This window comes from Hetaerina americana, unplaced genomic scaffold (genome assembly GCF_022747635.1).
Source record: "Hetaerina americana unplaced genomic scaffold, ioHetAmer1.1.p SCAF_10, whole genome shotgun sequence".
Classification (NCBI taxonomy): Eukaryota; Metazoa; Arthropoda; class Insecta; order Odonata; family Calopterygidae; genus Hetaerina; species Hetaerina americana.
Genome location: NW_027286070.1, coordinates 27,613,833 through 27,685,921, shown reverse-complemented (window position 1 = coordinate 27,685,921; position 72,089 = coordinate 27,613,833). Strand labels below are relative to the sequence as shown.

The 72,089-nt window shown below is 38.2% G+C and overlaps 1 protein-coding gene across 1 annotated transcript; it reads right to left on the bottom strand.

Annotated features, from left to right (window-relative positions):
• Positions 1 to 14,755: 14,755 nt before the first annotated feature.
• On the bottom strand, positions 14,756 to 44,939 carry Acsf2 (Acyl-CoA synthetase family member 2). Its single transcript, XM_071597325.1, has 13 exons — positions 44,745 to 44,939; positions 39,931 to 40,159; positions 36,138 to 36,269; positions 30,764 to 30,984; positions 28,622 to 28,739; positions 28,344 to 28,439; positions 25,498 to 25,646; positions 24,712 to 24,901; positions 23,467 to 23,574; positions 20,649 to 20,797; positions 17,190 to 17,331; positions 15,743 to 15,853; positions 14,756 to 15,622 (listed from the first exon to the last, which is right to left on the bottom strand). The coding sequence occupies exons 1-13, from the start codon at positions 44,786 to 44,788 to the stop codon at positions 15,494 to 15,496; spliced, it is 1,818 nt and encodes a 605-aa protein (XP_071453426.1). The 5' UTR covers positions 44,789 to 44,939; the 3' UTR covers positions 14,756 to 15,493.
• Between the last annotated feature and the right edge of the window lie 27,150 nt (positions 44,940 to 72,089).

Here is a 72,089-nt window from a genome sequence, read left to right as displayed (position 1 = left end):
ACTGTCCCTCCGGACTTTCCATTCCCCACTCGTACCTGAGCAGTCTGAAAAATGTACTGTTTGCCGATTGCCCTCCTTTCCCTCCAATCTATTCCTATTTTCTGCAGTATACTCATTAGTTTTTCTCAATTCACTCTATCATATGCCTTTTTGAAATCTACAAAACAGGCAAATGCATCCTGATTGTGTTCTATATTCCCCTGAATTGGTGATCTCGTACAGCAATGGCATCAATTGTACCTCTCCCCTTCCTGAACCCAAACTGATCATCCCCTAAGTAATCATTTGCCCTACTCTCTATCCTTCTGTTGATGATCCTGAGAACAACTTAAGCTGCATGGGATATCAAATGTATTTTTCTGCAGTCCTCACATGATGTAGCCCATATCTTTTTCAGAGTAAGAGCTAACACTGATCTCACTGTCTTCCAGCCAGATTCCTTCCTCATAGATACTACCAAGCAGTCCATATAGTCTTCCTCCCTCATTTTCCTAAATATTTCAGAAGTTCCTCAGGAATATTGTCTACACCCATGGCCTTATTTGGTTTCATCTTCTTTAATTTTTTGTTTATTGCCTTATTTGTTCATGGCCTTATTTGGTTTCATCTTTCTATCTCATTGTCAAGTATATCTGGACATAAGCTATCTTCATCTATGTTATTTTCCTTTTCTATGTCTAACTTTGTGGGTCTAAGTTCCTTACTATACAGTGCTTCTATATATTCCTTCCATCTCTCTAGGATCTTTTCTGTGTCAACTATTATCTTACCCGACTTATCTCTAACTGTTAGCTCAGATCTTCCCTTCTTATTCCTGATAGTTATTTAACTTTGCTGTATAGCGCACCAATTTCACCCTTCCTCTGCAAACTATAACTATACTTGCTCTGCATTTTCCACCAAGCTTCCTTTGCTTTTATTTGTTGCCCATCTCAATTTATTATTTAACTCTTTGTACTTCATTTTGCCTAACTCTGTGATTACATTCTTCCATTTTCTTCTCTTATCCATCTTTTTAATCATCTCATCCGTGATCCATGGTTTCCTTGTTCTTTTCCCGCCAATGGTTCCTGCAGTGTCTTATGCAGCTTTTGATATTCCTTTCTTGATGCATTCTCATATTTCTGAATAGTACTCAGCTCTTTATCAACATCCATGATTTTTTCTACATCCTGCTGATACTCTTTCCTTGTCAATCCATGTAATGATTCTACATTCTATTTCCTAACCCGCTGCCCCTGCCTCATCTTTTTGAAACGGAGGCTACATTTCATAACAACTATAGTGTGGTTAGAGTCCGTATCCACTCGCGGAAAGCTATGCGAATTGATCACAGTGTTCCTAAACTTTTGCCTAACCAAAATATAATATAATTGATACCTGTCTGAGTCACCTGGCATTTTCCATGTATACCTATGCCTTTTCTGGTGTTTAAAGTGTTGGTGTTGACTAAACCCTGTCTCCTGCAGACCTTGATTGCTTTCTCTCCCCAGTCATTCCTTGTGCCTATACTGTAGTCCCCCACCTCATCACCATCTCTTCATTCACCTGCCGTGAAATTCCAATCCTCCATCACTATCAAATGTTTCCGTGCAAGAACACATGCAATTATGTCCTCTAACTGATCGTATAACATGTACTATATGCTTTATCATTTGCTCATTTGATTTATTTTGTTTTTGTGTATGATCTTTTAGAGTACGTATGAATAATGCAGTTGAGGATGTATGCAACACAATTTTGGAAATAAGTGATGATGTTATCTTGAAGGCTGAAGCACAACTTTGCTTAATTGAAATGTCATTCACCAATGGATCAAGTGATGTAATATTTGGGGAGACACCTATGGACTCTGGAGAGGGAGCCATGAAACAAGATGATATGTTGGACACTTTGAAAACTGCTTTTAACTCGTGCCGTAAGCTTGCTGCTGACTTCCAAAAGGAGATCAGGAATGCACCAGTATCAAACAATGTACCTGCAATGCTCTGTGTCTTAGGACACGCATATTACTTGATGTACTTGTGCAAGTGTTGTTTGAATCGAAAAAAAGCAAAGGTGTGTATTTTGAATATTTTCAAATAATCTTCTTGCTTCAGATAAAAAATAAATAGATGTTTGAAGATCCTTAGGGAGTGAAGTGCTATTTTTGGCACAAAATCTTACCTTCATTGAATCGAAAGTTAAAATAAATTACTTTGTGGTATTTTTTTATCAGTTTCTTAAGGCAAGGCATGTCCAAACAGCTCATATCACTGCTTCCTTGAAGCTACGACATAATCCCTATGAATGTCCATTTCTTACTCCATGCTCTTGATGAATTCAGCTTTAGGAAATCCTTTATGTTTCTTCCTTACCAGTTTTCCTTATAATATGTTCATGAAGAAGTGATTATGCTTGCTTGCGATAACCACTTTGTTTTGCTATTCTTCGCGCAATTATGTTTCAAAGCATGCTATTTTCCTTTATCTGGTGATCCATGTCTCATCTATATGTGTCAACAAAATTGAACAAAAATTTTTTAAACAATTTTGACCACCATGTCAATATATTATTCGTTAATACATTCTCTCAGTTTTTGAATTCTTCTTCTACTTGGGACTATCTTAATTTATCCCTGTCAAACATGTTTTTGTTAATAATGATGCTCCCTAGGTAGCAGAAACTTTTCAGCCTGGCAAGAGATGGTATGGCCAATTTTTTTGATAGTTTTGCATTTTCTTTTCTCTTCGCTGATGTCATTGTCCTTCTTCTTGTTTTTCTTGAGTTAAAAATTTCCCTTAGGGTTTAACGGTTTTAGGGTTGAATTTTTCATTTTAGTCTAATTTTCAAGATTAGTAAAATTTACAACCTATAACATTGTATGTATGAGTTAAATTTGGATTTTGTATGGTACTTTAAAATTGGCTTGTGTGTCGGCAATAACCTTGTTCAACGTGAGTTGTTTTCTGCTAAGTCATTTTTATCAAGTTTGGAAGTAGAAAGAAGTCACTGTAGGCAAATCTGATGACTATGGTGGATGTTGTAATAATTTGAACTTATATTACATAATTATCACCATCAAAATTGTGCAGATTCACCCCGTGGATTGTCTTGATGGAAGAGAATATTTTCTTTAACAAATGATGATTTTTTTATATCTTTGTTCAACCGCTGAAATAATGACACACAATAATCTCTCTTTATTGTTTCTCCTTTTTGTAAGTGATCAATGGAGATAATTCCATGTGCATTATAAAAAACCGTGGCCTTCACTTTGTTTGCCAATCTCACAGTCTTTGTCTTCTTTGAAGCTGGGTTGCCTTTAGAAAACCACTGTTTCGACTGTATCTTTTGTGTCTAGAGCTTGGTTATATATCCATGTTTTGTTATGTGTCAACGCAAACTCGTCAGAATTGCGATATAAAACCACCAAAACAGCCTTCAAATCGACCACACAATTGCTTTTATTCTTCAGTCGGAGCAAATGCAGCTGTAATCTTGCCGAGATTTTTTTATCCAATTTTTAGTGATAAATTGGAAACTCTACCGTGTGATGAATTTTGATTTGTTGATCACTGAAAACCAAATGAATTTTGTCAATCATTTTGGAGGTAGTCACTTCTACAAGAAGTCCAAAATGATGTTCACCATTTTGGATGTACAGCCGTGTTTAAATTTACTTTACCTAATTAATAAATTAAATTTACTAAGCAATCACAAACACAGGAGCAGATGTGCCGTGAACTTCATCCAACATGGCTTTGACCCCTTCAATGTCTGTCACAATATTTCTTAATGTTTGTATTTAAGATGTCTTTCTGAGAGTGAATGGCAGTTGCACAATGGCATTCCCTATAGCAAGAAAGGAGTCCTAAGTCTTTTTCAAGTTGTAAATGGATAATTTTATATTTTATTTAGTACACAATAGTTTGATATAATAAACTACATTTTCTCCATACTTGTTATGGACTTGTATTGCTTGAAGAGTAACCGTCTTCATATCGCATTATCAATAGCCAAGGGAATTGATATGGATTGATTTTGCTTTCCATATATTTAAAATCCATAATTTCTTGATATTTTTATAAATTTAGCTGCAAGCAAATTTAGCAAAAATCAGCAACTTCAACTTTCTTGAACCTGGAAAACCTAATTATCTGATATAAAACTTCAGCAGTATTTTATGAATTGCTGGCGACTTTTAGAATGTTACATTGGTATAAATATAGAATTTGGATAATTTTAGAACCCTGATATGCACACATCAGGGTTCTATAATTTATGTGTATGCACCTAGAAAAATGGGAGGTGAAATTTGGTACCCCTTGTTACCTATCATTAAGATTAGGCTAATGCTGCCACCTGGTTTCAGTCTACCCTTCCTCCATTCCCCAAACATCCATCATCTACAGGTTACCCTCCTATCTCTAATGGTGCCAATGACTTCATTCTGTAATTATCTCCCATAATAACTTCCAATTGCCTGATCCAGGCCAGCCAAATGTAATGCAATCCTCATCAATATATTGGTGTACACTTAAATTCTCTGCTGAAAGCATTTTGGAGATACGATTTTAAATGTAGCATGTTATATTATTCTAGAATGAAATAAATGGTGATGGGTCCATTCCTCTACAAGTTCCAAGGAAAATAGATGTAAATGGCCAGGAAGAGACTGTGGAAGATGGTGCTTCCTCATGTGATATTGTGCCCTCTCAATTGAGTTTGAAGTCAAGCAAACAAAAGCAACTTCTTAATGCAACACTGGATGTTGCAGTTGCTCTATGGGAACATGCTGTTGAGAAGGTAAAACCAAGTCAATCTGTTTTAATTTTTGTATTTATTTTTATCTATTTTGAATAAATTTATTACATGTTGGTGAATAGTAATATAAATGATAATAATAATTCTCTCATTCAGTTTAATTGGTTCTGGAAAGTGTTTTGTGTAAAAAAGTGCAATTTTTATCATTAATCTTTCCAAGTCTGCATCTTTCTGATTCTCAAACCTCCCAAGGGGCTATTCTGGCCAAAGCCTACCTCCCAGATCTTGTGGTTTCACGAGGGGGTCAGAAAACAAGTCACTGTTTCAATCTTGCTTGCCTAATGCTGGTACATTGTTTTTCAAGCAGAAATAAAGTAGCCGGAGGGGAACACCAAATCAATAGCCACTTATACGTTTCCCTACTCCCTGTATATGTTCACCAAGTAACCTAGAAGTTTGACATGCATATGCAAACCTTCCCTTAAGATGAGCACCGTCTCTTCCTTGATCATGACTGTCAAGCCAACATTTTGTATCAGCAAAGAATAAAGCTAATCTTTGACTCACCCATATTATTCCCTTACTGATGTAATCAGTCCTACTGACCCAAATATTTTCCTGCATATTATTCCACTGATTACTATGTTGGCATTATGAAATTTCTTGTTTTCTGCCACGTACAAATTCCTCATCAACCTAACTGCATGATCACCTGTTTAGGCCACTCGGATATTGTTTGCTCTGATGTGCAAAATCAAAATTTGCTACTCCCGTTTACCTTCCATTGTCTCAATTTTGTGCTGCAATTTGTCAGTCCTCATATCTGGGAAGCAGTTTACAGTGCTCCACTATCCTCGCAAATTTTCCCACTGAATCTTATCATAGAGTCCCCCATGAGCCATGGTTCTGTTTTAGTGGTCTTTCATTTACTCATTTCTTTTTATATCTATCCAGTCATTGGTTTGGGGAATCCCCAGGGAACTCTTTAAGTGAACTAATAATACTTTTAGTTATTGTCGATGAGGGCTCAGTTACTAGTGAGAACTCCCAGTGGGGAAGGAACTGCTTGAGGCAGCTTGAAGGAGCAAGCTCTAGCAGGTGAGAAATATCTCACCTAATTTGTAGAGTAGCCCTCATTTCAGAATCTTTGAAACAAAATTTTCAATTTCACATCTCAAAGTCCTTCTTCATTTAATTCTAGGGTATGAAAAATGCTGACCAGGAAAAGTTCAACATTTCTGTGATCCTTAAAAGCCTTGAGACTTCAGCTAATATTTATGAATTATATGATGACTTGTGGCATAATATAAAGGCCTGGTGCTTATTGTGCAAGTATGCTGATATCTTCACGAAGGATGAGTCTTATGTGCTTGGTAAGGTTAATAATTGAATGCAATGATTTAGACTTGATTATGCTTGTTTCTATCTTAAATGACAGTCTGCATTTTAAAAGAGCCTAACTTGGGTTGGTTTTTATTCCATTTTCTTCAATGCTAGCACCATTATTCAAGCCTAGGATTACCCTTTATCTCTTGGGTCTAGGTACCAAGAAAAAAATCGAAAGAGGAGAAGAGTCTAGCATTGTGAACACTTAAGATTTGTTCCTGAAGGAATTGAACTTTCATATTAATTTCCATGTGAATTAGTGATAATTCAAAATCGCTCCAAATTCAATGATTAGGGACCAGGATTGTTGGTGATTTCTAATTATAGGTCATCATACTTGTAAGGGCAGTGCCAGTTTATAATTCCAGCATAGTGTTATACATTATCAAAGCTGTGGTTTTTCAGTTGCTATTAGGAGGAACGTATTCATTTGCATGACTGTAAAATTGAAGATTGTATAATGAAGTTTTACTGAATTCATCCCACAATGTATATCAGTAACATTTAATTGATGGCATGTTTAAATGAATTCCATAGTATTTTGCTGTGTATGTTATCAATGCTTTTTACTTTATTTAAAAACATACGGAGGACTTCAATTTATCTCGCAGTCCCTTATTTTCTATGACTCTCCTTTGTCGATATTGCTTCTCTGGCAATGGTAAATATTCTTGGTTATAGTCAAAATTAGTGTTCTTGGAAAATTATTTTTCTCCAAATGATATGTGAATATTTTAATCTCCATTTTTGGTGTAGGGAAAGGTATTGAGCTTATGAAAAACTTCTGGATTTAATCATAAATTAATATTTTACAGGTCCCATGGACATATTTTACATTTGCACAACACCTTAAAAGCAGGGGCGTATTTGTTTCAGCCATTTTTGTATAAATGACTAAATGGTGCTTAGATATTGGAATAATTAAGTTTAGCTGAACTCCAACAAATTCAGAGTGTAAAAATCATTTGTGTTGACCGGGATTCGAACCCGAATCCCTCAATGTCCGGTCAAGTGCTTCAGCCAGTTAAGCTAAAGCTCGGTCAAGGGGAATGATTTTTACTCTCTGAAATTGTTGCATTGAAATGCAAATGCGGATGACTCTGTTAAAAGTTACAGTTGTGGCATCTCCCGCAGTTTATTTGGAATTTAGTTGAATCACTCTAACATTACATTTTTTGAATAGCACACTCCAATACTGATTTAGGAACTCAACAAACTAAACAATACTCTTGGAGAAGTTGGTTTGTTTGATTAAATTTGCCACCTTTCTATATCATACAAACTCATTTCAAATGACAAGCAATCGTACTACAGTCTACCCCCTCACTGTTTATGGCCAATTTTAATAAAAATATTTGAATTACTAATTTCAAAAGTGGCATCATTTAGAGTCTGTTTAAAAATATGAAATTTTAGTAATGAATCAATTGTAATTAATAGTATCGTTAATTTCATCAAGTTTTTAATTTAAAAATAAATTCAATGCATCCCAGAGATCACAGAAAGGAAGGCTAGCAGGAGCTCTTCCTTTCTTCTTCTGCATCCCATGCTATTCTTCCTCTCAGCAGTAACCACATCAATAATTATCAGATTGGTTTGATTATTTGTATTCCTCCTCATCTAAAATTTGAGTATTCTACCAAAGTATTTAATAGATTTAATACCTAAGTGCAGATATTATTTAATTCTGATGATTTTGAGTTGATCTCTGAATTCATCATGAAAAGTGTTTTATTATTTAAGTACTGGTTAATCTTGAGACAGTAATATTCTTTCCATCAAATTTGATTCCATATTTTTCTGTCAATTTTAAGCATGATATAAATGCGTACACCGTTTGAGTTTTCTTCTCGTTAATTTCATTAAAAAATTGATTAGTTTTGTTAAGTAGTGTGTCTTCAAGACTTGAAAGTGTGGCTTAAATGTTCTTCAGGAACGAGAAGTACTGAATATTTATTAATGTTGCTCTATTTCCATAGGAATCTCAAATCTAATGAGGAAAGGTGGAGTTCCAGTGAGTAGTAAATGCTTGCTTCGAGTGGACGAAATTGCAGCCAAGCTGGATAAAAATTCTCCCCTAATGTTTACATATCTGCTTGGAAAATGCTGGCAATTACTTTATGCAAGTGAGGTGAGTGGTAATATTATTTTCTAATGGACTTGGGGCTAGGGTTGAAATATGTTTCAGTAGGTTGTGTTGTTGAGAAGTTTAAAAACAGAGGTACTTAAAATATGGTATAGAATGTGATAAAACATATTGAAAGATACAGAACAATAATTTTGTGCCGAATGGTGTGTTAGAAAAAAATTTGGTAATCCAGAAGGAATGTACCTCATCCTAGAGTTGTCAAATTAAATGCCATTTGCTCAAATATTGATGTTCAATTTAAAAAAAAAACATTTATTATAGCCTTTGCTGAATCTGTATTTCTTGATTGTGATGGAACTAATTGTTTCAATAAGATTTAACATGGACTAATTATTGATATGGTATCTTGCTGTTCATTAGCATCAGCCTTTACTTAATTATAGTGGATAATCCTAGCAGCTCCCAAAGAAATCACCAACTTCCACCCCTATGTAAAAATGATTCCTCAAAGTCAACTCAGGAAAAACAGAAAAACATTTTTCCTGAAATTTAGGATGTTTATGAAAGGGATACTTGATGGGAAAGATTATCAAATTAAATAACACATATTATTAATTTTATTCCACAAAGTAAGAATTTTCTGGTGGACTCCTATGTCAATGTAATTTAGTTCAAACCAAATGTATTGCTGATTGCCTTCTATGATGCCAAATGTAAGCACAAAATCAAAGGTTAAGTTTTCTAATATAGTTCACAAGCTTCATTCAATCTGAACTGAATATTTTTAACTCTGCTACAGAAATCAAACACTCAAAGCCAATGGTTTGTATAACAATGAATAGCTAGTGGAGTTTGAATGTTAAGGGCATTAAAAATGGGGATAGAGAGTGAAAGAAGGCACTTTCCATTTGTAAACTGACTCACACAGATAATATGTTGTCTGTAATGTTAACACAAATTACATTGTACCTTTGAAATTCACAATGACCTACTAAATCATGAGTGTAGTAGTTTTATTTTATTAGATTAAATTAGATTGCTTACCCTTTTAAAATTGCATTTCTCTTTTGGATTTCAGTAATACTTTTGGATCATTGAAATTTGAAACTGTTTGAATTTTTAAAAATCCAGAAAATATCTGAAATTGCTGTTAATATATTTAAAATGTCATTGCTGGGGGCACTGATAAACATGATTCTACAGACAATAGAAAGTTACGAAATGGCATCACCAGCAATCAGCTAAAAAGCTGAACGAAATCTCTCCATTGCTGTTCTGCATGCTTTGTCATTCAAAAGATTCTCCTCATTATCCTCCACTTGGCCTCCCAGCATTGATTGCTCCTCTCCATTGAAAAAGTGCAAATCCAAAGTGCGAAAAGGGCAAATCCAAACCCATGTCATTTTCACATGTCTGTTACAGAACTAAAACATCTATTTTCCTAAGACCCAAAACTTAATTGTATGCAGTTGGGGGTGAAATTCATACCAATCCAAAAGAAGTATTGTGGTGAAATAATGTTCGACTGAGAGATGTAAATGCATAAGCTAAATGCAGAACACTTTTCTTGGTACCATGTTTTGGCTGCTAAATAGGGAAAACCAGATCATTGAAGTGGCTTTTGTTCTTTGGCACTGACTGGAGGGGTGACCATTAAATTGGGGGAAGGTGGTACTGGCTTAATGGTAATTTCTTTTCGTTCTGAGTAAAAATAGTTCAATAGGGGTGGCTGCTAAAATAGATTTCCCTGTATTATGTTTCATTTTGTATTATGAGCTACCTATTCAGCAAAATATAATGCATTACCTATTTTTAAGTAATATAAAAAACTATATTTTTCAAATTTGCCTTCTTTTAGTTTTCTGCTGGCCTATCTATCCTGAGAAGAGTTTTAAAGGATTGCAGTCCAGCAATGGGCAAGTGGCATAGTGTACTCTATGCACAGTCAAAATACCTTCTAGCACTGTATTGCATACAGTCACCTGCAGATATAAATGACTCTGAACTGTCTAAAGATCCAGTCTTCCGGGGTTGTACACGCTATGATGCTGCGATATCAGCATTGAGCACATTGATAAGATTGCTTGGAGAGTGGAAGGACTCAGGTAACTAGTCCTAAGCTTTTGATGGTATTTCCCATGAGAAATGACCTTGATGAAAGTGGCAACATCTTTACTGTGTCAGACAGCAAATACATGTTATGTACCAAATAATCTTCGTTATAATTTGGCCCATAATAGCAGAATTCCCCTGCAAATAAGGGATAACGACTGTTCCTAAAGATTTTTATCGCACAATTGACGTAACATCTTTAATACGTTTTTTATACAATTGTGCTTAATACGAAGTTATCAAATAAGGACTGCTCCCCTCGTTTGCAAATAAGAGTGGTAAATCTCATTTCTGCGGGTTGAATATAATTGTATGTTGAACATTATTTTTGTTTGTTAATGTTACCCTTATTTTTATAGGGTCTTTGTCTTTGTTCACCTTTAGCCAAGTTTTACTTCTTGACATTGGGCAATGGATTGGAGAATTATTCCTTGAATTGAACATCTCACGAGAAGCATATGCCTATCTGAAACAGCAGTTCTTGGTGGCACAGAAGTTGTTGCTACCTAACAGGTAATACATTCTTCTTGGAATAGGTCTTTCTTTTCTGTTATATTGTGCCTATAATTCCATCTCTTCATTTAATGAGTGGTTCAGTAAATCAAACAATCTGTGGTTAAAGATTCTGGCAATTTATCTGACATTAGAAATGTGTTCAGTATTTGACCAGTTGGGGGCTCAGAATATTGACTGGATAATTACCAGTTAATTTGAAATCACATTCAAAATACCATTTCAAGGTGATAAATTGGTTTAAAAATATTTATTTATGGAAAACTTTGTAAATCTTTGTATCTTACCATGCTGAATAATATTCATAGATAATATTGGAATCACCCTATGGAGAAACTGTGATCAGATATGGTTATCAGCTGGTTAAAGTGAGAACAGATAAGGGTGATCTTACTTGTAATGATTTTAGAAATAGGAGTGAAAATTAATAAGTGAGATTCTAGAATAAATAATGAATACATATCAAAATGGTCATCTAGGTGGGTATAAACAAGGGTGCAATAAATTGGGTTGAAGACTTTCTTTCAGAGAAGGAACAGACTTACAGGTTCCGTACAATAAGTATCAGGACTGGTTCCAAAAATCAAAATTCATTGCAGTTATCATTTCAGTAACTTAATAATCTTCAAAATATATTCCTCCTGCATCAATACACCTGTAGTTCAGCGTGTCTGCCACTCGTCAAAAGCCCGCTGGAAGTTGGTTTCCGGAATAGAGCCTTTGTCATCGCTGCTTGAACTACATCGATGGAGTCGAGAGCTCAAAGGAGCTCAAATAATATCGTCATATTATATAAGCTTCTTTTGAGCTATCCTTATAGGTAATTATGCTGTCGAGAAAATCTTCATCTTCCTGGATGCAGTCCAAAATTTCTTGCAAAATTTCCACCCGCGACAGTTTTTGTTCCTCACTCTAGACTTCGGCACCAGCTTTGCGCACACTTCCCTCATCGCAAGATCCTCTGTTACAATGGTGTGGACAGTTCTGACTGAAAGGTTGGTCTCCTCACTGATAAGGGCGATGGTTAAACGCCTGTCAGGGTCCAAAACCTTTTTCACTTTGGCCGCCTGAGCATCAGTTTGAGCGGTCGTCGGGCACCCGATGCGGTGCTCATCTTCAACGAGCTCCTGGCCTTCCTTAAATATTTTTTGCCACTCAAAAACTCTTGATCGGCTTAAGGCATCATCCCCATAAGCCTGTTTAATGAGTTCAAGGGTCTCCAATGGGGATTTCTTGAGTTTAAGGCAAAACTTAACAGTATAGCGATGCTCGACTGTGTGCTCCATGCTGGCACGACGATACCACAAACAATCACATGCCACAAAAATCCACCTGTCTCAACGCATGCCCAGAGGCAACTGAACTTAAGTGCACCTGAGTGATGGGGAACCCTCTACCGAGCCGAGCGGATGGGATGGGTCGGACCCCTGTCCGCCACTCCGTTGAGGCAACAGGGAACCAGTCACGGTACTTATTGTATGGACCCTGTAATTCTTATTCCCAAAAAGTGAATTCCTCCCTCAAAGGACATCACTATCGGACTCTAAATACCATCAAAGAAGCTTGCATGTGGACCCTTAAGGACCTTCCAGAATCCACCTAATGACGACTCTAGCTCGTCGTGAACTTCCGTTGCCAAATCGCATAATGATGAGTGTAGCTCGTCATCAGATTTTCATAAGTTTAGCATTATTTAGGGGAACAATATAATTATTTTGAAAGTTTAACAATGTTAAAACCTCACCAATGTACATAAAGAACTCATTTCATGAAATATGATGCATTGGAAGTAATAAAATGATTTTCTACGGTTAGCGATAGCTGTATTCTCAATGTTCTTTCGGGAAGAGGGTTCGTTTGTCAACTTTTTAAAACCAGCTTTAACTTTCGTGAGACATTGTTTGCTCAGGTGATTTGTTGGTTGGGTTACTGATATAATATTTGTATTTATTACATTTTATGGAAAAATTTAGTGTTTAATGCTCTCAGGATCAGTTGAGTTGTTGGATTGGTGGATTTGGTTGCATGGCAGACGTTGGTTTTTATAGAAAGTTTCCATTTTTAGGAAACAACTGCAGTATGTTTTTTAGGATCTAATTTTCAAATCAATTTGTGTAATGCTGATACTAGAGTGTAATTATTAATTTAATCTATTTTCGAGCAAACTTATTGTAGTGGCTTCCTAAATAAGTAAAAGTAAATGATTAATTGAAATTAATTCTCAAGTATGGATTTTAGAAACTCCCAACTTATTATGGCCTAATGCAATTCATTTCAGAACCGTACAATGTCTAACTACCCTAGCATTTGTGGATCTGATGTCCTGCAGAAAGAGTGATTGCGAGGTGAAACTTCTTGGTATGGAAAGCATTATTGATTTGGACCATGAGAAGGATGGAAATCAAAAACTGGGAGACATTGAGAAGCTAATTCACTGGCTTGGGAAAGGAAAGGGAGGAGTCAAGCAAAGTAATCCAGAAAGCTCTGAGGTTGTTTTATTCACTGATGTTATTGATGAAGCTAAGGTTAAGAATAAAATCGGTCGCTATTCTCCAGAGAGACCTGGTAGTAACTACAAATTTGTCGAAATGAAGAAATGTATAAATGAGTGTTTTTGTGAATGGTGTGTGAATTCTGGTTTTCAAAAGGCCTTCTTAGGACTGAGAGTGATTCAGGTATGTATAGCGAACAAAAGCCAATTTGAGAGTTTGTCTCCCTCTGTGGAAATCTTTGAAAATTCAAACAGGCTACTGCGGGGAATCATTAGTCGTTTTAAAGTGATGGTATCAAGAATGAGCAAGTTTTATTTCTCCCTCTTGCTTTCAGAAGTGGACCTAGCAATTGATCAGTATCTTGATAGCAGTGATTTTGTTATTGACTTCGGCAGGTTACATGCATTATACATGCACTTTATTTTAGGCATGGCTGATTTTTACTTAGCAAAATGGGAAAACAGTGATGCTTCTAGTGATGAATTTCTCAGTAAATCAGGAACATTGATCAGTGTCGTTGAAGAAGAAGCCAAGAATATCAAATATATATGTGGATTGCAATTCCTCATGCCCCGTATTGGCATGTTGAAACTAATTTTAGGAAAGGCTAAGGTGATGCCATGTGTTAGCCAAGTTGAATATTGTAATAAAGAGGAAGAGGAATTCAGACTCTGGGAAAAGGGACGAGCTCAACCCGAGGTGTTTAAAACACCCTCTAAAGAGACTGGGAATGCTTCCCAATTGAGGAAAGTGAATGACATAAATGGAGATGAAGATGATGTGATATACGAACCCATTCCTTCTGTGCCCAAAAGATATTTACCACGGCGGAACTTATATTTAAATTTCAAGGAGGAGGAAAACTCACAGAGTGGTGAAAGCAGGAGAGTTGCTGCTACTAGTGTTGAAACAAAGAAAGTTGCAAACATTGATTCTAAAACTAGTAAACCAAAGAAGGAAATTGCTGATGGCAGTAAAAATAGGGATGTGAAGAAGAGAATTATTGATGCCAGTAAAGTGAAAAAAGATTTTGGCACCAATGCTACTAAGAGTGGCGTGGCAAAAAATGATGCTGGAGAGAAATTGGTTGTTGTTAATCATCCAAGAAGGAGACCTTGCAAGAAGTAATGCCCCATTTCTGTACATTACGAGGTTGATCTAGTTTATCCTTACAATTCACTGTTGCAATCAATGACAAAAAACTCTCTGGTTATGCTTCTAGTTTTTCAAATGGATATTTTCAAAGATACACTCATAAGAGCCAAAGGATTTCAAATTTATACTTTGTGCCGCTCATGATGCGTAGAACCATCAAATGAGGAGAGAGATGTAAAAACAAAGACAATTTATGTATCTACTGTTTAATTTAATGTTTTTTTTTATTTTTTGCCATACACGTACATATAATTACCTTCACTCATAAGGGGATATGTGGAATTATTTGTGCAATTTTTCATATTTGTTGATAGATCTCATTTTATTTAAATTCAGGGAAACCATTGTATGTCAGGGTAAACCCTAAAAAAATGGAATAGTAAGCTGTTATAGCTTATATCATAAATCTGATGTAATTTCATTGAAATTTGTTTTAATGCAAAGTTAAGATACAGTTCGGAAGCCATTCAGTGATAATTTATATAAGTTATTTTAAACATAAATTATACATTGAAGGAGTCCTTTCCAGATTGAAAGCTATGTTTATTTTGTTAAAAGTGTTAAATTCGGCACTTTCAATTAAGTTATGGTTCCTTGAAGCATATGTAATAAATTACTTAAAATCAGTATATTTTTTGTGTATTAAGCTGTATCTATGAACAAATCACTTCGCTGAGGGCCATTAAGATATATTTTTGAACTAAAAATTTGACTTCTTTTTTTTTTAATGGCTGCCTGCAGTCTGATGGAGACCTGAACTGTGTGCATTTTGGAATATTTTAAATATTTTTTTAATATGTGTTTATGGTAGAAACAGAAATTGAGGCATGCTGTTAGAATGAAGTAATTGATGATTTGGATTACTGTGGTGATCTATGGGATAGCATCATGGAAAGAACTGAGAGCAAATTCGCTATTAGACTTGAATTCCTTCAAATAATGCATTAAATGAATGAATTAGGTTACCAAGGGAGAATTTTGGCTGGTGTTGAGGTGGAACTCATTTATGCTTCTTTAATACTTCCTCTGTCATTATTTCTTGAATGCGAAACTTTTGGATTTTCCCTGTGACAGTTTTTGGAAAGTCTTCCACAAATTTGATGTGCTTTGGAATTTTGTAATCTGATATCTGAAAAAGTAGAAAAGCAATTCAGCATTCAATTTTGTGACATCAGTTCATGATAATGATTAAAAATAAACTTGTCACGTCTACATTCAGTTAGATACAAATATTAGAGAATGAACTTACTTTGCCCTTGCAAAAAGTTTTTAACTCTTCAGTTGTTGAATACATTCCTTTTTTACACCTCACCCAAGCACACACAACTTCCCCAAGTCGACTGTCTGGTATCCCAAACACCTAAAAGAATATTAAATGAGTATTTGTGTGTTAGTAGCTATATTGTTGAGTCCATAGATAAATAACAATTTCCAGTCTAGTGGCCATGCATTACAATATGCTGGGGAGAGTTTTATGTTATGCTCATTTTCGTGGTGATTATTATCTATTCATTTTAATTTCAAGAAACTGGAGGAAATTCTACAGTAGCAGCTTAAGAGATGTTACCTGATGGGAGTGCCCAAAGCCACTGACACCTTTTGCCTTACACTTTGATACCTATTTGTGATTTTTGTTACTTTTGGGGAAGGATTCATTTTGTTCTTTGAATGCCTTGTTCTCAAAAAGTGATTAGTGCCAGGGAGTGATTTTCAGGCTTCCTGTTCATTGATGAGAGTGACTTATTTTTAATATAATATTAAATGATTCTGGCCTAATTACTGCTGGCATACGTTTTCATTGGTATTATTTTAGTGAAGCAGTAATAACTTTCTTTATAATTCTAGCCTCATTTCCAGGAAATCCAAGCTCCCTTATGAGGGGATTCACTATTTAACACGATTACAAGAAAATTTCTGGTCAGAATATTTTACTTTATATTCTTTAATGTATTTACACATTTCACTTCCAATATGCAGCTGGATGTTATGATCTTTGTGATTTTTCTCAACTCTAGTTTGCACAATGATCTTTTGTTTTCTTTTTGTTTTGGCATTCATTTTCCATTTGTACATGTAAGAGCTCTATTCCAGTGCAATCATTTATCAGTTTTTTCTTTCAACAGACCATTATTATTTTAAAGGGATGCCATTTTTTTGGTCATTTATAATAATAACAATAATTGTAATTTTAATAAATACAGTCAATTTAGTTTCTGATGATGAGAAAAATATTTCCATTTGACCTTCTATGGAAAAACCTACGTTGACCACCCCACCCCACCAACTCTTAGGTACCGAAGCTGTAACATACTGGGTGTGGTGGTTAAATCCGGACAAATTTCAATTTCCTGCCATATCGTAGTTCCACTGGAGGTGGTGATTGGCGTTCTTGAAAGCTATAGCCATCTAGTAAACAGTCAAAACATCAAATTGGCTGATATGTTACGTACAAGTACATAGTACAATCGAAGAGCCTCTATTATCGAAAGTGTTTACGCTGGGCATAATATTTTGATAGTTGTATTCTTCTGGTACCCCAGATCAACTCTTTACAGTATTGCGGCTAAGTATGATGCTTCATAGAAGTCTGGGGAAGTTTTCGCTAACCTGGTGAGGAAATCTCATTTGAGGAAATGCATGCTTGTCTGCAATTAAGCACCACACCTTGTTTGTACCTTGTACCTTTCCTTTTTTACCTGAACTTCTGCAATACTTGGATGAATTTGGAGAAACTCTTCAATTTCCTTAGGGAAAATATTCTCTCCTCCTCGTATAATCATATCCTTTAGACGGCCAACAATTCTTCCATAACCATTTTCCATTAGGATAAACTGGTCCCTGCAAGACAATTACACAAAAAATTGTTTTCCATTTCCTGATACAACTTCTATTGTAATGTAAATATATATTCCTGCATATCATATGCATGTATGTTTTGCCGTTGTAACTGAACAGGCATGTCCATAGAGTTATGGTTGTGCATTTACAGATTTGATGTTCATGCAACCTTGGTCACAAGCCTAATTCATTCCAGAGTCTTACTTTTAATGCAAAACATGTTAAGTGAAACAATTTTCCCCATAATGTAAAAACCACAATGCATTCCAAGTTGAAAAAAATATGCATAAATCATCTTAACCTTTTCTTCTATAATGAAATGAACAGCCTGGAATGTGTATTCAATTCGCAGGAAACAAATTACTCAAAGCCTACTTTGCTCTTCTGGGCTTAACACTCCATTGGAGACCCTTAGAGTTTCTGAATTTTAAACAAGCAATGGTTAAAATTCAAATTGCTGCTTGAATAGGCTCAAAACAGCATGGAATGGTCTTTCATTGGCTTGTGGCTGGGCAATGCAGTCTCCTCTTCTGTAACATAGGTTTGCTTAGACATCCTTTTTCCAAAGATACCTGTTTCATCACAGTTAAAGCCATATTGCAGCAGATAAACTAGTATCCATGAAATTTGTCGTCTCAGGCGTAACTTTGTGGAATTTGCATAACATATTGAAAGGTAATGAAATAATTGACTTTGTAATTCCACACACTTTAATTAAAAAAACGACCCAGGTTTCGACGTTGAACGTCATGAACGAACCAAGTGTGTGGAATTACAAAGTCAATTATTTCATTACATGTCAATAGTATCTATGAGCTTCTTGAAGTTACCAATGAGCTACTTAAGTCACCAGAGCTTGTATCTGCTGCCTTTGTGCCGGAGCTTGCTGTTTCACCATCTCTCACAATGCTGTGGATGCCAATTCCCTTGAACTTCATAAATCACCCACAGCTTTCCTCAAATACTTTATCTTCAACCATTGATGGTCTTGGCATCTTATAAATGAGGTAGGCAAATATTACTTTCACTTTCTCACTAATAATGTTCTTGTTAATTGTGTTGTCTTATATTCCTTTGTCCATATGAGTAGCAATCTTTCAATATTTGTGAGAATTGGTAACTGTTGCGTATACTGTATATTCTTGTGACTCCCTTTGAATCGCCTATCTCCTTAATCTTGTAATTGTTCACTAGGATACTGCAAATCATTGATGTTGATCAATTGTATGGATGTGCTAAATCAGCCTCACTCATACTTTGTTCTTGCTTTTCAGTAATGTTACTCTGATTTTTTTTCAGTTATTTTTATTCTGTAATGGCTGCCTCCTTGCAGATTTTTTTGGTGACATTTTTCGAAGGGTAATTACTCTTTGCACAAAAATATCACCAATTATATGTCAGAACACAAGTATGGAAAAATGTGTGATAACAAGTGACACTAAGATGCTAGCTGAATGAGTGCTAAACAGACTGATTCAGCTGCACCTTCCCCTCCTCTCATCACTTGTTTAGCGAAGCGTCGTGTGTGGAGTCATTTTTCAAAATTGCAAATTACTCATTATATGAGGTGCTAGTTAAGTGAGGTTCCACCTTGCATATTCAACCTCTGATGTGGTTTTGTTGTTTTAGGGAGGAATTCAATGGACATTATTAGTTCAGATATCCATTCCAAAATATCTGTTTTCTATAGTAATGCTCCTAAATACCGTCAGTTTTCTGTGAATCATGTTACTGTTATAAAAATTTTGGTGAAATCCTTGAAAAAACCCAGCAAAAATATAGGTTAAGCTTTTAATCCAGATATCTGTGTGCTCATCATAATGCTAAGAGCTTTCGCCAAATTTTTATAAATTTTAATAGTGTATATTTATTTATTTGTCCAATGACTAGATAGCACAAAAGAAAAATTAGACGCTAAGTATAGGACATGTCAAATGGGAATAAACAACATTAGCATTTCAACTTAAACCTGAAGAATGTAAGGCATATCGAGGTTTCAAATTCAGCTGGCAGTTTCTTGTGCATAAAGAGGCTCATGTTATGTGGCCCGAGATATGAACAGTTAATATTTACATAAGAAATATGAAAGTTATTTGCTTTGTGGTCTTCGTGCTCCAAATGAATTTCAATTCTTCATTGCTCTTTGCCATAAAGTAGTGTAATTTTATTAATATATATGATTAGTTGTCTGGTAAAATATGGGTCATTCATTCATGTTGGGCTGATCTTAGTGCCTTTATGAGTTTTTAGAATGGTATTAGATGGTATTTTTAATCAATACAAGTTGCACACTAAACCTGTCAGCAAAAGTGTGGCAGGAAAGTTATATATGTAGTGTAATTGGTTAATGTAATACCATGTGAAGAAATTCATTTTGGAGATAGCAGAATGGTTTTGGGAAGATGGGTAGAATGAGTTATGAGGGTGGGAGGGGCTGTGGAAGGGGATAGGAGGAGATGGCAATTCGGAAGAATGTAAGTTAGACTGTTGAATTGAGTGAAGGGATGGAGTTCATTAGATCTTTTGGGTTGGAAAGAAAATTCCATTTTGAGAGTTTCCTGTTCTTCATTGCTTTCACCATGAAGCTTTGTTAGCAGTGCAAAATAGCAGGGTTAAAGAGGCAGCTAGGCCATCCTTGACACTCTTTGAGTCTGCTAAGTCATTTCCCTCCCTCCTTTTAATGAGGTTCATATTTCAGCAATATATATCACCAGACTTGTAATCGTGGGGGTGAATTGTGGGGTCAAAAGTTTGAAGTTGGGGTCAAATGCCCCTCATGCTTACGCCATTGCATTGGAGAGTGCGTTAGCATTCCAGGTGAGACTGCTATGAGTATATTCCACAGAGAGGCACTGAGAGCCAGGCGTGAATGGCTCTTGGTGGTATTTCTTCAGCTTCTGCAAAGTGTGCATTTTACAATCATGCAGTGAGGCGGCGGATGCCTACTAAAAGATACGCACGATTATAAGGTTGACTGGTCCTTCACATAGTGGAAAAATTTCGTTTTCCATGATGTACCCAGTGAGAAATTTACCAGCCAGAAAACAGCCTGTTGGTGTCTCCCATCTACAGATCCTCTTATCAGTGATCCACAAGGCTGGTGCCATTTTTAGTGACTGGGAGGGTTGGTGCAACCCTAATCATCGGGGATAAGTGAGGAAGGTATGTGCTTTTGTGTGGTAAAGAATATGCTGTGTCATACAAGTGACTTTGTACTGTTTTGTTCGCAGTTACTTGCATATTCATAGACAAACAAAAGTATCTCTGAGTTAAGGAAGTGATCTTGAATATTCCCATGCCTCTCAAAAATGTCTCACCCTGTCCGAAGCCACCTGTCTGCTCCAATGGTCTCCATGGTGCGGGCTTCATCTCCCCAATAGCCGATCATATTACAGTAGCCTCGGACCCAGAGCTCGCCTGGTGTGCCCATTGGAACCATCTCCCCCTCAGAGTTCACCACCTTAACCTGAGAACAAGTAACATCTTAGGAATTCATAGGTGTATGTATCATTTTTATTACAGCATACGTGCTGATTTGTTGAACTGAAAATGGAACTGAGGTGCTTGATTTTAAGCCTTTTTCTCCTTAGATTTACTGAACATTCTCGGTCAAACAATCTGATCAGCTGATATCATTCATTGTTCAACACCAAACTTCAGGTAACAGGGATCATGTATTAAAGAACTGTTGTTGCCATGAAATTTGCATTAATTTGTATTGCCCAGATAATGGCTTTGTTTAGTCATCAGGAACACCCATTATGCAACAGTCCAAAATGACTGGAAAGTAAGGATGTCCATCTGCCAACAGAAGCAGACTTAGTATTTGATTTAGAAAGAGGTCATTACTGCATTCTCCCTATGATATCCCATTTATCGTACCATCAATTGAATCATAGAAACTGCTTTAACACAAAGAATGTTTCTAGACCTCGATTTTAATTCATTATAAGAAAGAACATTGAATAGTAGGAGAAAATTTGAAAGAAAAGAAAAATGTTTGAGTTCAATCAAGTCTAGTTGAATTACTCATATACTTTTTATTTTTTGACCATATTAGTGATTCTGTCCCGTTGGACTACAACCTTGACATTGTGAAGGGCTTGTGTGTTCTGATGGCCCACTGTTGTGCTGGCAATGATAATGCAGTCACCCAAGTCTGATTGGCCGAAGGACTGGTCATTGCCAGTTCATCAATGAGGGGGCTGCGAAGGTGTTAGATCCCAATGGGGGCCATTTGAGTGTTGGTGTCACATTAAAAACACTAATGAGGAAGGCATTGGAAACCACCTCAATTATATATCTAAAGTTTTTATGATGGGCACTCTTATTAAAATGAGCCCTTGCAACTATGGGTCTTGGCCCACGGGGCGGTGTCATGCTGGAAAGTGCAGGATGTACCTCTGCAGTTGTCACCACATATCCAAGCACAGCCAGTTAGATAGCAGCAGAAAATAACTTGCTGTATTGGAATGCCACCATGAAAATAGGGACTTGAAATGTTAGGCTATAGTTTAGTACCAAATGTAGAAAAGTCTAACCAGGAGACAGGTTACAGAAATTAGACTGTGAAAGGTGAGGTGGAGAAATAGCAAGAATTATTGTACTGATAGTTTAGTACCAAATGTAGAAAAGTCTAACCAGGAGACAGGTTACAGAAATTAGACTGTGAAAGGTGAGGTGGAGAAATAGCAAGAATTATTGTACTGATAGTTATCACAGAGTGATATATTGTGGAGATGTTGAGTATACAGCCCTGCAAAGAACATGAAGTGTTGATGAAGTTTTCTCAGGTCTTCCACCGGGTCAGGGGTTCCATGTTGGCTGACGTTTTGATGCCAGACTTGTACATCGTCCTCAGGGCCACTCTGTTTTTTGGTCATCTTATATACATGTGCTCTCGGGTTCAGGTGACTTCTGATTGGTCCGACGAAGAGGAGCTTCCTGATTGGTCGCCGGGTTATTGTGCTTTTTTCCTTTCTCTTTTCACCTCCATTAGCACAGGTTTCCATGTGTTGCTGAGGGAATAGCCGGAATCCCTGTTGAAATTCCATCCTGCGATTCTAATTTCAATAGATCCCTTGATAATGCGGTCCCAGTAACCACCGGCATGGGCAAGTAGCTTGGTCCTGTTGAATTAATTGAGTGATCCATCGTGATGCTATGTTCAGCGATGGCTGATTTTTCCAACTGCCCTAGTCGTGTGTCTTTTGTGTTCCTTCATCCTGGTCTCGATGGTCCGCCCTGTCCCTCCAATGTAGACATCTCCGTAGGTACACGGGACTCAGTATATGCCTGGGGTCTTTAGGCCGATTGGGTCCTTTGCTCTGACAAGCAAATTTATAACTTTTTCTTTAACTTAAGTTTCAATACATTGACTATTGATGTAAATACCTGAATGAACAAGTTAGATATAATATAAGGAAGCATTTGGCATCTGAAGGCCGTATGTAGAAAAAACAATTATATTGTAATCCATCCTTGGTAAGTGAATCTCAAGTAAACATTTGACGTGTCCATAATGTGTTGATATTGCACGGCAAATTGCATTGGGGGCATTCGACGTGGGCAAAAAAGGAAAATCTCCTCATTATTTCATCCTCTGCTGGGGGCCATTCAATTGACAAACATACTTGGGAGGGCAGACGGTGTGAAAATATTTTGAAAACCTAAGTGTGTCAGTTAAAAGCCAAGAATAACAGCTGTGATTGTGTATTAGGGATCCTCCAATCTGTAATCAGAGAAAAAATGAATTTTTATGGGAGAAATGCAATAACAAAGGAAGCTATTCCTCATGAAGCCAATGAAATGGTAAGTTCCATGTTGGACTCTCCACTTGAATTACTATTTAAGGATGAAAAAGTTACTTGAGTTGGGGGACTCATTTTTTCACTAGTGAAGAAATTATTTTCTTATTTTCCATTAAAATGGATTTGGAATATCCGTCTGCTTAGCCAATTTATTATTAACATATCTATAGTTTTTTGATGGAACCAGGAACTCAGTATGTACAGAGGCTTTTTACAGCTCCTTTTAAATGGGTGAGTGGGAATGAAATCAAACTGGATGTATGGGTTAGGGTTGATTCCTTTTGGTTCTGCCAGCAAATGAGATCTTGGGAGCCAACCCACCTACCTCAGTGTGTTCAGAAACATATCCAACAGTGGTCAGCATTTGGTCCACGCTGTCATGTGCAGTAGTTTGAAAGCTAATTGGGCTAGTCTCCGTCATTCCATATATAGACTGAAATTAAAATAAGATATAAAATCCCAAAAAGAATTGAATTTCGTTTTCATTAAATGGTATTGAAATGCCATCTAAATCAAATGATGCATTATGGAGAGGAATAGGTTCACAAAATCCATTGTGTGGCACTTCTTATTGAGAACACAAAAATGCAGGAAAAATGTGTGCTTAATGAATCCATAAGTGAGGACTCTGTTACATGCTATCATTAAACATTAAATCTGTAACTTTTCTACTGCTAAATAACAAAGTCATTTCATAGAGAAAATTTTTCAAAGAGAATCCTTAATTTAATCAGATTTTAAATGAGTGGCACTGCATAATGACAATTTTTGATTGAAAATATCTGTAAACTCAGGACTATTTTGTCCAGTAATTGTGTGGACTCATTTAGGCTTGTGAAAAGATCCTAAAAAGTTCTGTTATGATGATTGATGGTACCACATCTTCATTAAAAGTCACAGGGGACACAGGGAGAGGAACTGGCCTCTCCACCTTGTTTGAATGTCATACTTTGAGGGATTTATTGCCAGTACAAAATGAGCTGGGTTATAAAATCAAGTATTAAGTAGATTACTGGGAAGTTTGGTCACTGTTTAATGGAATGGAGTAAATTATACTGAATGATTTTGAAATGCTGATTTTTGGAACTCATAACTACACATCTCATAACATGATCCTAAATTTCACAGTTTCATCTTGGAGCGAGCGAACTGTGTGAATATATTTGCTGTCAATGAGTCAGGTATTGGTGTCATTTCAATAGCAATCACCACAACTTCGAAGTAGTAGTTTTAGGAGAGGCGACCAACACCTAAGGTCGGTCATTTGCAACATTAGGGATGGATAGGAAAGGAAGGGTGGAGAGAAACCCAGCGTCGGCATTAGCCTACTCTTTTCGGAAGGTGCCAAGGGGTCAGCAATTTAACATCCCATCCAATAGCTGTTCCACAAAGCACCTCAACTAAGGATTGGGATACCACTGCAAAATATGTTACCTCCAGGATTCGAACCCGGGCCCTCTTGGTGGGAAGCCTGTGCGTTAGCCACTGCACCATCCCAATCCCACGCAACTTCCTGCTTTCACTGTCTGATCAGTTGGCATGTGTCTTGGGATTAGAGTTCGCTACTCACACACACTCGCTTCACTCCGAAGGATTCCATTAGCTGCCGGAAGAGATGCTCGGAGCAGGGTGCACCCCCGCTCACGGCAACTTCAATGCCATCCCAGTCATCAGCTTTCTGGAATCTCTTCTCCCCTTCTCTTTGATGTTGCTCCAAGAGGTCCACATACATTGTTGGTGTTCCATACATCACTGTGCACCTAGTGAAAAATGAAGAATGACTCTGCAACTCCCAGGGAGGAATCAATTACACCCACCAAAAGCTGCATCCTGGTAAGTATTTGGCCATTCCTTAAGACTGCCTTCCATTATCTAAATATTTTTACTATGGCATGCATAAAAACTGGTGACAGCCCAAACAAAAAAGTTTAGGTCTACAACATTGAAGCATCTAAAGAAAAACAATATGCATTTTGCCTCACTATCCATTTGGATATCCATTGTAGTGTTATATTATATTTTTGGAATTCCTTTCCTGAGAGTCACTCACATATGAGTTGAATTTACAAAACAAGAACACTTAAAAGTTTTTCACTCTGGGGTTTATCAAATTGGAAATTTAATTTTGATATATATTGCCCAAAGAGCTGCAGGAGATGTCATGTCAGTTATTTTAATGGAGCCATCTGCCTGATGTATGCCAAAATGAAGAAATTTCCCTCTGCGGTTTTGCATTTTGTATATTGTTGACCAAAACACAGTCTTTATGAGTGTAGCAAAAAAAAATTGAGTAGACAGAGATATTAAATAATCAGAGCAAGAGAAGTTGATTGAGGTGATGAATCAGGGGACTCACTTTTCTTCTCTTATAGCTCTGATGGAAGCTTTGGTGTCAAAGTTGGATGCTGGCATCACTAATGTTGCTCCGCTGTGCAGACTGGCGATAGTTCCTACAACGCAGCCAAAACAGTGGAACAGAGGCACTTGCAAGCAGATCTTATGATGCTTTGAAAATCAAATACACAGCAATTACTTTTGTTTTACCCAAGTATGTGTAGATTTTAATCCCTATTCTAAATTTTAATTTATGGTAATTGGAGACTATAACAATTGTTTTACCCCTGTTTGTATCCATGTTTGGTATGTGGATTCTTGGTTTTAATATTCTAGGACCAACAAAAGTTGGCTATTGTAAAATGATCTTTCCTATATTGTGTCCTATTACCAAATAATATGAAGGTTAAAATAATAAAATAACTGCCTAGATTTGTCCTTAAATTATTATTATTGAAACAATAATTAGAGATATTTGAATTACCTTCTAGGTTGACTGAATTAAATTTTTCTAAAATCAACCTTTCTGACTGACTTAATGAGTTAAGAATATTGGAGGGAAGTGATAAAACAATTTTAATTGATCTCCAAAATGGAAAGTTTCTACAAAGTTAAGCCTAAAACTGTAAGGTTTGTTAAGAATATTTATGAAAGGTGGAAAGTTTAATAATTATTTATCCCAATAGTTCAATTATTTCTCCAAGTAATGCTCAAATATTTATGAATAAGATGTTGTAAAATTGATTCAGTTCACCTTCACGTAAAGCTTTTAATAAAGATGTCACATTAAAGACAATGATGAACATCTAAGGCCTAAGTGGAGGAAAACTCACCTTTGTGGGAATCTAAATCACAACCTTTGGTTTGGCAGTCCAATGTCAGGTGAGTTTTTTTAGCTTTTTCAATTGAATAAGTTCATACAGGGTCAGTACAATAGTATTGTGACTGGTTTGCTGTAGCCTCAAAAGAGCGGTGGATAGGGGCCTGACCGGTCGGCTCGGTAGAGGGGTCCCCCACCACTCAGATGCACTTTCGTTCAATTGTCTCCGGGCATGCGTTGAGATCAGAGGTGTATTATTGTGACGTGTGATTGTTTGTGGTGTCGTCGCTTCAGCATGGAGTTCACCGTCAAGCAATGCTGCGCTGTGAAGTTTTGCGTTTAACTCGGGAAATCCACGTCGGAGACTCTTGAATTCATTTAACAGGCTTAGAGGGATGATGCCTTAAGCCACTGAAGAGTTTTTGAGTAGCACAAAATGTTTAAGGAAGGCCGGGAGCTCGTCAAAGATGAACAACACGTCGGACGCCCGGCGACCGCTCCAACCGATGCTCAGGTGGCCAAGGTGAAAAAAGTTTTGGACTCTGACAGGCATTTAACCATCGCCCTTATCAGTGAGGAGACCAGCCTTTCAGTTGGAACTGTCCACACCATTGTAACAGAGGATCTTGCGATGAGGAAAGCGTGTGCGAAGCTGGTGCAGAAAGTCTTGAGCGAGGAACAAAAAGTGACGCAGGTGGAAATTTTGTAAGAAATTTTGGATTGTCTCCAGGAAGATAAAAGTTTCCGGACAATGTTATTACCTCAAAGGATAGCTCAAAAGCAGCTTAAAGGATATTGATTTGACTCCATCAAGGCAGTTCAAGCGGCGACGACAAAGGCTTTCAACAGTATTCCGGAAACCAACTTTCAGCAGGCTTTTGACAAGTGGCAGACACGCCAAACTGTGTATCAATGCAGGAGGAATATATTTTGAAGATTATTAAGTAATTGTAATGATAACTACAATAAATTTTAATTTTTGGAACCAGTCCTCATACTTGTATGGACCCTGTAGTTTTTTCTTGGGCTATTGTTGAAAAACGTTCCTCTCGAGGTAAAAAGCTTGCAGTATGTAAAATCTCTCTTTACTTTACCTCTTTCTTTCCATGCACTCGGCCGTAGTACGTTCTTTATCTATTTAGTAAAATCTCTCTCTCAATATTTTCTATGCTGGCATTAAAAGCTGTTTAAATAATAATGCCAAGGTCCAAATTAGATGCTGAATGATTTTAGCACTAAGCATAAAGCACTGTATGGATCAAAAACCTTATTGGAGAGGGTAGAAGATGAATATAGATTAGAGGCTTTTGAAATGAGTTATGGGAAGAAAAGATATAAATTAATTGAACCAAGAGGAAGATAAATGAAGTTTTAAATGTGGTGGTAAAGGAAGTTGTTGGTTGTAATCTTATGAAGGCAGAAAAAAATGAGTTGAGGATATAGTAAGATGTATTGGAGTGCTAGAGAGCAGGATGGAAGGAGAACAGTAGGTCAATGGGGTAGACGAAGGAAGATAATGGGCTTTTAAGATGGCATCTTCTGGGAAAGTGAGCATTGTATCATAATTCACTTCATTAACCTCTATTTGAATGCCTATCTTTTAGTGTGTGTGAATGTTTTCCATGTGTTTACTTTTTGCCATCTCCCCATTTCAATATTTTTGGAGTAGGCATTTAAGGACCCTTTTCCATATGCCAGGTTTATTCTAATGTTTTTGAAGAATTTTACCAATTATATATATATCGTCTCTTTTTTGTGAATCAGTTAACCCCGTGAAGGAATAGAATATTTCACATTGGTATTAAAGTGTCTCTCTATTCACCTCCAGGAAGACAGTCTAGCAATAACCACTTTTGTTGATTATAGTTTTAGCATCAATCGGCCAGACTGAATGATTTTCTGCCACATAAACAAAATTGGATTTATCAAAATAAAACTAATTTAATGTATGTAAAATAAACCAGCTATTTATGTCGGGCCTTATAAATAATAGCACGGGGTTAACCTTTCAACGTAATGGCTATTTTTGTTACTCTACCTCAACTAACCTTCTCCTCAAATCCTACCCTCCTTCCCATAATTGCAGCATTGTTGATGATATTGTGATGACTAAGAAGTGCTCCTTTTGGTTCTCCTGTGGTACCCTGTTTAAGAATGATGTGCTTAACATGAGTTTTGTATTGAATTATTTTTAAACAGATAATTCAACTTCATTGATTGTAAACAGCGATTTAATCCTTCCGAGTGACAGATATAACATGAATCTTTGTGAACTCATAAAAAGTATGGCAATATTTATATGAGTCATATATAGCAAATGACTTACCGATGTAAACTGAATGTCACATCCTTCATCTGGCTGAATTTTTCTGCTTAACTGACGGACTTCTTCCACTTCTCTTTCGCTGACACTTTCCATCAATTCATCAAAGTTAAAGGAACCTCTGAAAGCGATATTTTAGTTAACTTGCATTAACAAGGGTGAATTAATCCCTTCAACAATGTAGTAAGTGATGTATCTCAGTTAATATATACTGATATTTTGATTGATGCCTCCAGACTTTTGACCTCCTCATTAGGATCCCATTTACTCCACATGATTACCATTCTAGTAGCAATAAAATATAGTGTCCCAGTTTTTGTTTCATTTTGCAACATATTAATAATTTGTCAACATTGTAGTATACTTGTTGAAATCATGAAATGCATTTTTAGTATGTGACTCCAATGTGTGCTGTGCTTTTTGCATAAAGGCCTATTTTGGTCATATTCTTTGTTGAACATTTTTTCTCATTATTCAGAATTCAGAATCTTAAGTGATTTTTCTCACTTAAATTGTAACCAATCGGGTGCAGTCATTGACTTATGATTAGCTGGCTATAATATTTTCCATGGGAAGAAGGACATGCTTTGAAGTGAAAAATTGTGGAGAATTGTTGTTGAGAAGAAAGCTTGCATTATTGTGATAAATGTGTTATCAACCCCTTGAGTTAGAAATGGATATGGCAGTTTCTTTTAATTTTCTTGTTTATTAGTAAACCTGAATGTGGCTTTAGGTGTTTTATACAATTGTTCAAGTCCACTCCTGGAAAATTCTTAATAGTTGCCCTCTATAATTCCTTTTGCTAGTTTTTACCTGTATATGTGAAGAATTAAAAAAAATTTGCTTTATGATTAAGACCTATGCTTTTCCAAGTATTTGTATAAAAATTCCAAGACACTGTGGGAGATGCTGGAACAGTTATGAGCAGAGTCATCCTCTAAATGTGCATTGCAATGCAACAATTTTGGTGTAAAAATCATCCCAGATAAGGCGAATGATTTTTATATTCTGTATTTTTTAAAATTTAGGTACATTAAATATTCAGATGTAGGTACTTCGTGGACATAAATAGTTAATTCAAAGAGCATGGGCATCAGCATTAATATCTGTTGGTGATACAAGTAAGCAGACAGGTATCTCATTGTGGGAAGAGTTACTTGATTGGAATTTGAGCAAAATAAAATAATCTCTTAAGATGAATACAATGGTCAATTAACTTGGGGTAATACATTGAGTAGAATATGTTAAATTTACTTAGGGCCCCAATTGAATCAAATCATTGGTGAATATCTGAATAAATATTAGTCACACAGGAAACATTTTCTCCCTATCATAATGAGGTTGGATTGGTAAAATCACCTATTTTAAATGAAGGATGAGAGTAACTTTTTTTCACTTCCAAGAATTTTAAAACGTAAAATCCATAATTTCATAATTTATTTATCACCCTTTGTGATATCAACAAATTGTGAATTGGTGGGAAAAATATATAATGAGTAGTGGAATTACAGACTTCATTTTTTACCATTCCTTCGGACATGGAGGAATTCCATGAAGTTAATCTTTCGACAGTGTTCTAAGACTCTTTCACATTAATATTGGGTTTGCCAAGCTTTTTATATACCCGTCCACCCTGAGCTAATTTACGGGCAGTTATTTCAAGTTTAATTTAGTGGTCCCATTCAGTTTCCCCGGAGTAACTTATGCATACCGAATGCATGCATACCCCTTCGCCTCTAATCCATTAATTAAACCTATTACGCACTCAGGCTTAATTGCTGTGTTCATAATTCTTCTCTGCGATATGGCTTCTGTTACCTGGGGCGTTATCTGTGTTGTAAAACTCACAAGGTTGGCAGGTTCGTACCAACCGCTGTTAGGTGATTGATGCGGATATTGAAAAATATCCAAATTGATGGAGACCTGTCGATACTTTTGACCATATGTTCTTCCGCCGCTCCCAGGCGGCGTGCCTTCGAGCAATCTCGAAGAGATACGACCCTTGTAAAATATGCCCTGTCTAAAGGGTAACGGAAGCTGAGGAATTGCTGTTTAACAATGTTGGGAAAAAGCGGAAGGAGGGAACTACTCGAGATTCATTTTCCCCTTTTATAATCCCCGCCAGAGATTGGCTCCATGACTCACTTCCATTTTTCATCGCCGATCACGACGACAGACTTCAAAACTGGCAGGTCTTCGCATCCAAGTTCGCCGGGCCCTGACGAGGTCAGCTCGGGAATCATACCCTCGACCACCTCCATGTTCGCCCTGGTGCGGTGTTTGTCCGCCGCCAAGAGAACCCGTGCCCCCACCTTCCTCAGGCAGTAGCGAAGCTCATTTTCGTAGTATCCTGGGTTGACGTTCACCTCAAGAGAGAGAGTGACGAGCAGATAAAAAGTTATTTAATTCAGTCTCCGAATGAAAAAAAACAAGTGGGATAGTGACGGAAGGTGGTATGTGAATAGTGACATTTTACTGATCTCGATCATCTCTAATTTATGTAGGTTTGGGGAAATGTTTTCTCCTTGCAAAAAAATCATTATTTAGAAAAACCTAGTTGTTTCTGAATTATAGAATTGTACTTCAGTCGCGTGCGATTGACAAAATGTGTTCAAAATTAGTTGCTGGCCCACCAGTATAAATTATTTCCAAGTTTTTTAAAGTCGATAATATTTTCTCTATAAATTTTCTAATATGTTCCCTATAAATTTGCCAGCCCCCAATACCTTTGGCTCGAGGGTTTCTTGCACTCTCTCTACTGTTGAACGCGTAATTAGAGTCGCGGAGTGACAGACCAAAGATAGAATGGGAATATAGTGGCTGTCTATAAGGATAGTAAAGTTAAAATGGAAAGAATGACTAATGCGCACCGGTTGCGTGGATTATTTCGAAAGCAAAGCTAATTTAAAATAATTCAAATAGGCAGGCAGTGAAGGCTTCCTGGGTTTTCTATTTGGTCAGGTATTTAGCTGTTGAAGTTTCGAAGGCTCGTCATCGTGTTCAGGGCATTGAGGTACCCAATGAGGGAGCGTTGGCCTTCGAAACGGCAGTAGCGAAATATCTGGCCTTGCGTTAAATCCGTGAAGATTCATGTTGCCCATTCGCCAGGAAAATACCGAGCATGGATAGGTAAAATGTGAATACAAAACTTTCAAAATTTTGAAAAGTTGTGGGGTGTTGAATGCCTAGATAAAAGTGAGAAGGTTTGGTTCGCAGCAAAAAATAAAGATTAAAACATGGTTTTTTAACTGCATGAAAGCAGGCCATAAGTTACAAAGAAATAAATATCGGAGGACGAATTGCCGGTCAAATCAATTGAAATCAAATTAGTAATTAGCACACATTGGTAGAAGATAAATAAACATTGCTTTAATTGTTTGTCATATCGTCATTGTTACTGGGGAAGAAAACGGCAGCTGAACTCATTTGAGAGCATCTCATAAATATATGCGGGAAAGTCAAGATTAAGGGTAGGGAAACAATGTGTCGTCATAATTCTACTCTTATCGCCAGAAACCAGAATGTCCAAAGTTCAAGATGCCATCTGAAAACGGTTGGTTTCATTTCTAGGATTTTGAAAGTGTCGAGAAGATTAAATCTTTACCCAGAACACGACAAAAGAATAGTTCTAATCCTGGTAAAGAATTCGGCCTTCGGCAGGATAATCCATTGCCACAACCACTGTCCGACTGAAATCTTCCCTATTAAAAATTTTAGGTGTCATGATTAATACACACTTTTAACTACGATCATGGGGGCCTGCATTGAATTCGGCAAATGGCTCTAGTACGAGCGAAAACTCCCAAGACTTCCAATGGCAATATAATCGGCCATATGGCCTTATTTATCTTTCCGAGTGATCGAGATTGTCGGAGGTTCATTATCACCAATTACTAATGTGTTCGATGCGATTTACTTGTAGGATGACCATCCATCACAGTGATTGATCATGCTTGTTAGGAGATTGAACTGCGCACCTAATGCGATTATTAACGCGACTATCGTAATATTGAACACAATCAAGTAAAGTGGTAAATTTGATTGGGCATTGGAAGACTTTGATCCCAGCGCAAAACCGTCAATCCCTTAATTGGATTGACGGTTTTGCGCTAGGAGCAAATTTATGTTATTGATATTTCATTTCACAAATTCAAAATTCTATGTCTGATTTTGGATTTGAATAAGAGATTGGGTTTGGAGAGGGGGTTTGCTAGGTATAACTTTTTCTAGCAGATTCACGGGGCCAAGGTGTAATTATTTCCAAGCCATGGAAGCGCGGTCGCTACCTTCATGGAATCATCCGATGTTGCCCATCGAAAGGCTATAGTAATTGAGAACACTAGATCACCAAAGGCGAGATAGTACACTGAGCAATTATGACCGTCATAATATATATTTTATTTCACAAAGAGCTAGAGACCGTTATGAGCATTGACGCAGTAAATTAGTATTTTTCCGATTTATGCTACCTGGTAAGATTCGTCCCCAAAAGGACCTTCATGAAAATCTAACGGGGAATATTAAAAACCATGCTAAGGTATAATTTTATCTACGGTTTTCTAGTTAGAATTCACTATATCATATCTATGCATACACATTGTATTGATATATACTCTGTAAATGTGTATTCCAGGTACATTCCATTGTTTTACATTTTTAAAAATATTTAAACCAAAATATGGGTTTTATGGTTAGCCAATAAATGTAAAGATTGAACTCATAATTTTGAAAGGCGATGGGATGTCGAAGGCCTTAATAGAACCGGTAATGTTCAGTAAGCAGAGTATGAGAAGGAAGAGAATAGGGTTTTTAGACAGTGTGAATGCTGGTAGAACTTACAAGATTTAAAGAAAGAAATAACGTACGGCAAGCAAAGGGAATCGTTGTGATACATGGGGAGGCCCATAAGTGCCCAGCCTGACCAGGAGATGGCGGTAGTTGTTTGAAAAATATCATTGTAGTAGAGAGTATGCAATCCGGGAAGCGTCTGTTTCAAGTTTAAAGACGCCGCGTGGTTAAGTATTTGTTTGGCAGCCATCAATAGTGAACGTTTTCTGTGAAAATGGAGAAAATTGGTCATCGTTATGTGATACAATACTTTTATTTCAAAGGCCTCAGCCCAACCAATATTAAAGCTGCACTGGATTCTACTCTGAGTGAGTCTGCTCCTTCGTATGCAACAGTAAAATTTTGGGTAACAAGGCCGTACGAGTTGTCAAGACGAGCATCGCACTGGTCGACCAAATGAAGTGACGACTCCAGAAACGGCGAAGAAAATCCACAGAGTGTTACTGGATGATCTTCGAGTGAAAGTGCGCGAGCTATGAGACATAGTAGGCATTTCAAAAAGTGCGGTACATCGCATATTAACTGGAAATTTGGAAATGAGACAGCTGTGTGCAAGATGGATACCACGTTTGCTCACACTCGAGCAACACCAGTGTCGTGAAGATGTTTCAATTGAGTGTCGAGCAAAGTTTCACAGCAACAAAGCAGAACTTTTGCGGCTTTTCATAACCATGGATGGAACATGGGCCCATTACTTCACACCCGTAATAAAAGAACAATCAAGACAATGGATTCATGACGTCGATTGTTTGGGATGCGCGTGGGATAATTTTCATTGACTATCTTGAAAAAGGAAAACTATCAACGGCGAGTATTATGCGAACTTATTGCAATGTTTGAGCAAAGAAATCAAGCAAAAGCGACCGGCCGCATTTAGCTAAGAAGAAAGTGGTTTCATCAAGACAATGCACCAGCTCACAAATCCATTATTGTAATGGTCAAAATAAATGAATTAAAGTTTGAATTACAACCTCATGCACCCTTTTCGCCAGATTTAGCCCCCTCGGATTCTTTTCTGCTCGCAAACTTGAAACAATGGCTCGGTGGTCAAAGATTTTCCATTCATGAAAAATTGGTGTCGGCAGTTAATGGCTAGTTTGAGGAGAAAGACAATATTTATCAAAAAATGGATATCGAGCTTATTGAACATCGCTGGGAAAAGTGAACAGTGTTGAAAGGAGATTATGTTGAGTAGTGAAAAAATTTTTTTCCACAATTTTTGTATTTTATTTGTTGGGTCGAGTACTTCTGTGATTATCCTAATTAGAAATATACATACATTTATTGTCCGTGCGAACCGTCCACAACCGACATTAATAGACCGAATACCTGGGATGATTTTTAAAAGAAAAGATATTACGCCTAATTTTCTCTCGCATAATTGGAACGAGAATAAAATCGACAAAGAACTGACAGATATACTCTATGCGTTTTAAGTTGGGATTAAAATTCGAGGGAAATCAGCAGCTCTTGTGCTAATAACTTGAATCTATGGGTCGCAGCTGATTTCAGCCGTTGCATGATTTTAAGTGGCGTTCTATCGCACGCTTCGGAATTGCGTGGAAAAAGTAAGCGCAATGAACTGTTCATTGCTGCACAGAATTATTCCCCGCTGCTTTTGATTTAACTATTAATATTCCAGGGTCGGTATTTCTTTTTGCCCCTATTGCTCAGTTTAAGACTTAGACCTTCGTGTACCGACAATTGCATGCAAGTACGTTATTTTCCCTAATGTACCTGGCCTCCCACCCAGAGGCCTGGGTTCGAATCCTGGACACGGCAGATATTTTTCAGTGGTATTCCGATCCCTAATTTAGGTGCTTTGGGGATAGCACTTTGAGTGAGTACGGCGTCCGTCGGATGGGACGTTAAACTGCGGACCCCTTGGCGCCTTTCGTTAAGAGTAGGCTACCGACTCCAGGTATCTCTCCACCCTTCCTTCTTTCCCATAAATCCCTAATGGCGCAAATAACCTCAACTGTCGGTCACCTCCCGTAAAAACTACTACTTCGTTCATGTACGTTAGTACGGTTTCTTCTCGTTTTAAACGAATTTTCACAAGCCAATGGAGTTTAAAATTCCCGTCTCAGTGATGGGGATTCCACTCTCTTCATTCAATCATTCTGCTTATTGAGAAAGTGCAGATGTAATGTCTAGTTGAAATGTTCACAATTTTAATTGCTAGTTACATTGTAGAAAAAGAGCATTTGAAATTTGTGGGAATATAGTTGCCATTACCTTGATATGCATTCAAAAAATAAAAAGAAATTGTGGTGATTTGCAAAACTTGGTCTTAACATTTTAATAATCTTGCTGCCGAAGATGATCATCAGCTAAAGTAATTCGTAATGATGGGTTTTAATTAAGCGGAAGTTATACTGACCCGATACGTGTCTGGAGTAACTCTGTCAATGTTTGCCAACTAATAGAGCAGTCGGAGCGCTTTAAGACACCGAAGAACTAAAAATTTTTACCTTGCAATATCGATTTATTAAAAAAACAGGTAATGGCTTCTCTTTTGAAGAGTGGTACCCGAATTTAATGTTGATCATACCATTATGTATATTTTATTTTTCAGTGTGTTAAAATTCATACTGTAGACGCAATCTCATTTTTGTATGAGCTGAATTGTTTAACAGGTATGACTTAGAATCGGAAATGAGTTACTTACAAGTATGAGTCCAGCCTTAGCAGCTGCCATTTGTGTCAGGTACCATTCCATGCAATTGGAACTCCAAATGGCCAGTCTGTCTCCTCGTCTCAGCCCCAAAAGGCTCACGAATACGGCCGCCAGTCGATCCGCCTAAATTGAGCCAATTAAGTACTGTTGTTGTTAATATTACAAAATTATTGTAAAATCTGTATGCCGCTTTAATTAAATGGGCATTTACATGAGGAAATATTTACGGATTTTCCCAAGGGTGAACTTCATTTCTCATGTTTAAACATCATTCAAAACAAGAGTGGAAATGATTTTTACAAATCTAGCGTATTAGTTGTTAGTGGTCCCTTTCATGCATGGGTAATAAATTGCTCCGCGCATACAGGCATACAAGATGTCCATCGGAATGGAAACTTGGAATATTCCAAAGGAGTAGTTTATTGGCCCGTAGAGTTATAATATGGTTTTAATTGATAAGGTTGGCTACTAAGGACTCAAAAATCGTCATTATTAATTATTAATGTCAAAGATCGTAGTCCAGATCTTATGTGTTAAAAATCAAATACAAATCCCATCAAAATTCAGAAACTTGAAGGTAATCATTTTGTCTTGGGTTATTATTTTTGACAATATCACCGTCTTTGCAAATATTGAATTAATTATGTACAACTCATATTTATATAATTATATGTATATACACACTCATATTAATATATATACTCCTGTAATTTTACCTCAATCTCCTCTTTTCCTTTACCATTCCACCCCCCTCTTTTCCTTCGACCAGTGTTTTCCCTTTACCGTTCTAGAATCGTTACCCGATTCAGCCACCAATTTAGGAGTGAGAACTCAGGAATCCGCGTACATATCAGCATTCTGATCTTTTGAAATTCCCGGGCTCAACCGTCTCCACTAATTCCTTACCGCTTTCCTCCCGTCCTCCCCAGCACACCCTGGGCTTCCCCCGCCCAAACACTCGTATTCCCTCCGTCTGAAACCTTCCAGTCCGACTTGAAGAAGGCCGAAAGCTTAAACTTTCTGAGATGTGTCTTTTTACATATTTTCTATTTATATTTTTCACTCACTCGCCCACTCACGTGCGTATATATATATATATATATATATATATATATATATATATATATATATATATATATATACCCACGCGAGTGAGCAGAAAACTTTCCGAGCTCAACATGAAGATGGTGTCACTTTTCAACATAAGTTGGCGGATAGGGTTGCACATACGGTGAAAGATACTTGCTTAAACTACAGCTATGTTGAGCACTCGGTTATTATTCGACAATCGTTTGAATGAGTCACTGCGAGGGCTTTTGTGAAAATGGGAAAATATTGAGTGCCGAGTTGCAATTAAATATTTGTTTTTGAAAGGCAAAGTGCACGCAAATCAAAGACAAGTTGGATGCTGTTAGTCTATATCATCATTTACAACACTAACATTTTGGGTTGCTGAATGTAAATAGGACCATACCTGATGGTCAGGGTTCAGGATGGCCAAAACTGTGATAACCAACGATACAATCGAAAAAGTTCACCAAATGGTACTGGAAGACTGTCGCATTAAGATTAGCGAGATAGCAGAGGCTATGAGCATATCAAAACAACGCGTCTTTCATGTGTTGACTGATGAATTGCTCATGTGTAAGCTATCCAAGCGTTGGATGCGGCGTTTGCTCACTTTGGACCAAAAATGTTTTCGAATGAACATCCATTCGTACAACGCACTTAACACTTAGGCGGTCGCCATGGCCAATATTCACGAATTGCGCTTCGAATTGGCTCACACTCACCCTATTCATCAGGTCTTCTCCAGGGACTTTTTTCTGTTTCCTAACCTGAAAGTTTTGCTTGGAGGATAGAGATGTTTATCGGATGATGAGGTTACTGTATATGTAAACGCCTGTTTTGCGGGAAAAGACGTCAACTGCTATTTGGAAGGGTTAACAAAATTTAGAGCATCATTGGAAAAATTGTATACATCTATGCAATTTGTATGTATTATATGTATACATATATATGTGTATATATATACTCATATATATGTATACATACATACATACGAGGGTCATCCGGAAAGTAGTACCCGTTCGTGAAATAAAGCCACAAAAGTAAATATTAACAAACATAAAAAATTTTATTTGAAAGAGGATACTTTAAACTACTTCTCAACATAATCTCCAAGCAAATTAAGGCATTTGTCATAACGTGTGACAAGTTTCTGTATTCCTGCTGCATAGTCCTTCGCCGCCAGCTCATTGAGATACGCGAGGGACCCATCTTGCACAAATTTTTGCATAATGCAGATGGTGTTTAACAATTTCATGAACAATTGTTCGAGAAACATTGGGAAAATGCTCACAGATGTCATCAATTGTGACGCGCCGATCGTTCCTCACGAATTCGTCAACTGAGCTCACCAGTTGGTCTGTAATGACAGACGGTCTCTCCGAACGCTCATCGTCGTGTGTGTTCCCCCTCCCCATGTTGAAGTTGCGACACCACCGCCGAACAGACGACTCGTCCATTACATTGTCTCCATACACCTCCTTTAATTGGCGATGAATATCACATGGGCGAACGTTTCTTGCATTGAGGAATTTAATCACTGCCCTCACTTCACAACTGGCGGCGTTCTCAATTTTTTTAAACATTGTAAACAATCACAGAAACAACACAGGCAATGCTAGCGTCACGCAACTTGGCTCAGAGAAGGCAGACAAGCCACTGAAGCTATCTGACCTCGTCCAGCGGCTACTCGCGTCGTCAGCACTTCATGCGGCACGAACGGGTACTACTTTCCGGATGACCCTCGTATATATATATTCACACACACACACACATATATATATATATACATACATACATATATATATATATATATACATTTATTTATGCATATATGGGTTGCGCTAGTCCAGGGGTTAGAGCGTTGGACTGCTGATCGGAGGGTTCCGGGTTCGATTCCCGGGAAAATCTATAGGCACCTGCAGCTCCACCCAAGCTATGTGATTTTTCGGATACCAAATCTTCCTGGGAAACCATAACCGGCTCAGGGAAAGGAACTGACCCCCGTAACCTGATGTGTGAATTTCACAAGCCGTTGGGCTTAGTACTGGGTGAACTCTACCATCACCTACCAAACCGACCTTCGGGTTGGTTACTGTGTTTATGGTTATATATATATATATATATATATATATATATATATATATATATATATATATATATATATATAAATATATGGTTTTATGTATATATATATTATATCTGTATATATATATATACACATATATAATATATATACACACATTAATACAGTATATATTTATTAGGAATGATAATTTTATTATTAAGGTAAGAGGTTGGTATTGACTTACTTAGCGATCGATTTTTGAAAAATAAATGGCTGCGGATTAGAAGATATTTATATAATTTTAAACTTAATATTAAAAATAATAATTCAATTCTAATTTTAAACTCCTTTTAATAATGGCTTGATTGTTTCTTTCGAATTTTTAGAGGATGCATTCGCTTAATAAAATATGCTCCTAACCGAAAATTGGTCGCGTGAATAATATGGGAGACGCCTGTACAACATAATTGTAAATAAGAAATGAGATATTTGTACAAATGAAGATGGCATGAAATGGTAGAATCAATCTTAAGTAGGAGTTTAAATAGTTGAGATCGTTTTCCAGGTTGTGAGATTATTGGAATATATTGCTTTACAACTTTGTTAGATGGCAAGAGTTTATTTAAAAATCATACTTCTAAGAGATACCTTATTCTTGGCCTGGGAGAACGTAATACTCTCCCTTCCTCTTGGTACTTTCCCTTCCCTTGATATTCTTGACCAAAGAGTGACCACTGCCTCACGATCCGGCCATCTGGCGGCTGCCTTGTCCAAAAGAGTACCGACCGTCTTATAAGAAAGAGGTTGTTGTCCTGGGTTGTGCCAATAGCTGTCTTTAGCATTATTTTCGATCGCTGTTGTCGTCGATATGGATAACCTGCACCCAAAAAGAGCAGCCATCTCACTCTCGATTCAATAGATGTTTTATATAAAGAATCAAATGAATGGCAGTCCATCTCTGAATCTTTGTAAGGATGTCTATGTAATTATTGACAATTTTTCTAATGAAGAAAAAGGTTGAAGGATTGGTGATTGTTTTCATGATTTTGGTGGTAATAGTTGTGATATCATGACACAAAATCCTTGCTAAGTGGAATTGACTAAAGCAGCAGAGAAGAAGAGACAGGATTGAAGAAGTTGAAATTAAGGACAATTTTGAGGATAAATAATTTAGAAAACATAAAGCGGGGGATGAAAATAGGAACTATAGATATTAAAGGGCAAAGTGAAATGGAAAGATAGCGAATATTATGGAAGCGATAATAATAGAGTCATTTGGCATAGGGGAAGAGAGCCAATGAGGGGTGACGATAGTATAGAACAAAAAGGTAGTAAACATAGAGCAGCCGAACGATAGAAAAATATTAGTAGAAGCCAAGGCTGTATCAATGAAATTGGTATTTATTCATTCTGCATGTCACTAAGTAATCATATATCAGGGTATACGAATCAATTAGAGGCAATAATCGCGGATGTTCCTGGGAGAAACATTTGGTATTGGTGGGGAATTGGAACGCGACGGAGAGGGAATGTAGAGAGGGTAGTGAGGAAGGGAACTACGGTGTAGGAACAGGGAATGACTGCGGGGAGAAAGCAAAAGAGGGTTCTGAAGGGGACTGGGCCTAACCATAACGTAAGCTTGGCTTAAAAACCAAGACCTATGTAGGTATACATGAAAAATGCCATGGGATTAAGAAAGATATCAGTTAGCCTATGTTATGGCGAAGCACAGATTTAAAAACAGCGTAATCATTTCTCACAGTTTCCCAAGGACTGTTGAAAATATTGCTCGTAATTTAGTACTTATGAAGAGTAACTTTCAATTTAAGATGATAAAACCAGGAACACGGTTAAGGAAATGGAATATGGAAGCATTAACTATGACGAAAACGAACGAGTACTAGCTGCTGTAAAGAAAATGATGAATTAGGACAGGAAGATGGGTACAATAGAAGAAAAATGGGAACAGGTAACACGTGACATCGAAAGCTGCCAACGAAAATTTAGGAACAGTAAGTAGAAAATAAGTAGTAAGATAGACGAGAGGAAGAAATGGAGAAATGGCATCAAATAATTAGCTAGAAGAAAAAACTGCGGGTGGAATTACAAATTGAGGCGAGAAACTGAAACGGCTGAAGAAGAGAGGTGGGAGAAGTAGTGAGAGGATGTAGAAAGTTTACAAAGTGAGGGCGAAATTGGTGCGCAGTAAAAGAAAGTGAAATTACTGAAAGGAAGTAAGAAGGGAAAATCTTTGCAAAAAATCCCACATATCTGAAAAGTTTCTAATTAAGCCAGGAAAGATTCTAGCGATGGAAGAATATAGAGGAACTATATGGTAAATAAAGTAGGCCAGTAGGCTTGGAGACATAGAAAGGCGAAATGACGTAGGAAAGGTTAGCTTAGGTTCAGGCTTACTCGACGGTGTGATAGAAAAGACATTTAGGGAATTTAAATCAAATAAAGCCGTTACGTTGGATAACATTCACGTGAAACTGTGTAATGGTTCAGGAAAACGTGGGAGGAAGTGTGTTTATGGGTTGACTCGTAGCATTTATGCGGGAGGAATCGTGCCGAAATATTTCATCTGACTAGTGTCAATTCCCATAAATTAAAAAAAAGAAAGATACCCATGTATGAGGGCTATAGACCAATGCTTGGTTTCGCTCCCCGCTTAGTTGTTACTTAGGAATCAGTGAGAAGATGAAGAGGGGGGCAAATGATTAATTAGGGATAATCAATGTGAGTAAAAACACTATAGTGGAAATCACAATTTTTAATTATCATTTCTCTTCAATATGGTAAGTTTCCATAAACTTAAGCCTGAAACTATATGATTCATTTGGGATAATTAGTTTGAGGATTATTGGTTCAGTTTCAGAAACGAGAGAAGCACGCATGATGGCACTACAGCAATGGGTGTACTAGTAAAGTGGTGAATAGAATGTAATGAGCATTATGTACGATAGAGTGAACTGGGTAGAATAAATTGATGTATTGCAGAAAATAGGGCAGAAAGGAGTACTTATCCGCAGTCTGTATATGTCTCAGAATGCCAGTGGCAGTGGCAGATGAAGAGTCGGTGTGGGCAGCGTTAGTGGTTGTCATGGTTGTCCATTATCACTGGTGCTTTTCAACGCATAGGTTAAGAACATGGTAAAAGAGGCATGCGAAAGATGGAAATAGGGATGAAAGACGCGGAGGAATTCATAAAATCAGTTGGGCTTGCAGATGATTAAGTTTAACTTAGCCATTCAGCCAATAGAGTTGCAAGACGTTAGAAAGACAGTATAATTGGTATGGGATTAGAACAAATGTAGAAAAACCATAGGTAATACGGTTTACGAGAAAGAGGAATTGTAGGATCACTATAAAAATAGGAGTTCATATAACACAGCAAGTTCTGCAGTTTACCTATCACGGAAGTGCTTTGGATAACAATAGTCCATTTAGTAGGGGCATAAAAAGAAATGAAACTTTCACAAGGAAGATGGATTTGATGACAGGAACGTCGAATGAGGATGCTAATAAAATACTCATAAATTCTTTGAAATTCGGCTCGGTTCAGTTCGGTGTGGAAACATGATCGCTGAAGAAAGAACGTAGATTGGAAGCTTTTGAAATTTGGGTGTGATGGATGTTTACAAGTGAAATGTATTAGTAACGTAAGGAAACAAACGAGGAAGTGCTGGTACATGGTAAGGTAGAAAAGGGAATGGTTAGGGAACATCCAGAGGAGGCAGGAAAGTTGGATGCAGAGCATTTTGATTGGCGATGGAATGATGAAGACTGTGATGGAGGGGAGAACGTTGGACAAACAAGAATAGGGTAGAAATAAGATAGGCTTGTTGAATGGCATGCAGAAAGGGAGTATGCATGCTTGAAGAAGGGTTTATTGTAGAGTTGTGATGTTGTATTTTAGAGTGAGTTTTATATGCTCTTTAGTGATAGGTTTTTGATCCCTTGAAGGAACTCATGCATGCAATCGCAATATGAACATAACGCAAGTTCGATCGCTGTGACCATTGAGTGAGCCCTGGAGAAATATAATGGGATTTAAATGACCTACAATTAGCTTGTGTTCTCCTTTTTGTGAAAGAGTTATCAGTGCTATGCTGTAAGTTGAAGTCAGTGGCCTATTCTAGTGATTTCGCAAACAGGATGGGCAATTGTAACTCAAATATGTGAACAAAGGGGAGAGTCATGCTACTCCAGCGTATTCAGAATATTGAAAGTAATCCAAACATATCCACGAATATCGATGCACAAATTACATATGCAGCACATCGTGTTACGGAGGGAAAAATCCCTCTAATCATGAATAAATAAAGTCCTCTAGGGACTTAATATATTCATACAAGGTAGGGAGGTTGAGGGCGATTATTTGTTGGCACAGGATGTGGTTGAATAGCCTATAATTAGTAAATTTCACATAAATTGTGAACGAAGAAACCCCAACTTTCTTTTTTTAGGTTTCTTTGTTTTTAATTTTTGTAATGAAATTTTTCTGCCTATTTTGAGATCCTGTATGATATATAATAATGTGATACCATTTTTTTTGCAACAAGCTTAATACCTGCCTTGACGGAGCCACTAAAAATCCGGGAAGTGAGCGAAGTTGAGGAAATGCTACTCACACTATCTTGTTTCACCTTTAAGTAGTACTTTTCGTTAATTGTGGTAAATTCAAATTTAATAAAATTTTCAAATACGAGCGTAAGTTTTAATAAAGAATGAACTAGTTTTGTTTAATTTTACGTTATCATCCTGGTACAATAAAGTTCATATAGTTTCATCTTTCAGCCGCAGAAATAAATGTTAAATGATCTATAAAAGACTTGCACGAAAATGATATGATCAAATATTTACATGTATACATACTAATTCATTTCTTTGATACTTCGATTATGCTTGCACTAAATTCAAATGAATGTGCATCCAAAAAAAGAGAGGAGTTTGTTCTTATCCATAATATATACATCAGTCAATTCAACGTGATCTGAAAGGTTTCCTAAGACCTATGCACTAATCAACTTACTTTCCGACTCGAATGTCACTAATGAATCGATAGAAAGTGATCTTAAATGTATCTATTGCCCGTCCGTTAGTAAGGGATGTAGAATTCGATGAAAGGATCCCATTACGATCGAAACGGGTCTTTCAAAAACACCCCTACGAGGTCGCATAAGTTCCGCATCTCCGCCGGTAGCGGCTACCACATCAGGTGGGGTTGCGTGTCTCTTTGAATTATTCCAATGCGAGTGAAATTGTGAAATGCTGTTATTTCGGATCGTCTTTGAACTAGCAAAAAATACAGCTAGGTTCCTCTCAACCCATCTCACATACATGCCGGAGAATAAATCTGACATTCATTAACGCTCTCCCTACAAGATACGCGACAGCTTCACCGAAGGAATGCGGTCTTTCCACTCCCTAAAGCCTTCTCACTAATCCTCTCTACTTACCATCTACGCAGCACAAGTCCCGAACTCCACTTGAGCGCTCCCATCCTTGTTCGTCGAGAGCGGACGATTTTTTCTCCTCCGATCAGCTGATTCTAATTCCTAACCGCTCCGTCTTTAAGTTCGTCAGTCGGTCGAGCGTCTGTTGAACTGGGAAAGAATTTTTGTTCCGGCACAGATAGTGATCTTTGTTTTGCATGCGTGCGTAAGGGCGGCGTGCGATGAGGTGTTTCAATTGCAGACTTGACTCGGCGAAGATTCTCATGCGTGCGGAGAGGAGCATGAGGAGAGAGTGGAGTCGCGGCATTTCTTCGTTCGAGGACGAGAGTATGTTGTAACTTCCTCTCCCAGCCACTGGGAGCGCTGACGGCAGAAGGTCCGTCAAGGACGTCATGAACCACGCCTCTGCCGGATGAAACCGAAAGAGCGCAAAAGGCTTTGTAATTTTCATGAAGGGCGCGGTTTCGAACGCATTGGAACTCAGTGTTGGGTATTATATCAATTTGTAAACTGTTCCATAATTATACTCTACGGTTTCAGGTTCCACTTCGTAGAAGTATTTAATATCCATTTTAAAAGATTTTCTGCTTTTCCACAGACTTTATTTTTAAGATACAACGAATGCGTTTAACCGACTGGCGGCATCACCAGGTACAATTCTCTTTTATTTGCAGCAGTTGACACGCTTACGACAGAGGAGAAGGGATGGTTATATTGGAGCTTGACGAAGGGTGGGATGTTGAAGGTCACGGTTTGGGTTATTTTGGTAAGGGAAGTGATGATGCCGTAGCTATGACGTGGCATTGGGGTGGGGTGGAGAGGTATGGGAATGATCGGGGCGATCTGATGCGTTGAAGGGTTGGCTTTGTTGTCTTCAAGGTTAGTTTCTCAGAAAGGAGAGGGAAGGGTTGAGGGTGCAATGGCTCGTTATAATGGCTTATTTTGGGGTCTGTCAAGTGGCTTATTGTCTCGATTAGCTCGAGAGCATCCATTTCAATCCTTTAGGGATGATATGCAGTATTTCGGGGAAAATTGCCATTGTGCTTGAATTCTATTAGGTATTTTGCAATAAGGGATTTAGAGTTTTGATATTTATGACACCTCGCGTGTTTATTGGCTCATGTCATTAAATTTATCTTTATTTCATGAACATAAGAAATCTTGCAACTATCGCATTTTAGTTTATAAATACCTAATTTGAGAAATGTTTCTTGTTTGTTTTTGCCATAAGCTATGAATTTGGAGAGAGTAAGGGGTGGTGGTGGCTAAATGGCTGCTTTGAGTGAGATAGGTAGTTGGTGATTGGAGATCTTATATGAGATAAATCCCAGGAATAGGATCGATCACCATTTTAAATCTTTCGATTTTGTGGACTGAGAGGAGGAAGTTCTACTGATGACTATTGCTTTTTCCGACATATTTTTTCAACTAGGTTTGGATTGTACCCATTGTCGGTGGCTATATTTTTAATTATCCTAAGTTATATTTTGAAATACTATATTTGGAGGAATTAGGGGTGTGTAGGAGCCGGTGGATCATCTAGATAAAGATTTAAATATAAAACTTGGAACAATTATAAATATAGCCACCAACAATGGGTAATTGCAATGGACTTCATTGAAGTACAATTTTGTAAGGTGTTGATGGTATATCTACTATTCTAGTTCACTAATCACAGGTAACTGGCTGTAAGGCATAGTTGATTTTCAAAATTAAAGTATTAATTCAATTCAAAAATTCAGAGATTCACCCATATCTCTTTCCTGACCACGCATCAAGTGTCAACACAATTTATGCTTCACCTTCATACCAGCAGTAAATTTGTTTTTAAAACTCAAATGTTGCATGCAAACATGCATGAATCGTATGCGATCTAGAACAGTAGCATGTATTTGCGTTAATGGTTCGAGCATAACCAGATTATAGCGGTTATATTTTGTCACAAAAAATGCTCGTTATATTGTTGATGTATCTTAAAACTTATAATAGCTTGCTCATTAGCATCAAAAAGCAGATCAATGGCTTAAAATTTTCGAGCGAGCTTTTAGGTAGACAGAAGAGTCAAGTAAAATCGGTGGTAAAGTTAGACCATTATTTGATTAGCGTTATTTGTTGTGAAAAGGATGAAAATAAAGCTATTATTAAATAGTCAATTGGAAAGAAGGATTGGTAATACTATCAGGCGATTAATTGAAATAGAAGCCGATTCATCCAAGGCTGTATTCCCTCATCTAGTCACAGGCTGGATGAAATAGAATATAAAACTACACAGTAGTTTTGTATAAAAAGTATTGGGAAAATATTTCGGAAAAATAGATTTATTTAAGATATTGCTGCAATGCCTCAAAATTCTTCGAAATACATCCCTTAGGCGTCGGAACAATTTTGTCAGCACCTTTTTTAAGATTCGATGGCTCCCTGGTAAGGGGACTCCGGAAGGTCCTTAAGGGTAAGCGTGCAAGCTTTTTTGACGGCACAACCAATGCATGATAGTGTCCTTTGAGAGAGGATTGCACTTTAGGGAATAGGAAATAGTCTGTTGGTGCCAAGCTGGCGGGACGGTAGGGGAATCGTGATTCCGTTTTTCGTCTGCTCGTCGGTTACCTTAGAAAAGGCTTTCGGGACGAAATTAGCGCTTTCATAACTGCTAATTGCCTCTCAAAAAGCATTATTTATCTTTTGTCATGCAAACAATGCACTTCATTTTGCATAGGTGAATGCATTACCCCCTTATCCATTCAAATGAACAATCACCGTTACTCCTGTAATTCTGCCTCACTCTCTTCTCTTCCTATTCCTTTACACGCAAATTCCCACAATTTTTCATTCGACCAGTGTTTCGCTCTTACCGTCCTATTATCCCTACCCGATTCAGCCACCGATATAGCGGTGAGAAATCGAGAATCCGCGTATATACTAGCTTTTCCATCTTTTGAAATTACCACCCTTAATCGCCATCTTTAATTCCCCTCCCAGCATTCCCTGCACCTTCCCCTTTCCTTCCCCCAGACCCCTAACTTCTCTCCGAAAATTTTCAGTCCTCCTTGAAGGAGGCCTCGGAAGAGGCCGAAAGCTCAAACAATCTACAATATGATCGTCCTTTTATTTGTTATCCAAGTTATTTGTGTTCTATTGAGCCGTCCAAATACTATACTGCTCGTGTGAGCGTTTCTATATCATCGACTCGACATATATATATGTATATATACATACCAAAACGGATATATATATATATATATATATATATATATATATATATATATATATATATATATATATATAAGTAAGTAAGTAAGTAATCTACCGGTTAAGGTAGGTTTTTGGACGGACACAACTACCAAACAAATATTTTATTACTCCTAACAAAACACAAAATCAATCATCCTACTCTATATCAGGTCCCTCTTCATCTCTGAGTACTTCCTTCCTCCCTTCATCCCGTCCAACAACCCTATCCTGTTCCTTTCCTTTCCTCTTTTGCCCAACAATCTACCCTCTATCACAGTCTTCAACATCCCACTGCCGGTCAACACCCCCTTCATCCACTTTTCCTGCCTCCATAGGATTGCTCCCAACAAACCCCTCTCTTCGCCCACCATACCAAGTACTTCCTCATTTGTTTTCTTCTCTGTCCATTTCACCTTCTCCATTCTTCTCCACACCCACATTTCAAAAGCCTCCAATCTACGTCTATCCTCCTGCTTCAATGACCACGTTTCCGCTCCGTACATAGCTACGCTCCATATCAAAGTTTTTACGAGTCTTTTCTTAACATCCTTACTCAAAGTCCCTGTCATCAACTCCCTCCTCCTTGTGAAAGCCTCTTTGCCTAGCGCAATTCTTCTCCTTACGTTCCTACTACTTTGACCGTGTTGGTCCAAAACACTACCGAGATACGTAAACTGTTCTACCTGCTCTAGCTTTTGCCCTCCTATTTTAATGTTAAGCTTGGCCTTTTTCTTTCTAGAAAATCGCATAACCTTTGTTTTATTAATATTGATTCTCATCCCATACCTGTCGCACTGAATTTCCAATTCACTAAGCAATGCTTGCAGCCCCTTGGCTGACTGACAAACTAAAGCTTGGTCATCAGCAAACCTAACTGATTTTACGAATTCCCCGCCCACTTTCATTCCTACCTCGAGTTCTTCCCATGCCTCTTTGATCATTTCTTCTGCGTACAGGTTGAACAGCAACGGTGATAATGGGCAACCCTGCCTTACACCCCTTCCTAACACTGCCCATCCTGACTCCCCGTTTCCCACCCTCACCTGAGCAGTCTGAGACATGTACAGGTTGCGGATTAGCCTCCTTTCCCTCCAATCTATTCCTATTTTCTGCAATATACTCATTAGTTTTTCCCAATTTACTCTATCAAACGCTTTTTCGAAATCTACGAAACAGGCAAATACCTCCTGGTTGTGTTCTATATTCCTCTCGATTAATAATCTCATTACTGCAATGGCATCACGCGTACCTCTCCCCTTCCTAAACCCAAACTGATCATCCCCTAAGTAATCATTTGCCCTACTCTCTATCCTTTTGTTTATGATCCTGAGAACAACCTTAGCTGCGTGGGATATCAAACTAATTGTCCTATAGTCCTCACATGACGTGGCCTTTACCTTTTTCGGAATAGGAACTAAAACTGATCTCAAAAAGTCTTCCGGCCAGATTCCCTCCTCATAAATACTACGGATCAGCCCATATAGCCTTTCCTCCCACATTTTCCCAAGCATTTCAAAAGTTCCACGGGAATGTTATCTACCCCTACGGCCTTATTTAGTTTCATCTCCCTTAATGCCCTTTCTATCTCATTGTCTAGTATGCCTGGACCTAAGCTATCTTCCTCTACGTCATGTTCCTTTTCAATGTCTAACTTTGTTGGTCTAAGCTCTTTACTATACAGTTCTTCTACATATTCCTTCCATCTCTCTTGGATCTTTCCTGCGTCAACTATTACCTTACCGGCCTTATCTCTAACTGCTATCGTTGATCTCCCTTTCTTACTTCCCGATAAAGATTTAACTATGCTGTAAAGCGCACCGATTTCCCCCTTCCTCTGCAGACTTTCCATATCCTCGCACTGCGTCTTCCACCATGCTTCCTTTGCTTTATTTGTTGCCCGCCTCAATTTATTGTTCAATTCTTTGTACTTCATTTTGCCTAATTCTGTATTTACATTCTTCCATTTTCGCCGCTCATCCATTTTTGTAATCATCTCATCCGTATAAAAAGAGACGTTTCAGGCGTGATATGGTGGAATATCATGATTAATTAAAAATAGCAATTTTCCACAAAAATAAAATTTAATGCGACCGGTTTCAATGTTACTACATCATCATCAGGTCCTGATGATGATGTAGTAACATTGAAACCGGTCGCATTAAATTTTATTTTTGTGGAAAATTGCTATTTTTAATTCATCTCATCCGTGATCCATGGTTTACGAGTCCTTTTAGCGTTAACGGTTCCAATAGTGTCTTTTGCCGCTTTAGACAACCCTTTTTTGATACATTCCCATTTTTCTTCAATAGTACTAAGCCCTTTACCATCCTCCATGATTTTCTCTACCGCCTGTTTGTATTCCTTCCTTTTCAACCCATTTAATGCTTCTACATTCCATTTTCTAACTCGCCGCCCCTGCCTTATCTTTTTAAAACGTACGCTACATTTCATAACAACTAAATTGTGGTCTGAGTCCGCATCCGCTCCCGGGAAGCTGTGGGAATTTATCACACTGTTCCTAAACCTGTGTCTAACCAGGATATAATCTAGCTGATATCTTCCCGAGTCACCTGGCATTTTCCATGTATACCTGCGTCTTTTGTGGTGTCTGAACCAAGTGTTGGTGATAACTAAGCCCTGTCTCCTGCAGAACTCAACTGCTTTCTCCCCGCGGTCATTCCTCGTGCCTAAACCGTACTCCCCGACCTCCTCACCATCTCTTCCTTCGCCTACTGTCGCATTCCAATCCCCCATCACTATCAAATGTTTCCCTGCAGGAACACATGCAATCATGTCCTCTAACTGATCGTATATCCTATCGACCTCTTCTTCCTTATGGTTGCTCGGTGGCATGTATACCTGGATAATAACTAAGTTCGTTGGTTCTGCTTTTATCTCCACTAGTAGTATTCTATACGTTACCTGCTCTATGTTGACTACGCTTCTTCCTACCTCTTCATTTAATACTATGGCAACCCCTCGTTGGCTCTCGTCCCCACCGCTGTATATTATTCTATACTTATCACTCCAGTAATTCCCGCTATCTTTCCATCTCACCTCGCATAGAACTAAAATATCTATATTTCCCCTTTCCATCTCACGCTTAACATTCTCCAATTTCCCCGTCCTCATCATTGTCCTAACATTCCACGTTCCTATTCTAACTAATTTGGTCTTCTTCTCCTGCGTCTTCTGTCCTGCTGCTGCTGGTTTTCCCTTGCAAGGGTTTCGTGGGATGACGACCGCGGAAGCCTTGCCTCCCCCGCTGCCGGGCACGACACACGGCCGATTGGGCCGAGCCCCGTGGTTGCCAGGACTCAAAATATCTCTATTGTCCATCATATTTTTCTAGGGAATGATAATTGAGGTGGTTTCCCGTTGCCTTCCTCAATAGTGTTTTTAACGTGACACCATCACTTACTGGCCGCCCCACTGGGGTCAGACGCCATTGCAGCCGCCTCACTGAGGAACAGACGCTGCGTGGACTACCTTTCGTCTGGCTCCTAACCTTCGACCTATCTGGCATGGGTGACCCTACCAGGAGCAATTTTTATTACTCCCGCCAGTACAGCTCTAGGGGTCATCGGAACGCACAAGCCCTTCCACCACGTCAAGGTTGTAGTCCGGGGAGGGGATATATATATATATATATATATATATATATATATATATATATATATATATATATATATATATATATATATATATATATCCGTTTTGGTAGGAAAACGAAGAGATTATGATGAGTTGGGGGACTACGGTTTAGGTACGAGGAATGACCGCAGAGTGAAAGCAATGGAATTCTGCAGGAGACGGGTTGATCATGGCCAACACTTGGTCTAGACACCACAAAGGCGTAGGTACGTATGAAAAATTCCAGGTGACTCAAAAAGGTATCTGTTAGATTGTATTATTGTTAGGCATAGATTTATATTCAGTTTGATCAATACGCACAGGGAGCGGATGCAGACACTGATCACAATTTAGTTACTATGAAGTGTAGCGTCCGTTTCAAAAAGATTCGGCCGGGGTGGCGGATTAGGCAATGGAATGTAGAAGAATTACATGGGTCGACCTAGAAGGAGTATCAGCAGGCTGTAGGAGAAACCATGGATGCTGTTAAGAGAATGTACTATAGAAGAAAAATGGGAATGTATCAAGAAAGGGATATCGAAAGCCGCAAAAGACATTATACAGGAACCTTTAGCGGGAAAAGAACAAGAGTAAGGAAACCATGGCATGGTTTAGATGATTACAAAGATGGGTGAGGGAAGAAAATGGAAGAATGTAACCCCAGAGTCAGGCAAAATGAAGTACAGAGTTAAATAATTGAGACGGGCAACAAATAAAAGCAAAGGAAGCTTGGTGGAAAATGCAGAGCAAGTATAAGAAAAGTTTGCAGAGTAAGGGTGAAATTGGTTCGCTCTGCAGCAAGGTTAAATCACTATCAGGAAGCAAGAAGGGACGACCTATGCTAACAGTTAGAGATAAGGCGGGTAACATAATAGTTGACACAGAGAAGATCCTAGAGAGATGCAAGGAATATATATAAAACACCGTGCGGTAAAGAACTTAGGCCAATAAAGTTAGACATATAAAAGGAACATGACGTTCAGGAAGATAGCTTAGGTCCAGGCATACTCGACGATGAGAAAGAAAGAGCATTAAGGGAGAGGAAACTAAATAAGGCCGTTGTTGTCGATAACATTCCTGCGGGACTATTAAAAGGTTTAGGCAAATGTAGGAGGAAGAGGCTATATGGACTGATTCGTAGTCTCTATGAGGAAGGAATCTGGCCGGAAGCCTTTGTGAGGTCAATGTTAGATCCTATTCCGAAAAAGGTAAAGGCTATATCATATTAGAACTACAAAACAATAAGTTTGATATCCCACGAAGCTAAATTCTTTCTCAGAATCATGAGCAAAAAGATAGAGAGTAGGGCAAATAATTACTTGGGTGATGATCAGTTCGGATTTAGGAAGGGGAGAGGCACGCGCGATGCCAATGCAATGCAACGCAGTCGAGAGGAATATAGAATACAACCAAAACGTAGTTGCCTGTTTCGAAATGTCGAAAAGGCATATGATAAGAGTGAATTCGGAAGAACTAATGAGTGGATTGAAGAAAATAGGAATAGAGTGGAGGGACAGGAGGCTAATCCGCAACCTGTGCATGTCTCAGACTGCTCACGTGCGAGTGGGGAATGGAGAGTCCGAATGGGCAGTGTTAGGAAGATGTGTAAGGTAGGGTTGTCCATTATCACCGTTATGTTCAACCTCTTTGCAGAGGAAATGATTAAAGAGGCATGGGAAGAACTGGAGTTAGGAATGAAAGTCGGCGTGGAATTCGTAAAATCAGTTAGGTTTGCTGATGCTCAAGCTTTATTTTTTCAGTCAGCCAAGGGGCTGCAGGTTTTACTGAGTGACTTTGTATTTCAGTGGGATAGACATATGATGAGAGTATATTTAAATAAAACTATTTTTTGCGATTATCAAGAAAGAAAAAAACTTAGCCAAACATTAAAATAGGAGTGCAAAAACTAGAGCAGGTGAAACAGTTTACGTATGTCGGAAGTGTTTTGGACCAACAGGGTCAAAGTAGTTGGGACATAAGGAGAAGAATTGCGCTAGGCAAAGAAGCTTTCACAAGGAGGAGGGAGCTGATGACAGGGACGTTGAGTAAGGATGTTAGAAAAAGACTTGTAAAAACTTTGATATGGAGCGTAGCTATGTGCGGTGAGGAAACGTGGTAGTTGAAGCAGAAGGGTAGACGTAGATTTGAGGCTTTTAAAACGTGGGCGTGGAGAAGGATTGAGAAGGTGAAATGGACCGAAAGGAATAAAAATGAGGAAGTACTTGGTATGTTGGGCGAGGGGAGAGGCTTGTTGGGAGAAATCCTAAGGTGGTAGGAAAAATGGATGTGGGGCGTATTGATCGGGACCTGATGTAGAGTAGGTTGCTGGATTGTGTTTTGTTAAGAGTCACAACATTTTTATTTGGTAGTTTTGTCCATCCAAAAACCTACCTTAACCGACAGATTACCTTATAATAAATTATATATATATATATATATATATATATATATATATATATATATATATATATATATATATTAAATTCAATTTCATTTATTCATGTATTATATTGCCTAGAGAATATAGAACCTAGGACAATTTTTGATTCGTGGATTTCAAGTAAGCTTAAGAAAGATTTTTAATGTATGAAAGCATTGCAGTAAGGTGTAGACTGCATGAGAAGATGCGTTGTTTGTCTAGGAAAATAAAATCTTTAAAGTACTGCATATAGTGAGTTTAAAGTGAGAAGATATATTTTTGCGACATTGAGGGAGGAGAATATTGGGATGGTATACGAGTGTTTGGGGTTGTATGAAAACACAGTGCGTCCTTAGTTTCCGGAAAACTTGCTCATAGACCGTAGTAATCTTCATTCCAAGTATATTTCTTCGATTAAATTAAGCGGTGCATTTCCTCTACGAGATACAATCGCGGTTTAAAATTCAGTTTTAAATGAATCAATGATTGGCATAATGTAAAAGTAGGTGAATCCATCCAAGCAGTGAGCGCCGCGATAACCTTGTTTTTCCTTATTAGGTAATATTGACTCGTGAATATAATCGCGGAGCAAATTATACTTCCTCTGTATCTGATATGGGAAGTCGTTGACCTCATTGGGACGGCTCTAGCTGCGCTCTACGGTTTAGTAAAGAATCGACAGAACATTTTCACACTCTTTCGTGTGAGCGGTTCCTTGATCCAGGAAAAGGAATCCCATTCACACGCTTGATAGACAAAACGAAATCGCAGTGATTCCCCGAAATGCTCGCACTTTCGCTTCAATTGGCGCACTGATTTGTAGTAGCGACTGCGATTTGAGAAGATCAGAGTAAGCGTCTTACTACATGGCAAAAGGCTCCGTCACCGTTCCGGCCGGCCGTGCCTTTAACGGCGAGACTGCCGCCGGAAGTAGCGTGCCTCACGGCTTTAGGTCGTCACTTGGGCGGAGGTCGTGATTTGGGGGGAAGGCGAAATCACGACTACCTCCTCCCCCTTCCCCTCTTCTCACCGGAGACGGGTTGGGGACTGGTAGAGTTGAAGGGGGCAGGGAAATCCTTCTTCATTCCACCTGTAACGAAACTCCGAGCTCTGAGTCCGCAAGGGAGTATCAAAAGCTGGGCCCGTACCCCTACTCTCCCCATCCCACCAAGAGTACCTACCCTTCCTCACTAGATTCCGTTTCCCTCTTTCTCACCCCGAATTATTTTATGGGAGGGTGTGTGGTGGGGAGCGCAGGGGGTTGTTGCCACTAGCGGAGAGCCAACTGCCCCCGGGGTGCCCGTCTACGATAGCACTCCCTGAGGGGAAAACGCAACCCAACCTCCTCCTTCGCTCCTTCTCGGCTGAATGTCTTGGGTCTTCCACGCTTTCCCCTTCTCCCTCGTCCCCATTCTACTCACCCTCCCACGATCCAAATGGCACGGCGAGCCCGTGGTCCGTCTCCCCATCATCCTCTCCCGCACACACTAGTCAAGGTGGGGACTCAAAAAAAGGTTCCTTCAGACAACCCAGTATGAAAGCTACCGTACTTCCTCTCCTAATGTTAAATCAATAGTGCCCTTCCTTCCTTCACCGAATGACTCTTTATCCTATTGGTCATTGCATTCAGAACCCATTTTAACTCTTTTCTTCGGCAATTATGATCCCCGCTGTCTTACTCATTCCCCCTTCTTAATTTCTCCACCTAATTCTTCCCCCTCCCCAGTCTGGTGGCATCCACTCTGTCTCTCAAGGAAGTAAGGGTAGTCCCACCCCTTGGCCTCCCCTCCGGCCTAAACTTGCTCACATCCCCATCAGTGTCTCCCCCCGCATTCCTCTTCCCTTGATCCATTCTGGCTTTTGGAGAGGAGTGTATATGGGGGTGGATCTTACCTCAAAGACTAAGGAGTCTTGGATGCCCCGTTCCACTGATCCCTTCCCCACATTTCGAAGCTTTACCCCCTTACTTGGCCCCCTCTACGGTTCCAACTGATTGGCAAAACTTCGCAATCCGGTTCGGAGCCACCGAAAGGCAGTCAGTCTCCTTAAGGCAGTGCCGTCCCCACGTCCGGCCTAGGCTGTTTGCTTTTCAGGAGACAAAGCGCGGGTCAGAAAACCATTTTACACTCCACATTCGAGACAATTATCCGGGGGCAGAGGACGCCTCCGTCTTTCTTACACTCGAGAGAGGAAGTCGTTGAGTGCATAGTACATTTTTGTGATCAGAATATATTTCACTAGAGAGTGATAACTTGTCTTCAGACCAGGTAGTTTTTACTGAGCCATTGATGTACGAAAAAAGTGTTATTCCTTGTGTAAACTGGTTGTCAGTTTTTGTGATAGTTCGTTTTTTATTGTGAAACTACCGGTGACTTCGAAGATATACGAATTTTAGGGATACGATTGTGAGAAACAGTCTGTTAAACTCGGAGTTAGGGTAACTGGATTGATTTACGGGGCATCTTACACTGTGTAACGCGCAGACCTCCATCCGACACGATTTGTGATCCTACGCAAAGAGGAAAAGTCTTTCGGGGACAATAGTGACCCCAACGAGGATGACACCAAGAACAGCAGTACGGACGCCCTGGAGGAGCCCCCGTCGCAGGAGCCGGGCATCACGGGGGCCAACCATCGCGAGATGGCCAACCGAATCCTTCTCGCTCAAGTCCGACTGGCCACCGATGGAGGGCGCCCTCAAGAATCTGGAGCGCCTCATCTCTCAGGGGGCGACTACGGAGGACGGAAGCCCTCCGCAGCCATTGGCGTGAGTCATGGACCCGGTACGGATTTCCAGTGATTAAAAATTACTGGTAAGAAATAAATGCCAATGTGGTCTTATACCATCGCCATAAGTGTTTCCTCAGGTTTTGAGTGAGTTCGTATTGTCGGAAGATAAGGAGAATCCGTATTAATATGTTCTCTAATCCGTCCTGTTAAATGAAACCGGTAGTACCGTATTAATAAAAATATGTTATTTCATGGAGTCAGAAGGGTGCTGTCTTTGATGTGTTGTTTGCCGACACCGAGGGCTTGGGATAGTAATAGCTACAGTTTATTGAACATAATCCTCTCCACCTGTAGTAACGTATACTTCTGGTGATACTGCGGTCCCTATTTGATTGTACATATTGATTTTGGGAAGTCTTTAAATACAGTTATCCCTCCGTCGAATGGTACGTTAGACAGTTGTTCAATTCAAAATTTCTAAGAGTATTGTAAAACAGGGCAGTCGACGCTAGGTTTCATTCCTCTCTCCGCTTCTTAGTAAATGCCACCTGTGAAAAAATTATCAGCCTATCCCAACGCGACGTAACTAATGCTGCAAATTACTTTAGCTGTCAATCGCTAATTCTACAACAGCCTTCAACCCGAGAATAGTATATTAATAAGCCATTCAAATATGATAAAATGTTACATATCGCCAGTGATATAGAAATAAACCGTTTATAATAAATCAACAAAATATTAGTCTATCCTTGCAACATCTTTGAAAATAATCTAAATTGATTATTTCAGGAGAAATATTCTAAATTTAAATAAGCTCGTGGATGAGATTGTTTGCTTGGTAATGAATTACATTTTACAAGTTACATTCTATCCTTTTCTGAACATACATTTCACTTCCTATCGTTGCAAATTGACCGTGCGATATCACTAATAATACCAAAATTTGAGGAAGTAAGTATTTTAAGTGTTTTAACACCGGAAATTTCAACTGAGCAGGAATATCTGCTGACATGTGCAGTAGAATTCTCTGATGCCCTCCGCATATATTTTCGCGTTAATTTCCGCTTTGATTTTGCTCTCCCTGACCTCATTACTGCTAAGGCATCATGTATGCCTCTCTGCTTTCTGAACTCAAACTCATCATTCGCTAAGTAACAATTTGCTCTCCTTTCCATCGTCTCGTTGACGATCCCAAGTAATAAAATCATTTTCTCCCATTTTTCTAAACCCTTAAGTAGTTCCGCGGGAATGTTGTCAATCTCCGTGACATAATTTGAATACGATTCCCTTAATTCTCTTTCCATCTCGCCATGCAGTATACCTGAACCTTAATTATCCTCGTAAACGTCAGGCCTCTCTAGTATATCTTTTTGTCTCCTTGGCCTAGTGTCTTTAGTCCCTTTCTCCCGTAAAAAAAACTATTGCTTCCTCCCCGTTTTCATTCCTTGTTCTTACACGGTACTTCCCTAATTCACTACCATCCCACTTTTCACCAATCATTGTGGTCCATTCCCTCACCATGTCAAATGTTTCGTTCCAGAAATACCCGCTATTTTTCCTCTTATTGACGGTATATCCCATTGATTTTTTTCTCCCTATTGTTCATGGTGGCATGTAGAAGTGAATAATTACTAATGTATTCCGTTCAGCCTTTGCATCTAATAATAATATTATATCACAAGCCTGCTCTCTATGTGGTACGTTTTTGTTAAGAACTAAACTCGACTCTTTCTGACTCCCTTCCCCGCCGCTTTATTTTACTCGATAACTATTTTTCCGATAATTCCAGCAATCCTTTTATCTCACCTCGCACAGACCTTAAGTATCAATATTTTTCAATCCCAGCATTCCCCTTCAATCCCAGAGTATTAAATCCCCAGCACCATCCTAACATTGCGAGGCCCTATTCTAAACTACTTCAGTTCAGTCTTTTTTTATATGTTGCTGCTGCTCATTTTTCTTTTCAAGAGTTGCGAGAGATGAGGACCTTGGAAGCCTTGTCTCTCTTGTTTTTGGCCCCGTCACACGGCCCAGAAGGCCGAGTACCGTAGTTACCGGGACTCAAAACTTCCATATTTATTATTGTTTCATTGGATTTAAGGGATTTTCCGCTGCATTTTTTAATGGTATTTTTAACTTGACACCATCAGTCAAATGACCGCCCAACTGGGGTCAGACGCTTTTACAGCCGCCTCAATGGGGAATATTCCTTTCCTGGCTCTTACAATACCACCCATGGGTGACAATACCAGGATTAATTATCATTGCAAGCGTCTGCGCCGCTCTAGGTGTTATCCGAACGCACAAGACCTTCCACAGTCAAGGTTGTAATCAATGTGGAGGGCTTTAAACATCAAGAGTGGCATTGATTGTCCGGAGCTGATTTAGAAATTTTATAATATATTTATAATTCTAATTGGATTTTAATTGGTATTCAGTGAATATCCAAAAACCTGCATTCTTTCATCAGATTGACACGAAAAAAATAAATTGCAATTTTTAGAACTTATGTATGACTCTAATCCAATTGTGCAAATACTGAGCTTAGTTGTTTTCAACAAGTGTTGGCTCAATTTCACAATTACTTCAATAACTTATTTTTGCGTATATTCTAGTTGTGTCACAGTGGGATTTATTCTTTTTATCCTTTATATTTATTTTTTCTTTTCTACGTGGAATTCATCAATTTCATGTGCCTTATTATCTTTTAGTATCACAGTTCAATGCGCCTTCAGATTGTATATTTTTGAGAAGTATCTTCATCTCCTTATATTCATTCTTATTGGCGTATCTCTTGTCATCTCTCCATCTTCTCCTTTTCGTCTCAATTCTCTCGGTTCCTACGCAAACATTCCCCCTTGTCTTGACATGCCACTTGACATCGAGTGCGAGAAGTCACGGACGAGGGTGCCACTGCATTCGCTCACTTCTCTCGCTTCCACGACGGCTCAAGACCCTTCTTTTACCCCTGATGTTCGCAACCGTTTGGGGTAGGTGGGTGGGAGGGTGGGATTGAGTGGGGGATTGCATGTTCCCTTGTTATGCACACGCCTCACGCTGCTGGGGTTGAAATGTTAACGCCTCACACATTTATACCACCGCGGACAACTCCCTCATCCTTCCGATCACCTATTTTGGGATTCATCTAGATCTACATAATACCCGCAATCTGATGCTAGGGTGTGTGGCGAGGGATGCTAGGTCACCAGCCGTGAATGCAGAATCTCAATTATGACACCTCTACATCAATATCAGTTTGATCATACACTGGATGAAAGATACCAACACGATAGAAGGTACGGCATTTTAAATATATCCGTTCTACTATCTACCTCCCCGATTTTACATACCTGACGTACGTCTCAATGAGTAATTGTAATTCGTCGAATGATGAAAAGTAATGCAGCACCCATTAATGGGTTGCTCTTTAACAATTATCAAGTAAATATACAGTTCTTAAGCATTCTGAAATCCTTATTTCTTTTTAAAACGTGCATTTAAAATTATTTGGTACTATTTATAAGGGGCTATTTTTGAAGATGTAAGATTTAGACCGTTTCTATATCATAGGGTAAATACTGTTGTGCTATGCTATCAAAACTCACATCATTGGGCTAACCATATCAGTTTTTTTCAAATGAAGTGTATTTCTGCAAAGTTAAACCATAATTATTCTGGTGGTAGTCCGCCACCGTAGATAAAGTGTTTTAAAAATATATCCAGTGTTTTCAAAGTCAAATTTTATTAAATGACTATTGTTTTATCATAGTTTTGCAAATGCTGAATGTTTCATTAAAGTCAAATATACATTATTTCTAGATGTAGCCTCCGTAAGCGGTTCGTGTTATGGTACTTAGAGGTGGCTGATCTGGTTGTTATTTGGCTTGCTTGCTGTTGTTCTTCGTCGTGGGTTCGGGTAGTGCCAGTGGTAGTCATCATGTAGGGCAAACTGCCGTCATTGGTTCATTACGGAAAGGCAACCAATCCGGTAAAGGTAGGAATTTTCGGGGAACGGATGAACGGTTGAGAATAGTGCAAAGTATGCATTTTGCATATGACTTCTTACTTTGCTGATTTAAAGGATAGGTCATTAATTATAAAATAACTTTGAACTGAAAATGAAATAAGATATTAACAAATGCATGGAAATCTTATGATGTCTCTTATAATAGCCATCCATTCATGAACTCTCGATTTCACGGATGGGTTTCTAAAAATCTTTGGCACCGTAATAATAATTCAATAGTTAATACTTGTAATCTAGACAACATGGAGTACTTTCAGAAGATTTCCCAATTGCGTCCTGGCAATGGATTACGTGTGAAATAAACATCGGGCAGTTTTAGTAGATCGCCCGGTAGTCGGCAACCCCCATTACATTAGTGTGTTAATACGGCATATACTTCAGGATACGGAAGTTGATTGCGCTGGGGTTAACTGTTATTTAAACGGTTGAAGTTTCATTAGTTGTCGTTTTTTAGGGTAGGTGACCGACAGCTGAGGTCATTTGCACCATTAGGAATAGATGGGGAAGGAGGAAGGGTTGAGAGATACCTGGAGTTGGTATTAGCCTACTCTTAACGAAAGGCGCCAAGGGGTCCGCAGTTTAACGTCCCATCCGACGGACGGCGTACTCACTCAGAGTGCTCTCCGCTAACCACCTCAAGCAGAGATCAGGATACTTCTGTCGACCCCAAGATTCGAACCCGTGTCCTCTGGTTGGGAACGTACTCGTATTAAAGAAAAGACCTCTGTCGAGGCAATGCCGCCAAATAAAATCATTGGTGCATACAGAAATTCCAAATTCAGTAATTCTGGGTAAATAAATAAAATATTTATCTTGCTTGGTACATGTGAAAAATATTTTAATCATTAATGATTGCAATTTTATTTCTCATTGAGGAAATTAACAGTTGCAGTTCATCATGTTACAATTACCACTTTATTAAATGTTTATGAGTGCCATTGGAAAAAAGCGTTGTATAAATTAAAAAAGAATATTTCAGTTACTTAAGAGAAAGTAAAATATTGACCAAAAATTTTAATATAACTTCGGTATTCCTCATGCTTAAGTTATTTGAGATTATGTGAAATACCAATCGTCTCTGCCGTCTCTCCACAAAGCACCTCAAGAGGGATCGGGATAGCACTGAAAAATATCTGCCGTCAACTGAATTCGAATCTAAGCCCTGTCGGTGAGAAGCCACTACGTTAGCCACCGCACCATCCCAATTCCTAAGTTAATAATATTGATAACGTTTAAGTGTAATTACAGTGGTAGTACTTGCCTGAGGGGCACGTCATGATTTTAGGGACTCATTGGGAATCTAGCGAAATAATGAGATCAATCTAACTTTGAAGCTCTTTCCGTTAGTGGTTTTGTTTCCCCGTACGCTATGGGTTCTATTTTTCTTATGAAAATCATTATGCCTCTGCCAAGAGATATCATGGTTTTTATAAAATAATTATAAATTAAGGTTTAAGATTAATTTTTACAGCTTATTATTTGTGTGCCTTATTGAAATAATATCTCCTTTCCGCGTTGAAGGCATGAAGTATTTTACCACATAAAAATAAATATAATATTACATATTATACTAAATTAAAAATACTTTTGTTAGAATATACATTACAATTACATTCTTATTATTCAGCTGTTTGTATTCACCTGAGTGTGTGCATATATTTAGGCCCAAAGGGTGTTTTAATACATAACGGTAGAGTTCACCTAATACTAAGCCAAACAGCGAAAAATTCATAAACCAGGGTAAACGTGTACCATTCCATATGAGGTCTTTCAGAAATCCCTGGCAACCAAAAAAATATTTTTGGTAAAATTGAGGGTGCTCAGAATCGTTACTTGGAATCGAAACCAGGTCCTTATATCTTCAGCCCAGTGCTTTACCCACTTAACTACCATATCTACATATTTTTAAATGTTCCTGTTTTAAAAGTTCAGCCCCAAAAGTAGTAAGATGGAATTTATTAAAAAAATGTACAGCCAAAATTGATACATTCCCTCAAAAGTGTTCAAAGTAGCGCCATTGTGCGTCCACGTGACTATACATCACCAGCGGGTTTTTCACGCCTCGTACACCTTCTGGAATGCTACGTCCGAAATGCTGCTTAGCTCCCTTGTCAAGGCCTGTTGTAACGCTTCCGCCGAGCCGTGGTGACGTTCTATCACCAAGGATTTGAGGCGGGGGAAGAGGAAAAAGTCTGGTGTGTCATTGTCTTAAAAATTTAGATCCTCACTCACATGGTCAGGAAGCTCTTGGCAGATCCATGGGCGAGTTTTGTTTCATTTATCCGTGAGCACTCGCGGCACCAACTTAGCACTCAACTTTTTCATACCCATGTTTCGGTCAAAAGTTGATGCACATCACTTTTAGGGATGCCAAGTTTATCATAAAACATGCAAACAATTAATATGCGATTCTTGTTGAAAAAAGACTTCACTCTTGCGAGATTTTTGTCACTTTTTGAGGTCGAAGGGCTTCCTGAATGTTCGGCGTCTTTAATATCTTCTCTACTCTCCCGAAGCAACTTGTGCCACTCAAAAGCACCCGATCTACCCATGGCGCTAACACCATAAGCTGCCCTCAACATGCCATCTCCTTCCCGGTTTTGTTCAGTTTTACACAAAACTTGATGGCCTGTTCCAATAACCGGTTCATGACGGAGTATAATGAGGTCACGTGAAAAAGGTTTTACAAACAAACGATCTGCACTCCATAATGGCTGGGAGCCAATTGCCACCGGCCTTCAGCCTTTCCTGAAACTCCCTTTCCTCGAATCCAGTCCAAAAAAAACGCCACCCATCTGCCCATCTACTCGGGAAAAAATAAGTCATACTATACGTCTTATGTGAGAGATCTTGTATACGAGGTCTGTTAAAAAAGTATCGCGAATTTTGGATTTTCGCGGAATACGAATATTTGATTTTCGATTTTTTTGCGGCGTTATATTGGTTTTTATGTATTTCACTTATGTCGAACAGTTCGGCCATTTTGATGTTCAATTGTTGACTGCTGTTTTGCTTGCAAGTGTTTTGGTTTACCTTCGATTTTTCCCTGTTCTAAAAAATGGATCAAAGAATCTATAAAATTTTGTATACAAAACGAAGTTAAGTGCGCGTGATGCATTCTTAATGTTGGTTGTGGCATATGGAGAAGATAACTTGGACCTTAGCAACGTTTTTTGGTGTTACAAAATGTTCTCAGAGGGTCGAGAAGATGTGAACGATGAAGAGCGTGCCGGACGCCCGAGCACGTCGAAAACAGACGAAAACATTGATGAAGTGAAGAAAATAGTATTGACCAATCGTCGAATCACCGTTATAGTAGTTGCTGAGCACCTAAACATATCAATTGGCTCGGGCGATTCGATTTTTACTTATGATTTGGGAATGACACGGGTCGCCTAGAAGTTCGTACTAAAATTCCTCAATTTCGACGAAAAACAGCAACGCATTAACATTGCTAATGAGGTGTTGGACTCTGTCCACGATGACCCAAATTTGCTCTAGAGGGTTATAACTGGTGAGGAATCATGGATTTATGGTTGTGACGTGCTCAATCATCCCAATGGAAGCTGTAGTACGAGCCAAGACCGGAAAGAGCGCGCCAAGTTCGGTCAAATGTGAAAGTTTTGCTTAGAGTTTTCTTTGATTGCAGGAGTGTGGTGAATCATGAATTCTTACCACAGGGTAAAACGGTAAATAAGGAATAACACCTGCAAGTTATGCGCAATTTGCGCGAAGTTATTCGCCACAAACGTCCGGATTTGTGGAAGAAAAAAATTGGCTTTTGCAACATGACAACGCCCCTGTTCACACATCGTTACTTGTGCGCGCATTTTTGACCAACAACAACATACTAATGATGCCGCAGCCACCGTATTCCCCAGAGCGGGCCCCCACTGACTTTTTCTTGTTCCCGAAACTGAAGAGACCCATGAAAGGACGACGCTACGCTAAGATTGACGAGATAAAAACTGCATCGAAGGAGGAGCTAAACAAGATCACAAAAATGACTTTTTGAAGTGCTTCGAGGATTGGAAAAAACGTTGGCCTTAGTGTATAATATCTGATGGGGATTAATTTCAGGGGGCAAAATAAATATTCATGAATAAATGAATAAATTTTGAAGAAACACCAAAGTCGCGTTACTTTTGAACCGACCTCGTATGCTAGTTAATAGCAATCTTGTTGAAGAAAATTTGAGTATAAAGGTATGTCCCCTCAGTTTTCGCATCCATTCTATTCTTTAATGTTAGTTTTATTTTAAGGCGTTTTTCGATGTTTGTAATAACCACATGTTTGATGATACAAGTGCATCATGTGCGTCGATACAATGGGTTTCTGTTGAGATATCTGTGCATAATAATCACAATTTTCCGTTTCATAGCGCTAGAAATGTTTCTATAATTACAGTGAAATATTACCAAATATGTGTGCATATTTTAATTTTTCATTTTGACATTTAAACAATTGGAGGGAGGGGACGAAGTCTGCATGTTGTAATTTTATTTATATTTTGAAAACAGTATGCAACGCCAAAGGTTCAATGATGGTGTGGGAAAGTTTAAGAAAGACAATGGCTGATAATTAACTAAGTTAATTTACATTATAATTAAAATAAAATAACTTTCTTTGAATTCAATATAATCCTGCCTAATTTATCAACTCAAGTAGTAGTAGTATTTAGGGGCAGCAACCGACAGCTGAGGTCATTTACACCATAGGGGAAGGACAGGAAACGATGAAGGGTGGAGAGAAACCCGGCGTCGGCATTAGCCTATTCTTTACGAAAGGCGCCAAGGGGTCCCATCCGACGGACGGCGTATTCAATCAAAGTGCTCTTTACAAAGCACCTCAAGAAGGGATTGAGATACCTCTGAAAAATATTCAACACCGCCGGGATTTGAACCCGGGCCCTCTGGGTGGGAAGCCAGTACGTTAGCCCCCGCACCATCTCGATCCCCCTCATCCATTCAAGCTAATATAACAAAATAAGAGCAAATTTAAAATGTTTAACAAAAATATTCATATTCTTCATTACAATTTTAATGTTTCTTTCAGTTTGCCGATATTTTAATGAAAAGTCTTCATAGCTTCCTTACACAAGACCCTGACGCCACTCTAAGAGGGATATTTTGTGTTAATGATCCCAAAGAAACGACTACGTTTCAGATCTTTCATTTAAGTTCTAGAAGGTGGAAATGGTGTCACTAGACTCGCCTATACTTAGCCAAATGGCAGGATATTTTAAGGCAATTGCATGCCCTTCGTTGAACACTCCTGAGGAGTACCTTACTTTTTATTCCCATTATTAAATGTCATTCGTTCTCGGAGGTTAGATCAAGGATTCGATTAGCAGCTAAATCCTTCGTTTCAAACATTTATGCTTTAAAGAACCGTGTGCAGAAGTTAAAAGGGTCATACCGAACAAGGGCCTTGTCCTCTTGGAATCGAATGCAATCATTACGTGAGCGCTTCTGTTTCCTTGCTGACTCTAATTCAAAACTCCCACGGCTTAATCCTTCTTTCCGAATTCTCTCGATGTCTTAAGAGTGAGGTTTTTTTAGGGAGAGAAAGTAGGAGAGTGTTATAAGGGGGAGGAAGATGAGGAAAGCAAATTTAGGCGAAGGTCGAAACCCAAGCGCGAAATATTCTCGCAACCTTCGGTCCCACTTGCGATGCTCTTTTAGACAGGGGACTCTCCTCGAAGCAAATAAGATCTTCCCTTCCCCTTTGCCCTCGCGTTGCCTCTTCTGGCAAGAGAGGGAGGGAAATAATCCAAGAAGGGGGAGGAGTTTCGGACGCTGGCTGAGGTTGAGGGGGCACGCGCGAATCTTTAGCCCTTCTTCTCTTCGCCCCTGAAGCGTGACACATTGAATGAGCGCGGAGGGGAGTGAGGGGCGACTGTCAAGAAGGGAAGGAAAACAAATTTGCCCTTTTAAACTAGCAAGGTGTCACGATTTTGAGCGGGAGTGACTCTCAGGGAGGAGTTATTTTTGACGGTCTATGGGTTTACCTTTGTAATTTATAATGAACAAGATTAAGTGGAACTCTCTAGTAACGTCGGCATTTTCCTTTCACATTGGTGGCGTGTAAACTTAGTGTTATGCCCTTATTCAACCCAGGGAAAACATTTTACCAAAATGATATCGTCGTGCGCCCATGCATTCTCGTTTTCCACAGGTTCCCATCAATTTCCATCGCCAGTCGAATGCGATAACGGAAATCTTATCTTCTTAATTTGGAAATAATGTGCCAGTTGATGTACCGTAGATTAATATGCAAAATCAAAAAGAAAGATAGGCCGAGATATATTTTATAGGTTAGCACTTTATCGAATTAAATATAAATGCGCAACTAAAATATATTCGTTATGGGAAATATTTTTGACTATTTTGAAACTTCTGTTGGCTTTTGCGATTACAATCCTTATATCCAATTTTGTTTTTCATCATGTGCTTAAGTGAAAAAGTTTACACACCACCCTTAGTTGAGGCTGGACTTGCAATAACCGCTATTGGGATAGCACGCAGATATTTTAAAGCCACACTAAAACGGCCAGCTTAAATTACAGTGACGAGGGCAGGCTGAAAATTAATGCTCACTTGCTTGTACAAAGCGAACAAAAACAAATAGCCAGAGCGGACGAAAAGTACAGAAAAGCGCAACTCTTACGTTTCGAAACCATATATTTATTTTTCAACATATTGAACGTTAAGGCTAAAACATATTTCCCAACATGTAACAAGTTTTTTCATTCCGTCTCTGAAAAGCTCTTCCGACATTTCTAAAATCCAGGATTTGACAGCTGCCTTCACCTCATCGTTCAAGTTGTCATGATTACCATTGAGGTGTCTCTAGAGTCGAGGAAACAAATAAAAATCGCAAGATGTAAGATTGGGGGAATAAGGAGGGTGTGGAATCGGTTCAAATTTAGGATTCGCAGAGCCTCTCCAGTTGCGTGCGAGGTGTGTGAACGAGCGTTGTCATGTAGCAAGATTATTGGCGCCAGGCTGCCTTTAACAAGACAATATCAACGTCGGAGGTGTTTTAGAGTCTGCATGTACTGAGAAGAATTTACTGTTTCCCCTCCTTTCATTAAATCGGTCACATAAACTTGGCGAGCATCCCAAAAAACATTCAAAAGAGGTTTCATCAACAATTATGGCTTTTCCAGGCTCGCAACGACGAAATTTTACTACCCATCGATTTACAGTTGACCTATCAACAGCATTATTACCATAAACAGCCTTTTAACAATGATGATTCTCAGTAGGGACAATTTTTGAGCAGCTAAAAATTCGATAACAACATGCTGTTTGACTCGCGCTGGCATAGAACCAGAACACGGCTCCATACTTCCTCTTATTAAAATACACTGGATGAATCTAAACCTCCTCAAACCATGAGGCATGAGTATTGAGGGGGTATATTACTTACACGCCCTCCTGATGCACCGCTGGAGGTCATTCCGTTCGCGCTGTACAAGCAGGTGTTCATTAGTTTTCAGCCTACCCTCGTATATCTTTACAAACATCATGCTAAAGGTGATAAATTCAAAATATTATCAAGGAATTAACAAGAAGTCTAATAGAAAAATGGTTAATTTACAGCAAACGACTCAGGTGATAAGAAGGTTGACCCAGTGTTACTCAATGCACGTGTCCGCAAGGGCAACAGAAAAATTTACGGTTTCGTCTGTTTATCCTCTCTCTAACCACCGACTTAGTGGCATGCTACATTGGGGAAACTTGGGCCTGAGATCACAGCCACTGCCCAGTCATACGACCGTCCTCACCTGCCACTATCACGGTGTGAGCGTCCACGTGGTCTCCTGACCGAAGGCCAAGTGCAGCGGCACCCGCAAATCCTTCCCGGTTACGTTCGCTATTCCCTCCCTCGCCCTCCCTTCCCCATCGTTTTCCCTCTCCTTCCTCCCCTCCCGCAACTCATGATCCTCTCCTCCCACAACCGACCCGGCCGCCTTTCTTATCTAAGTAGGTCTAATCTGAATCAAAGGGGCACCGGCACACCCCACTCTCGCCTCCATCCCCCTCGATATGCTTATGAAGCTGCGTGCGCACCCTCTTGAAAGGGCTTTTCCCTTGATTTCTAATTCCCTCAGATCCTGCCTCTAGTTCCCTAAATTCCTTGCCCTTCTCACACTGTTGAGAGAAGGCCAATGGCCCTCTTCTTAATTTCAAAACTAGTGTAGTAGGACGAAATTTCAGTTCTACGTTTCCTCACTGTTTTACGCAAAATATGAATTATTAATTTATGTTGGTATTCCGTATCACTGTATATGAAATAAATTTAGTTTTACCTTAAGTTAAAAAAAAACCGGACATTATTTGTAATCTTGATTTTTTGGTATAGATTAATTGACAATCTCATTATTCAGCAAATCGTCCTAGCGAAAATATTTTAATTTAAATGTCGCAGTGTGTTTGTGTATACATATACACAAGCACTCACGAAAGCAATATAACGGCACAATAGAACACAACATAAAACAGGTAACACATAACACATAGAGGATAATCACATTGTAGATTGTTTGAGCTTTAGGCCTTCTCCGAGGCCTTGTTCAAGTAAGACTGAAAATTCTCATGGTCAGAGCAATGGTCACCAAGATAGCACTGGAGAATAAATACTCAGAGATACACACAAAATAAACTTACACGCATTCCGAATTTATGATGGCGATACCTCCTCCCTCAAGGAAATTCCTCTTCTTGTGTACTTGCCGTTTCTTAAAAATTTATGGTACCCAGAAAATTCAGCCATTTGATTTAAGATTGATATTATTTTAATTATTCGTAGCATGTTGGTGTTCTCCTGAAATTTAGCTAATATTTAAGACTCAAATCTTGCTTTACAATTGAACCAATTATATATTAAAAAACACAGTGATCCACCTGAAGGTCGGTTTGATTGGTGATGGTTGAGTTGTACTGAGACCTCCTCGCACTAAGGCCGACGGCGGTTGAAATTCACATAGAGTAGGTGGGGCAGTGCCTTTCCCTGTGCCAGTTATGGTTTCCCAGGGAGTTCTGGTACCCAAAATATGAGCTAAGGGTGCCCGAAACAGAATGAAGGAGGTGGAGAAAGGCTTGCCTGGGAAACGAACCCGGACCCTCTGGTCAGTAGTCCAACGCTCTACCCCAGGACTACCACGAACTCTCGCATATATATATATATATATATATATATATATATATATAATATATATATATATGTATATATATATAATATATATGTATATATTATATATATATATAATATATATATACATATATATATATGTAAATATATAATATATATATGTATATATATATATATAATATATATGTATATATGTGTATATATATACACATATATACATATATATTATATATATATAATTATATATATATATGTATATATATCATTATATATATATGTATATATATAATATATATACATATATATATGTATATATATGTAAATATATAATATATATGTATAATATATATGTATATATATGTATATATATATATATAAAATATATATGTATATATGTGTATATATATATATACACACATATATACATATATATTATATATATATATATGTATATATAATATATATACATATATATATGTAAATATATAATATATATATGTATATATATATATATATATATACATATATATATATATATATGGATTTATGGAAATAGATCAGGTTGATAATATATTTAGGGATATAATTTTATCAGAGCACTGTTTCAATATAACGGTTTATATTGAAATTGACTGTATCAATATAACATATTTTCTCTTTGATTTCAGTCTCGAAATATTTCTATTCATTATTATTAAAAGAAAAGTATGACATGCAGCTAGTTTTCGATTGAGAATGGATGGTCTGTGCTCAAGCAATGGGCCGAAATATTGCGAGGTTAATATATTTCACACGTGTTTTATTCTGTCATAATATGTAATCAACATGCTATTTTCGACATGTTTTGATCCTTTGAAGCGCCAGAAGCTTAAAAAAATATCTATCCCCGAGTAATAAAAATTTCAATTGAAAGATTGCTCCCGATTGCTCTGTCACGTCATGTCTTTCCCCTATTTCTCGAAGCTGATAGTATCACTCCTATGAATACGCGATAAAGTGCAATTTAAATGCAACGGAAATGTTAAAGTTAGTGTTCCCACAGTCTTAAGAAAAACCCAGTTCCTTCCAAAATATTATGGATATACTCTATCATTATTTTAATGTGTTTGCTATCATGTTTTACTTCGGCAGAATATTTGATCATTCGGGTGGCAAGCTTATTTCTAAAAAATGAACACATATTTGACAAAAGATGAGCAGTTGTATTTATATGAAACTCCTAACAAAGCATTTTTAGCCATTTAATTTGAAGAAATTTAAAGAAATAGTCGAGGGTTAATATTTAGAAGATGCACAAAAAGCTTATATTGAGGAATTTCGTTAAGGAATAACTTTTCTACGAATAGAATATGTAAAATATCCTTACTCGCCGTTTTCTTCCTATTATTAGTAAATACTTCAATCTCTTAAATCGTTTTCCTCTAAAATACTATTTACTTCGTGACGGTGTAAAATTAAATCCGCATTGTACGTTTCACCCAGCTAATCGGCGAGGCACTTTTGTAGTGCGGTCATTTGTTGGCCTGCATCGTAACATTGAAAATTAGCAGTTCATCAGGAACAAAAACTAATAAATTGGTGGGTATATGCCTGGTGATTTCAAGTGAGTGATGCACTGATAAATAATTCATGAATACATATTCCTCCAATCGTTATCGTGTGGCCCGAGAGCTTCCACACCCATTATTAAAATTCACTTGGAGAAAAAATTCTCTTTGAGTGAAAATTTAAAATTTCTCGGAGTAAAAAAAATTGTTTATAGCTCTCCTTCAAAAGAGTCACAAGGAAAAAATATAATAATGATAAAATGGTTTTTGTCCCTTCTGAAAAAGCTTTTTTCTGTCATGCTTATTACAATTTTGGCTTATAAAGATTTTCAAATTTCGTGTTCTGTATTTCTCCTGCAATATGAATATTATTTTTTTTTCAAAGACAGCTCTTCTTTGTTGAAAATATCCTTTCGATTAATGAATTCAAAATTTGAAATTTATTTGTTTAAAATAGAAAACTGGAAATAGATAATAAGTCAAAAATCAGTTAATCTTAATAAACTAAAAAAGAAAAAGAAGATATGGTATATAATACTACAGGGACATGAGACTGGCCCCCTACCCTGATGTGTTAATGTCACACACCATTGGGATTAGTTCTT

Excerpts from the sequence above, each read along its gene's own strand:
- Acsf2 (XM_071597325.1), bottom strand. The coding sequence starts at position 44,788 with ATGGGAGCGCTCAAGTGGAGTTCGGGACTTGTGCTGCGTAGATG. Across the intron at positions 25,647-28,343 it reads GGGTAGGATTTGAGGAGAAG|CATCATAAGATCTGCTTGCA; the intron begins GTTAGTTGAGGT and ends TGATTTTCAAAG. Across the intron at positions 15,623-15,742 it reads AAACTTTTTGCAAGGGCAAA|ATATCAGATTACAAAATTCC; the intron begins GTAAGTTCATTC and ends CTACTTTTTCAG.